The 72,089-nt window shown below is 41.8% G+C and overlaps 1 protein-coding gene across 1 annotated transcript; it reads left to right on the forward strand.

The window, feature by feature from the left end:
• The first annotated feature begins 35,605 nt into the window (after positions 1-35,605).
• On the forward strand, positions 35,606-51,936 carry Fgf6 (fibroblast growth factor 6). Its single transcript, XM_020187608.2, has 3 exons — positions 35,606-36,272; positions 37,222-37,325; positions 47,594-51,936. The coding sequence occupies exons 1-3, from the start codon at positions 35,927-35,929 to the stop codon at positions 47,768-47,770; spliced, it is 627 nt and encodes a 208-aa protein (XP_020043197.1). The 5' UTR covers positions 35,606-35,926; the 3' UTR covers positions 47,771-51,936.
• Positions 51,937-72,089: the final 20,153 nt, after the last annotated feature.

Genomic DNA, 72,089 nt, shown 5'->3' on the forward strand with positions numbered 1-72,089 from the left:
GTCCTCAAATTCCTGAGAGTTTTTATTGGGAATGGGTATTAATTGCATTAAATGCTTTTTCTGTATATATTAAGACAATCATAATCTTCTTTAGTTTATTAGATAGTAAATTACGTTACTTGGTTCTTGAATGCCAAACTTAAGACTATGCTCCTAGGGAAAGTCCCATGCAATCATGATATTTTATCCTCTTTATATATTACTAGAATTGATTTGCTAAAATATTAAGGATGTTTATATCTGTGATTATGAGGGACAATGGTTGATAGTTGTAGTTATTGAGCTATTGTTGTTTTAACTCTAATGTCTTCCTCTATTTTTGGTAAGTGATAACACTGGCCTCATAGAATGAATTAGGAATATTTCCTCTTCATCAGTTTTCTAGAAAAGTTTGTGTAGAATGGATATTATTTTTTCCTTCATTTTTTGACCAGTGATGCTATGGTGTAGATTGGTAAATGTGTCATTGACAATAATGGGTATTTTGCTGTTGTTGGGTGGAGAGTTCTGTAGGTTTCCATTTGACCAGGTTGGCTAACAGTTGTGGTCAGGTCTTCTCTATCCTTTTTAATTTTTAGTCTATTTGTTCAATGAATTGTTGAGAGAGAGAGAGAGAGAGAGTATTGAAATTTCTGACTGTGACTGTGGAGCTGTCTATTTCTTCCTGTAATTCTGTCAGTTTTTGTTTCATTTTTTCTGAAATTCTACTCTCAAGTGCATAAAGATTTAGATTGTTAGGTCCTCTTCATTATTAATCCACAATTAGATGATCTTTATTCCTTTATTCCTCTGAAATCTACTTGATAGATATTAATATAAACAGTCCAACTTTCTCTTCATTTATTTTTCAAAATATTTATATTTGTAACTTTCTTCAAGGCAGCATACTTGTCATGCTTTTTAAAAATCCAGTATGAAAATATCACCCTGTAAATTGCTACCCAACAAAATTTCAATATAGCCTACAAAAAATCTGTTGTCAGCCTTATCTGTTTCTCTGTACATAAGAAAAATGTTTTCCTTTGGTTGCTTTAAGATTTGTTTATCATTGTTTTTCAACAATTCAGTTAAGGTATGCCTGTGGTTCTCTGTGTTCCTTATGTTGAGGGTTTACTGATTGAGCCTTTTAGATCTGTGACTTTATAGTTTTCCTCAAATGTAGAAAATATAAGCAATTTCTTCAACTATTTTTTCTATCCTTTCCTGACTGTTAGATATTCCAACTACACATATATTAGGTAGCTAGAATGAGTCATGTTATTTCAAGCATAGTTTTAGGTTCACAGCAACACTGACTAGAAAGTACAGAATCCCCATGTACTGCTTATCCCCACACATGCACAACCTCCCCACTTCCTTCATCCTGCACCAGAGAGAAACATTAGCTGCATCTGGTGAGCCTACATTGACACACCGTTATTGCTCACAGCCCATAATTTACATTGGGGTTCTCTCTGGGTGGGGTGCATTATGGCTTCAACAAATGTGTAATGACATATATCCATATTATAGTATCATACAGAATGTCTCCACTACCCTAAAAGTCTTCTGTTCTCTGTCTATTCCTCCTTCCCTCCCTCACTAACCCCTAGCAACCACTGTTCTTTTCACTGTCTTCATAGTTTTTCCTTTTCTGTGATGTTTTATAGTTAGAGTCACAGAGTAGTGGAGTTTCAGATTAGTTTTTTTTTACTTATTAATATTCATTTGTTTCCTCCATGTCTTTTCATGGCATGATAGTTCATGTTTTCTTGGTTAACACTCCATAGCCTGTTTGGACCACGGTTTTTTATTTATCTATTGACGTATTAAAGGACATATTACCTGCTTCCAAGTCTTGACAATTATTAATAAGTCACAAAGTACCCCCAGGACAGCAATAATAAAAAAAAGCCCCCCCAAAACAAAATTTCTTCCCTTATAAGTTGGGAACAGGGAAACAAAGCAATAGAAACATAACTGATTGGGTGGCATCAGGTTACTTCATTTTTTTTTTAATAAGGATTAAAACAGAGGAAGCTTTATTATATGTCTACTGAAACTTGCTTGTTTGAGAATTTGGTTACTACCTCTCTCCTGATTTCTTGAAAGGTCAAATAATATTTTAGTTTCAGTTTGTGAAATTTTAGGATGGATAACCCCATTTTAATTTCCAGTCTGGTCCATTGGGGTCTAATGCAGGAACTTAGCTCAAATTAATAGCATCCTCTAATTTTTATTTAACAGTATGAAGGGAATTCACACATTTTGCTATTTTGATAGAGTGGTTTATTTTGTAACTCTTAAAGAAAGTCCTTATTAAAAAGGCAAATGAATATTATCAAGTCAGTCAACAAGCTTATTAATTATCTACACTAGTTTATGAAGAGCTTGTCATTTTGTCCTTTTGAATTTCCTTCCCATCCTACTTCTTTGATTTTGCATAGTTAATTATTGCAATAACTTGTTGACAACATGCAAGCAGAAATGACAGGTGATTTGCAGTTAGAGGGTAGGAAGATCTGTTCTACAGGAGTGTCACTGCCCTGGAGAGAGTTCTGACCATGACTCCTGCTGCTCAGAGAGACCCTGTTAGGCCAGGTTACTTTAGTAGAAGATCACTCATCTACATCACACACAAGGGTGGTTCATTGATGCTTGTGACTAAGTCACCAAGGCAAGTGAGAGTTCAGGAAATGCAAATTCTCAGTTAACCTTCACAGCCCCACAACAAAGAGATGGTTTGAAGAGGTGGAAGAGGTGAAGACCACCTAGTGTTAGCCCATTCCTGTCTTCCTCCAGCTTCCCTGAACTCCAAGCTTCAGTGGATTTCCATGTCCTTGGAGGGTGCTACAATTATAGGGTTATCATTACACACACACAAAAAAAGGGAAGTACAGCAATTAAAAAGAAAGTTTTACTAATGAATCTAATTTCAAGTGTCCCTTTATTGTCAATATTAGAATTTTGCTTCCCATATGACCTGAATAAATATGCCAGATCATCACTTTTTTTTTTCAGAAGAAGAGAAGCAGTAGGCACTGAATGGCTTACAAGAAGTCTAGCTGAGAATTGTGTCACCAGCCTGCGAGTGTACAGAATTTACTTTAGAAATAAAAATTAAAAAATCTTTTGTGATTTTCTAGGCAAAACAAAGCTGGCACAAACATCTACCTGCAGGTTTTATGTGACTTTAGTTTTAAATTCATTTTGGTTAATACCAAGGAGCACAATTGCTGGATCATATGGTAAGAATATGTTTAGTTTTGATTAGAAGCTTATAAACTGTCTTCCAAAATGCCGTACCATTTTGCATTTTCCCACCAGCAATGGCAAGAGTTCCTGTGGCTCCACATTATCACCAGCTTTTTGGATTTTCACATTTCTAATTTAAATTTACAATTCCCTTATGTTTCATGTGTAAACTTAAAACCATGTGTATATACTCTTTGGTGAGGTGTCTATTAAGGCCTTTGGCCTTTTTGGGTTTTTGTTTTTTTAATTTCTTTTATTCATATGTGCATACAATGTTTGGGTCACTTCTCCCTCCTTCCCCCGCTTCCCTTTCTCCCCACCCCCTCCTTCTCTCCCCCACCCCCTCGCTTCCAGGCAGAAACTGTTTTGCCCTTATCTCTAATTTTGTTGAAGAGAGAGCATAAGCAGTAATAAGAAGGACCAAGGGTTTTTGATAGTTGAGATAAGGATAGTTGTACAGGGAGATTCCTTGCATTGTTTTTCTGTACATATGTGTTACATTTTAAGTTGATTGTTCACGAACTGACCTTTTCTCTAGTTCCTGGTCCCCTTCGCCTCTTGGCCTCTGTCGCTTTAAAGTTTCTCCATTAGTTCCTTTGCATTGAGGACATTAAATGCTATCTTGGTTTTTTTGGGTTTCTTACCTATCCTCATACCTCCCTTGTGTGCTCTTGCCTTACCATGTGACCAAAGTCCAGTCCCCTTGCTGTGTTTGCCCTTGATCTAAAGTCTGCATATGAGGGAGAACATACGATTTTTGGTCTTCTGGTCCTGGCTAACCTTGCTCTCCAGTTCCATCCATTTACTTGCAAATGATAATATTTCATTCTTCTTCATGGCTAAGTAGAATTCCATTGGGTATAAATACCACATTTTCTTAATCCATTTGTCAGTGGTGGGGCATCTTGGCTGTTTCCGTACCTTGGCTATTGTGGATAGTGCTGCAATAAACATGGATGTGCAGGTGCCTCTGGAGTAACCTGTGTCGCATTCCTTTGGGTATATCCCCAGGAGTGGGATTCCTGGATCATATGGCAGATCTAAGTTTAGATTTTTAAGATGCTTCCAAATTTTTTTCCAGAGTGGTTGTACTAGTTTGCATTCCCACCAGCAGTGTAAGAGGGTTCCTTTTTCCCCACATCCTCACCAACACCTGTTGTTGGTGGTGTTGCTAATGATGGCTATTCTAACAGGGGTGAGGTGGAATCTTAGTGTGTTTTTAATTTGCATTTCCTTTATGGCTAGAGATGGTGAGCATTTTTTCAAGTGTTTTTTGGCCATTTGAATTTCTTCTTTTGAGAAAGTTCTGTTTAGTTCACTTGCCCATTTCTTTATTGGTTCATAATTTTGGGAGAGTTTAGTTTTTTGAGATCTCTGTATATTCTGGTTATCAGTCCTTTGTCTGATGTGTAGCTGGCAAATGTTTTCTCCCAGTCTGTGGGTGGTCTCTTCAGTTTAGAGACCATTTCTTTTGTGGAGCAGAAGCTTTTTAGTTTTATGAAGTCCCATTTGTCTATACTTTCTCTTAGTTGCTGAGCTGCTGGGGTTCTATTGAGGAAGTCCTTGCCTATACCTATTATTTCCAAAGTATTTCCTACTCTTACCTGTACCAACTTTAGAGTTTGGGGTCTGATATTAAGGTCCTTGATCCATTTTGAGTTATTACTAGTACAGGGTGATAAACATGGATCTGGTTACAGTTTTTTGCAGACTGCTAACCAGTTTTCCCAACAGTTTTTGTTGAAGAAGCTGTCTTTTCTCCACTGTATATTTTTAGCACCTTTGTAAAGACAAGTTGGTTATAGTTGTGTGGCTTCATATCTGGGTCCTCTATTCTGTTCCACTGGTCTTCATGTCTGTTTTTGTGCCAGTACCATGCTGTTTTTATTGCTATTGCTTTGTAATGTAGTTTGAAGTTGGGTATTTTTTTTTTTTTTTGAAGTTGGGTATTGTGATACCTCCAGCATTGCTCTTTTTGCTGAGTATTGCCTTGGCTTTCACGGTCTTTTGTGTTTCCAAATGAATTTTAGGGTAGATTTTTCAATCTCTTTGATGAATGTCACTGGGATTTTAATGGGAATTGCATTAAACATGTAGATTGCTTTTGGTAGTATAGCCATTTTTACTATGTTGATTCTACCACTCCATGAGCATGGGAGATCTCTCCACTTTCTATGGTCTTCCTCAATCTTTTTCGTCAGGAGTTTATAGTTTTCCTTATAGAGGTCATTAACATCCTTTGTTAAGTTTACTGCTAGATATTTGATTTTTTTTTGAGGCTATTGTAAATGGAATTGTTTTCATATATTCTTTCTCAGTTTGTTCATTATTAGTGTATAGAAAAGTTAGTGATTTTTCTATGTTGATTTTATATACTGCCACCTTGCTATAGCTGTTGATGGTGTCTAGGAGTTTTTGGGTAGAGTTTCTTAGGTTTTTAAGGTATAGGATCATATCATCTGCAAACAGGGATATTTTGACAGTTTCTTTACCTATTTGTATTCCTTTTATTCCTTCTTCTTGCCTAATTGCTCTGGCTAGAAATTCCAGTACTATGTTGAACAGGAGTGGGGATAGTGGGCATCCTTGTCTCGTTCCTGATTTTAGAGGGAATGGTTTCAGTTTTTCTCCATTAAGTATAATGCTGGCTATAGGTTTGCCATATATAGCTTTTATAATGTTGAGGTACTTTCCTTCTATTCCTAGTTTTCTTAGAGCATTTATCATGAAATGGTGTTGGATCTTATCAAAGGCTTTTTCTGCATCTATTGAGATGATCAAGTATTTTTTGTCTTTGCTTCTGTTAATATGGTGTATTGCACTTACTGATTTTCATATGTTGTACCACCCCTGCATTCCTGGGATGAAGCCAACTTGGTTGTGGTGAATGATCTTTTTGATGTGTGGTTGAATTTGATTTGCCATTATTTTATTGAGTATTTTTGCATTAATGTTCTTTAAGGAGATTGGCCTATAGTTCTCCTTTTTGGAGGTGTCTTTGCCTTGTTTTGGGATGAGTGTAATACTGGTTTCATAAAATGAGTTAGGCAGTTTTCCTTCCCTTTCTATTTCATGGAACAGTTTAAAGAAGGTTGGTTTTAGTTCTTCTTTACATGTCTGATAGAATTCAGCAGAGAATCCATCAGGTCCTGGACTTTTCTTTTTTGGGAGACTCTATTGCTGCTTCAATATCATTTTGTGTTATAGATCTATTCAGGTGATTAATATCCTCTTGGTTCAGTTTTGGATGATCATATGTATCTAGAAATCTGTCCATTCCTTCAAGATTTTCAAATTTATTAGAATATAGGTTCTCAAAGTAGTCTCTGAAGATTTCCTGGATTTCCATGGTATTTGTTGTTATCTCCCCTTTTGCATTCCTGATTTTACTGATTTGGGTTTTTTCTCTCCTCATTTTAGTCAGGTTTGCCAGGGGTCTGTAAATCTTGTTTATTTTTTCAAGGAACAAACTTTTTGTTTCATTAATCTTTGTATGGTTTTTTGTTTGTTTCTATTTCATTGATTGCAGCTTTTATTTTTAATATTTCTCCCCTTCTGTTTGTTTTGGGATTTGCTTGTTCTTGTTTTTCTAGGAGTTTGAAATGTAGTGTGATTTGAGATCTTTCTGTCTTTTTAATATATGCACTCATGGCTATAAACTTTCCTCTCAGGATTGTCTTTGCTGTGTCCCATAGGTTCCAGTAGGTTGTGTTTTCATTTTCATTAACTTCCAGAAACCTTTTAATTTCCTCTTTTATTTCATCAATGACCCATTGATTGTTGAGCAATGTGTTGTTCAGTTTTCAGCTGTTTGCATGTTTTTTTTTATTACTTTTTGTTGTTGAGTTCTAGTTTTATTGCATTGTGATCAGATAGAATGCATGGTATTATTTCTATTTTGTTATATTTGCTGAGGCTTGCTTTGTTCCCTAGGATATAATCAATTTTGGAGAAGGTTCTGTGGGCTGCTGAGAATATATATTGTGTAGAAGTTGGATGAAATGTTCTGTAGACATCAACTAGGTCCATTTGCTCTATGGTATGGTTTAGATCTAGGATTCTTTATTGAGTTTTTGTTTGGATCACCTATCTATTTGTGATAGAGGGGTATTAAAGTCTCCCACTACCACTATGTTGGAGTTTATATGGAGTATGTTTGATGAAATTTGGTGCATTGACGTTGGGTGCATAGAGGTTGATAATTGTTATTTCCTTTTGGTGTTTTCTCCCTTTATTAATATGGACTGTCCTTCTTTATCTTGTTTGATCAATGTAGGTTTGAAGTCTACTTTGTCCAAGATAAGTATTGCTACTCCTACCTGTTTTTGGGGACCACTGGCTTGGTAAATCTTCCAGCCTTTCACCCTACACCTATGCTTGTTTCTATCAATGAGATGGGTCTCCTGTAAGCAACAAATTGTTGGATCTTCTTTTTTAATCCAATTGGTCAAATGGTGTCTTTTGATGGGGGAATTAAGTCTGTTAATATTCAGTGTTAGTATTGATAGGTATGTGGTGATTCCTGTCATTTAGTTGTCTTTCTTGTTTAAGGGTTTGATTGTGTGTAGCTAAGTTGAGGTTACTCTCTACTTTCTTGCCTTTTCTTCTCCTGTGGTTTGTTACTGCCTGTCCTTTCATGGTTTTGTTGGCTTTCACTTTTTGTGTGCAGAATCCCTTGAAGAATCTTTTGTAGTGGTGGCTTTGTGGTCATATATTGTTTTAATTTCTGGTTATCATGGAAGACTTTTATTGTTCCATCTAATTTGAATGATAGTTTTGCTGGGTAGAATATCCTAAGGTTGAAGTTATTTTCATTCAGTGCCTGGAAGACCTCACCCCATGCTCTTCATGCTTTTAATGTTTCCATTGAGAAAACTGCTGTGGATATACCCAAAAGAATGTGACACAGGTTACTCCAGAGGCACCTGCACACCCACGTTTATTGCAGCAGTATTCACAATAGCCAAGTTATGGAAACAGTCAAGATAACCCACTACTGATGAATGGATTAAGAAAATGTTGTATTTATACACAATGGAATTTTATGCAGCCATGAAGAAGAACGAAATGTTATCATTCGCAGATAAATGGATGGAATTGGAGAACACCATTCTGAGTGAGGTTAGCCTGGCCCAAAAGACCAAAAATCATATGTTCTCCCTCATATGCGGACATTAGATCAAGGGCAAACACAACAAGGGGATTGGACTTCGAGCACATGATAAAGCAAGAGCACACAAGGGAAGGGGTGAGGATAGGTAAGACACCTAAAAAATTAGCTAGCATTTGTTGCCCTTAATGCAGAGAAACTAAAGCAGATACCTTAAAAGCAACTGAGGCCAATAGGAAAAGGGGACCAGGAACTAGAGAAAAGGTTAGATCAAAAAGAATTAACCTAGAAGGTAACACACACGCACAGGAAATTAATGTGAGTCAACTCCCTGTATAGCTATCCTTATCTCAACTAGCAAAAACCCTTTTTCCTTCCTATTATTGCATATACTCTCTCTTCAACAAAATTAGAAACAAGGACAGAATAGTTTCTGCTGGGTAGCGAGGGGTAAGGGGGAATAAGAGTGGGAGTAAGGGGTAAGGGAGGGGATACAGGGGAAGGGGGGAGAAATGACCCAAACATTGTATGTACATATGAATAAAATAAAAATTTTTTTAAAAAGAGAAAACTGCTGCAATTTTGATGAGTTTACCTTTGTATGTCATTTTTTTTTCTCTTACAGCCTTCAATATTCTTTCTCTATACTCTGTGTTTATTGCTTTAATGATAATATGTCATGGGGTAGTTCTATTTTGGTCAAGTCTGTTTGGTGTCCTGATGCTTCCTGGACCTGAATGGGCATAGTTTTCTCTAGATTTGGGAAATTTTCTGGGATTATTTTGTTCAATATATTACAAATTCCTTTTGCTTGCACCTCTTCTCCTTCTTCAATGCCCATGATTCTCAGGTTTGGTCTTTTGATGGAGTTGTTGAATTCTTGCATATTCCTTTCACAGGTCTTGAGTTGTCTAACTAGTAGTTCTTCAGTTTTTCCTTTAATTACCATTTCATCTTTGAGTTCTGCAATTCTGTCTTCTGCTTGTTCTAGTCTACTGGAGTGGCCCTCCATTTTGTTTTGCAATTCTGTTTCATTCTTTTTCTGAGGTTTTCCATATCATGAGTCACTTCCTCTTTAATATTGTCTATTTTTGTCCTGAGTTCATTTATCTCTTTATTTATCATGTTCATTTCACTTTGGTGTTTATACAGTGCTTCTATAGTTTCTTTTATTTGTTCTTGTGCTTTTTCATGTTCTTTGTTTTTGTTGTCTTGGAATTTCTTGAGTGCCTCCTGTGTATTTTGGTTGACAATATCCAGTATCATCTTTATAAAATTCTCATTGATTACTTGCAGGATTTCTTCTTTCAGATTGTTCTTGTGGGCTTCATTGGGTTTTTTGGCATAGTTTATCCGTGTTTTGTTGGAGTCTGGATCTGGGCAGCTGTTTTCTTCATTTCTCTCTGGTTGCTGTACTGTTGGTCTGTGTCTCCCAAGCAGGTCACGAACTGGTGCCTGGCGGCATGGGAGCCCTCCTGGTTTCTCTGTATATTGTGGCATGGGGAAGCTATGTGCACCTCTTCTTGGTGGTTTTCCTGCCAGGTGTGTCTCCAGCATCTCAGCAAGATTTTTACTTTAAGGAGCTCATGCTGTCTGCTTCCTCCCTCTAGTCGCCATCTTGGAACCAACTTGGCCCTTTTTTTTTTTATCAGGTGGTTCATTTTCTTATTGTTGAGTTTTAAAATTTATTTTTACAAATATTTTCTCCCAATCTGTAACTTGTCTTCTCATTCTCTTGAGACACAGAACAGAAATTTTTTTATCTTAATGAAATCTAGCTTATCAATCATTTCTTTCATGGACTGTGCATTTTGTGTTGTTTCTAAAAGTCACCATCCAATATATCAAAATATTCCAGGTCTTTTCTTCTGTTATCTTATAGAAGTTTTACAGTTTTGCACTTTACATGTAAATTTACTATCCATTTTGAATAAATTTTTGTGAAGAATATAGCTCTGTCTGTAGTCTTTTTTCCTGTGTGAATGACCAAGTATGTTGTGAAAAAGCAGTTAAATCTGTTCATTGGGTCTCTTCATAGTCACTCTATTCCCTTCCATTCATGTTTGTCTATTCTTTCACCAGTACCACCCTATTTCAACTACTGGAGCTTTATACTCAATCAACCAAATTTGTTCTTCTCCAACTTTATGGTGACAGTTGTGTGATGTCTTGCCTATCCAGGTAGACTGTAGAATAAGTTTGTTGACATCCATAAAAATCTCTGGCTGGGGTTTTATTGTTTGTTTGTTTATTATTTTGTTTTGGAGGGGATAGGGTCTTACTATGTAGCCCAGGCTGGCCTGGAACTCACTATATAGCCCAGGCTAGCCTTAAACTCCTCCTCCTTAGACTCCTAAATTCTGGGATTACAGATGAGAACCATCATGCCAGCTCCATGTGCTGGGATTTTAATTGAGATTGCACTCAAGTCAGGATGAATATACACCTTGACAATATTGAGTCTTGCCATCCATGAAAGCAAATTATCTTTTCATTATTTAGCTCTTCTTTGTTATCTTTCACTAGAGTTTTACAGTTTTTCTTATATATCTCTTATACATATTTATACCTAAGTATTTCATTGTGGGGTAATGTGTTTTTGTTTCAAATTCCATTTGTTCATTGCTGGCACGTAGAAAAGTGGTGGATGTTATATACTAATCTGGCATCCTGCATCTTTGCCATAATAGCTTATTAGTTCTAAGGAGTATTTTTGTCAATTCTCTTGGATATTTTCCATAGACAAGATTTGTATTTGTCCCTTCCTAATCTGTATACATTTTGTTTCCTTTTTGTCTCATTGTGTTATCTAGGATTTCTGGTATGATGTTAAAAGGCAGTGAGGAGAGGAGGTATTATTGCCTTGTTTCTGATCTTAGTGGAAGAGTTTCTGCTTTCTAACCATTGAGTATGATGTTAGGGGCCTGTGGGGTGTAGCTCAGCGTTAGAATGCTTGCCTAGCATGTCTGAAACCCTGAGTTCAGTTCCCAGAATGTCACTACCAAAGCATGACGTTAGCTGCAGGGTACTTAATATGCTATTTATCAAGTTGAGGAAGCTCCCTTCTGTTTCTAGTTTGCTGGCAGTTTTCATCATGAATGGGTATTGCATTTTATCGAGTGCTTTTTCTTTATCAATTAATATAATCATGTGATTTTTCTTCTTTAGCCTTGAATTATATTGTTTTTGGAATAATGAAACAAATTTTTATCACTCAGATGAATTCTATTTGGTTATTGTTATAATTTTTACACATTATCGGATTTGATTTTGCAAGTATTCTACAGACAATTTTTACCTTTGTTTTCTGAGAGATATTGGTCTGTAGCTTTCTGTAACATCTTTGACTTTGATTGTAGTATTAGAGTAATGCTGGCCTCATAGGATGAATTAGAAAATATTCTGCTTCCATCTTCTGGAAGAGATTATAGTATATTGGCATAATATTTTGCCTAAGTGTTTCCAGATAAGTCTGTCTGGTCCTGGTGCTTTCTGTTCTAGAAGGCTATTAATTATTTATTCCATTTCTTTTAGGAAGTATAAGCCTATTCAGATCATCCATTTCTTCTCATGTTAGTTTTGGCAGACTGTGTCTTTGAAGGACATGGCAGGTCTATTTCATTGAGGTTTTCAAATCTGTGGGCATACAGTTGTTCATAGCATTCCCCTATTGTCATCTTAATGTCCTTGGGAGCTGTAGTGATAGATATAGCCACTCCCACTTTATTTTGGTTAGTGTTAGCATGGCATATCTTTCTTCGTGCCTATACTTTTAATCTGTATGTGACCTTACAGTCAAACTGCATTCTTATAGAAACATATAGTTGGGCCTTATATTTGTGTCTGCTCTAGTAATCTCTGTCATTTAATTGGTATATTTAGACCATTGATAGATTTAGGTTATTGATGTAGTTGAATCAATATCTCCCATACCTTTTTATTATTTTCTATTTGTCACCTGTTTTCCTTTGTTTCTACTCTTCATGCAGTTTGTAGTTTTAATTAAACATTTTATGTCATTCCATTTTTCTCTTTTTTTAGCATATCAACTATAGATTTTTTTTCTTTTCCTTTTTCAGTAGTTTCCCTAGAATCTGCAATGTATATTGACAACTAATACAAGTCGATTTTTAAATACCACTCCACCACTTTACAGATAATGCAAGATTCCTCATTCCTCTCTCCTAGTCCTTGTGTCATTGCTGTCATTCATTTTACTTATAAGTAAACTAAGTAAGCATACATATGTATGTTGTATGTAATAGAAGCATATATAGTCAGATGATTGTTCCTGCAACTGTTTGAATAAATTATCTGGTAAGTCAATTAAGAAAGAGAAGCAAATTTTTCTTTTTTACCTTCTCTGATGCTCTTCCTTCCTTTATATGCATCCAAGTTTCTGACCTACGTCATATTTTTCATTCTCTTTGAAGAACTCATTTTAACTATTCTTCTTACAAGCCAAATCTACCAACAACAAATTCCCTCAATTTTTGTTTGTCTGAGGAAATCTTCATTTTTCACTCACTTTTTGAGACAGGCTTTCACTCTGTTGCGCAGGGTGGACTTGAACTTCTGGTTCTCCTGCTTCAGCCTCCCAAGTGCTGAGATTATAGGTGTGTGCCACCACATCCAGTTCTCCTTCACTTTTGTAGGATAAATTCACAAGGTACAGGATTCTAGGTTTTAATTTTCTCTCAGCATTTTAACTATTTCACTCCACTCTCTTTTTGGGTAGCATGGTTTCTGAGGATAAATTGTACATATTTCTTATCTTCATTTCTGTTACAATGTGTTTTTTTTTATCTCCAGCGTGTCTTTTTTGATTCTTAAAATTTCCATCTCTCCCCTATGTTACCCATTTGTTCTTGCATGTTGCATACTTTTTCTATTTAATCTCTTAGCATATGAATAATAGTTTTTAAAAATTTCTACTCTGAGTATTCTAACATTCTGGCTTTATCTAATTTTTGTTCTGATGCTTGTTTGAATCTCTTCAAAGTGTCTTTTCTTGCCTTCTAGTATGCCTTTTAATTTTTGTTTGGATGTGCCCATGTTGTACTACATAAAAGAAAATGCAGTGAAGAGGCCTTTAGTACTGTGGCAGTCAGGTTCAAGGGGCAGCTTTCCACAGTCCCGTGAGCAGGTCTCAGTCTTTCAGTCAGCCTGTGTCCTGAATCTGAACTTCACCAGTATTTCCCTCCCCACTTTTTTTTTCCTGCTGGAATAAAACAGGATGGCTGTAGGGAGCTGGAGATGGGTGTTTTCCTCCCCCACATTGAAGGCCAGGGCCAGCTGGAGTTTGGAATTTATCTTCCCCTGAGAAGTTTAGGTTCTGATAAAACCCCAGCAGGTTAGGCTCTGCAAAAATTCTTTCTCCTAAAATGTTAGAGAATGAAAATATTGAAACAACCCATCTACATGACTATAATATAATGTACTGTACAGAAAGCTATTGAATATTAGAGGAGAATGGAGATAGAGAATGAGGAAGTAACAGAGGGGAGGGGGTTAGTTTGATAAAAGAATGATATTATGCAGACCTGAAGTACCAAGGTGAAAGCCCCTTGCACTATCAATATACATTTAATTTAAGAAAATGGGGCTGCTGGAGTGGCTCAAGTGGTAGAGTGCCTATCTAGCAAGCAGGAGGTCCTGAGTTCAAACCCCAGTACTGCCAAAAAAAAAAGAAAGAAAGAAAAGAAAATGAAGGGCAGGAGAGGAAAGTAAATCTTTTCTAGGGGAGGGTACTGGGGGTGGGAGCACAAGGAAAGGGAGAATGAGGGTGAATATGGTATGTGTATTTTGTATCCATATACAAAAATAGAAAAATGAAAACTGTTGCAGGGAGAGGGTCAATAATGGAGGAAGTAAATCCAACTAATATATATTTTAAATATGTATGTAAATACCAGTTGTATCCCTCTGTACAACAATTATCTGCTAATAAAATCATTTTTAAAAATCCTTTCTCCTGAAGGCAGGACCTATTAAAAAAGTTCAAAATGCTCTGGCCTGTAGGTTCCTTTTTCCCTTCTCTTGCCTGAAGCTTGGGGGGATTTTTCTGTGATAATCCCTGTGAAAACCTGATCAGGTTCCTGATGGGGGCCACCTATGACTGGGTCCCCTGGAGTTCCTATCTCTCAAGCTGGTCCACTCTGGGTCTTCAGCAATTCTCCAAGCACAGTTGGGGTGTCCTGCCCTGGCTCCAGTTCCCATGGAGCTGCTTTCTGTTCCAGTAAGTTGTGATTCTCTATATTGGGCTGTCTGTCTCTCCCAGTTTTGGAGAGAAGAGTTTGCCTGCAACTTAATTTATCTGCTAGATTTGAGAAAAATTTTTCTTTCTTCAGTTTGTTCTGCCTTTTACTTCCTGTTAGAATGGAGTGGCAACTTCTAAGCTACTTACATGCCAGACCAGAAACCAGAAATCTGCTCTATTCATTTTTAACTTACCTTATCTCTCTCTGATTCATTTTGGATAGCTTCTATGGTTGCATCTTCATTTTCACTGACGTTTTCTCTTGCAATAGCCAATGGTTGGTTTTAACTTTTTTATTTTTTCTCCTCCTTATAATTCATGTTGTCATGCCTCTTTGCATGACTGGCATTTTTTTTTATTGTATATCAGGCATTGTGAATTTTGCCCCATTGAGGGCTGGATTTTTTTGTCTTTTTTTTTGTACACTTTAATGAGTTATATCCTGACATATTCATACATTTATACAATGTACTTTATCATATTAACTTCCCATTTCTGTCTCTTGTCTTCCCTTCCCCCTCCTACTGTTTTCCTTCCTTTTCCTAAATAGTCCCCCTTCTACTTCCATTTCTCTTTTTTAAATCTAGAAATCACATATAAAAGAAAATGTGATATTTGTCTTTCTGAGTCTTGCTGATTTCACTTAACATGATCTCCAGTTATATACATTTCCCTGAAAATGACATAATTTCATTGTTCTTTATGTCTGAATAATACTCTACTAGGCATATATAGCACATTTTCTTTATCTGTGCATCTGTTGATAGGCACGAAGGTTGATTCCTTTACTTGACTCTTCTGGATAGTGCTGCAGTAAACATAGGTGTGCAGGCATCTGTGTGGTATGCAGACTTCTATTCCTTCAGATAAAGGCACAGGAGTGATATAGCTGGATCACATGGAAGTTCTATTTTTAGTTTTTTGAGGAACCTCTAATACTGATTTGCATAGTAGATGGAAACCCACCAACAGTATGTAAGAGTTCCTTTCCCCTGTATCCTTGCCAGCATTTGTTGTTCATTTTCTTTCTCTTTCTTTTTAGGTCAGATGGCAACTTTATTTTTAATTTCTTTAGGAACCCCCATATGGTTTTCCATAGTGGATGAACAATCTACATTCCCACCAACACGTTTCATCTTGATAGTTGCTATCCTAACAGGAGTGAGGTGATATAGTGGTTTTGATTTTCAGTTCCATGCTGATAAATAATGTGCACCACCTTTTCATACACCTGTTGGCCATTTTTGTATCTTCTGAATAGACACAATGTTGTATTCAGGCCTTTTGAGAACATTTGGGCGGGGCAGGTAGAATTATATTCACTTATTTTCCATTTTATTAGGATATATTCTTTTTCGGGGGAACTCTTTGTGAAAATTCTGAATATCCTTGCATTGTACATTGGTTAGGTCACCCCCACCATTTATCCCCCTTTCTCGATGATGGCAATTTTAACTGGCACGAGATGGAATCACACTGTAGTGTGAGTTTCATTTCTTTTATGGCAACGAATGTTGAACATTTTTTCATGTGCTTTTTGGCCATTTGTACTTCTTTTGAAAACTATTCAATTCATTTGCCTGTTCACTGATTGGATTATTTGTTCTTTTGGAATTTAATTTTGGGGGCTCTTTATATATTGTGGATATTAATCCCCTGTCAAAGAGATAGGTGGCAAAGATTTTCTCCCATTCGTAGCCTGTCTTTTCACTGGTAATTGTTTCCTTTGCTGTGCAGAAGCTTTTTAGTTTAATGCAATCCTCTTTGTCAGTTCTCGTTCTTATTTCCTCAGCTACTGGAGTCCTGTTCAGAACATTACTGCTTATACCTGTATCCTCAAGGGTTTGCCATGTGTTTTCCTGTGGTAGTTTCAAAGTTTCTGGTTTTATTAAGGTTTTTTTTTTTCTGGTCCTGGACTTTTCTTCATTGATTTTTTTTTAATTTTTATTTTATTCATATATGCATACAATGTTTGGGTCATTTCTCCCCCCTTCCCCTGTCCCATCTCTTACCCACCCACAGCAGCCCCCTTCTTTTCCCCCCTACCCACTTGCTACACAGCAAAAACTATTTTGCCCTTATCTCTAATTTTGTTGAAGAGAGAGTATAGGAAGGAACATGGGGTTTTGCTAGTTGAGATAAGGATAGCTATACAGGGAGTTGACTCACATTGATTTCCTGTGCATGTGTGTTACCTTCTAGGTTAATTCTTTTCGAACTAACCTTTTCTCTAGTTCCTGGTCCCCTTATCCTATTGTCCTCAGTTGCTTTTAAGGTATCTGCTTTAGTTTCTCTGCGTTAAGGGCAACAAATGCTATCTAGTTTTTTAGGTGTCTTACCTATCCTCACCCCTTCCCTTGTGTGCTCTTGCTTTATCATGTGACCAAAGTCCAATCCCTTTGTTGTGTCCGCATATGAGGGAAAACATACGATTTTTGGTCTTTTGGGCTAGGCTAACTTCACTCAGAATGATGTTCTCCAATTCCATCCATTTACCTGCGAATGATAACATTTCGTTCTTCTTCATAAGTGCATAAAATTCCATTGTGTATAAATATCACATATTCTTGATCCATTCGTCAGTAGTGGGACATCTTGGCTGTTTCCATACTTGGCTACTGTGAATAGTGCTGCAATAAATGTGGGTGTGCAGGTGCCTCTGGAGTAACCTGTGTCGCAGTCTTTTGGGTATATCCCCAAGAGTGGTATTGCTGGATCATATGGTTGATCAATGTCTAGCTTTTTAAGTAGCCTCCAAATTTTTTTCCAGAGTGGCTGCACTAGTTTACATTCCCACCAACAGTGTAAGAGGGTTCCTTTTTCCCCACATTCTCGCCAACACCTGTTGTTGGTGGCGTTGCTAATGATGGCTATTCTAACAGGGGTGAGGTGGAATCTTAGTGTGGTTTTGATTTGCATTTCCTTTATGGCTAGAGATGGTGAGCATTTTTTCATGTGTTTTTTGGCCATTTGAATTTCTTCTTTTGAGAAAGTTCTGTTTAGTTCACTTGCCCATTTCTTTATTGGTTCATAATTTTGGGAGAGTTTAGTTTTTTGAGATCTCTGTATATTCTGGTTATCAGTCCTTTGTCTGATGTGTAGCTGGCAAATATTTTCTCCCAGTCTGTGAGTGGTCTCTTCAGTTCAGAGACCATTTCTTTTGTTGAGCAGAAGCTTTTTAGTTTTATGAAGTCCCATTTATCTTCGCTATCTCTTAGTTGTTGTGCTGCTTGGGTTCCATTGAGAAAGTTCTTGACTATACCTATTAATTCCAGAGTATCTCCTACTCTTTCCTATACCAACTTTAGAGTTTGGGGTCTGATATTAAGATCCTTGATCCATTTTGAGTTAACATTGGTATAGGGTGATATACATGAACCTAGTTTCAGTTTTTTGCAGACTGCTAACCAGTTTTCCCAGCAGTTTTTGTTGAAGAGGCTGTCTTTTCTCAATTGTATATTTTTAGCACCTTTGTCAAAGACAAGTTGATTAAAGTTTTGTGGCTTCATATCTGGGTCCTCTATTCTGTTCCACTGGTCTTCATGTCTGTTTTTGTGCCAGTACCATGCTGTTTTTATTGTTACTGCTTTGTAATATAGTTTGAAGTCAGGTATCGTGATACCTCCAGCATTGTTCTTTTGACTGAGTCTTGCCTTGGCTATTCGTGGCCTCTTGTGTTTCCATATAAATTTAATGGTAGATTTTCCATATCTTTAATGAATGTCATTGGAATTTTGATGGGAATTGCATTAAACATGTAGATTGCTTTTGGGAGTATAGACATTTTTACTATGTTGATTCTACCAATCCATGAGCATGGGAGATCGCTCCACCTTCTATGGTCTTCCTCAATCTCTTTCTTCAGAAGTTTATAGTCTTCCTTGTAGAGGTCGTTCACATCCTTTCTTAGGTTTACACCTACATATTTGATTTTTTTTTGAGGTTATTGTAAATGGAACTGTTTTCATATATTCTTTCTCAGTTTGTTCATTATTAGTGTATAGAAATGCTAATGATTTTTCTATGTTGATTTTATATCCTGCTACCTTGCTATAGCTATTGATGGTGTCTAGGAGCTTTTGAGTAGAATTTTTTGGGTCTTTAATGTATAGGATCATATCGTCTGCAAATAGGGATATTTTGACAGTTTCTTTACCTATTTGTATTCCTTTTATTCCTTCTTCTTGTCAAATTGCTCTGACTAGGAATTCCAGTACTATGTTGAATAGGAGTGGAGATAGTGGGCATCCTTGTCACTGACTTTAGAGGGAATGGTTTCAGTTTTTCTCTGTTAAGTATAATGCTGGCTGTAGGTTTGTCATATATAGCTTTTATAATGTTGAGGTACTTTCCTTCTATTCCTAGTTTTCTTAGAGCTTTTATAATGAAATGGTGTTGGATCTTATCAAAGGCTTTTTCTGCATGTATTGAGATGATCAAGTGGTTTTTGTCATTGCTTCTGTTAATGTGGTTTATTATGTTTATTGATTTTCATATGTTGAACCACCCCTGCATTCCTGGGATGAAGCCTACTTGGTCGTGGTGAATGATCTTTTTGATGTGTTGTTGAATTCAGTTTGCCATTATTTTATTGAGTATTTTTGCATTAATGTTCATTAAGGAGATTGGCCTATAGTTCTCCTTTTTGGAGGTATCTTTGCCTGGTTTGGGGATAAGTGTAATACTGGCTTCATAAAATGTGTTAGGCAGTTTTCCTTCCCTTTCTACTTTGTGGAACAGTTTAAGGAGGGTTGGTATCAGTTCTTCTTTAAAGGTCTGATAGAATTCAACAAGAATCCATCAGGTCCTGGACTTTTCTTTTTTTGGGAGACTCTTGATTGCTGCTTCAATATCATTTTGTGTTATAGATCTATTCAGGTAATTAATATCCTCTTGGTTCAGTTTTGGATGGTCTTATGTATCTAGAAATCTGTCCATTTCTTTAAGATTGTCAAATTTATTTGAATATAGTTTCTTGAAGTAGTCTGTGATGATGATTTCCTGGACTTCGATGGTGTTTGTTGTTATCTCCCCTTTTGCATTCCTGATTCTACTAATTTGGGTTTTTTTCTCTCTCCATTTTAGTCAGATTTGCCAGGGGTCTATCAATCTTGTTTATTTTTTCAAAGAATCAACTTTTAGTTTCATTAGTTCTTTGTATTATTTTATTGTTTCTATTTCATTGATTTCATCTCTTATTTTTATTATTTCTGTCCTATTTGTTTTGGGATTTCCTTTTTCTTGTTTTTTAGGAGTTTGAGATGTATCATTAGGTCATTGATTTGGGATCTTTCAGTCTTTTTAATATATGCACTCATGGCTATAAACTTTCCTCTCAGGACTGCCTTAGCTGTGTCCCATAGGTTCCAGTAGGTTGTGTTCATTGACGTCCAGGAACTTTTAAATTTCCTCTTTTTTCATCAATGACCCATTGTTCATTAAGCAATGAGTTATTCAGTTTCCAGCTGTTTGCATGTTTTTTGTCTTTACTTTTGTTGTTGAGTTCTACTTTTACTGCATTGTGATCAGATAGAATGCATGGTATAATTTCTATTTTCTTATATTTGCTGAGGCTTGCTTTGTGCCCTAGGATATGATCTATTTTGGAGAAGGTTCCATGGGCTGATGAGAAGAATGTATATTGTGTAGAGGTTGGATGAAATGTTCTGTAGACATCTACTAGGTCCATTTGATCTATTGCATATTTTAGATCTTGGATTTCTTTATTGAGTTTTTGTTTGGATGACCTATCTATTGATGATAATGGGGTGTTAAAGTCTCCCACGACCACTGTGTTGGAGTTAATATATGCTTTTAGGTCCTTCAGGGTATGTTTGATGAAATTGGGTGTGTTGACATTGGATGCATACAGGTTGATCATTATTATTTCCTTTTGGTCTATTTCCCCTTTTATTAGTATGGAATGTCCTTCTTTATCTCATTTGATCAATGTAGGTTCGAAGTCTACTTTGTCAGAGATAAGTATTGCTACTCCTGCCTGTTTTGTGGGCCATTGGCTTGGTAAATCTTCCAGCCTTTCATCCTAAGCCTGTGCTTATTTCTGTCAGTGAGATAGTCTCCTGTAAGCAACAAATTGTTGGATCTTCCTTTTTAATCCAGTTCATCATACAGTGCCTTTTGATGGGGGAATTAAGTCCATTAACATTAAGTGTTAGTACTGATAGATATGTGGTGATTCCTGTCATTTAGTTGTCTTAGTTGTTTGGAGGTTGATTGTGTGTACCTAAGTTGAAGTTACTCTCTACTTTCTTGCTTTTTCTTTTCCTGTAGTTTGGTGCTGCCTGCCCTTTCATGGTTATATTGGGTTTCATTTTCTCTGTGCAGAATCCCTTGAAGAATCTTTTGTAGTGGTGGCTTTGTGGTCACATATTGTCTTAGTTTCTGCTTATCATAGAAGACTTTTATTGCTCCATCTAATTTGAATGATAGTTTTATTGGGTAGAGTATCCTAGGGTTGAAGTTATTTTCATTCAGTGCCTGAAAGATCTCATCCCAAGCTCTTCTTGCTTTTAATGTTTCTGTTGAGAAGTCTGCTGTGATTTGATGGGTTTACCTTTGTATGTTATTTGTTTTTTCTCTCTTACAGCCTTCAATATTCTTTCTTGGGTCTCTGTATTTGTTGTTTTAATGATAATATGCCATGGGATAGATCTATTTTCATCTGGTCTGTTTGGTGTTCTGGAGTCCTCTTGCATCTGTATGGGAATAGATTTCTCTAGATTTGGGAAATTTCCTGTTATTATTTTATTGAATACATTACGCATACCCTTTGCTTGCACTTCTTCTCCTTCTTCAATGCCCATGATTCTCAGGTTTGGTCTTTTGATGGAGTCAGTGAGTTCTTGCATTTTCTTTTCACAGGTCTTGAGTTGTTTAACTAATAGTTCTTCGATTTTTCCTTTAATTACCATTTTATCTTCGAGTTCTGAGATTCTGTTCTGTTTGTTCTATTCTGCTGGGTTGGCCTTCCATTTTGTTTTGCAATTCTGTTTCATTCTTTTTTCTGAGGTTTTCCATATCCTGAGTCGTTTCCTCTTTAATGTTGTCTATTTTTGTCCTGAGTTCATTTATCTCTTTATTAATCATGTTCTTTGTTTCACTTTGGTGTTTATACAGCGCTTCTATGGTTTCTTTTATTTCTTCTTGTGCTTTTTCAAATTCTCTGTTTTTGTTGTCTTGGAATTTCTTAAGTGTCTCCTGTAAATTTTGGTTGACTATATCCATTATCATCTCCATAAAGTTCTCATTGATTACCTATAGTATTTCTTCTTTTAGATTATTCTTGTGGGCTTCATTGGGCTCTTTGGCATAGTTTATCTTCATTTTGTTGGAGTCTTGATCTGAGTATCTGTTTTCTTCATTTCCCTCTGGCTCTGTACAAATTTTTTGCTGTGGGGAAACTGGTTTCCCTGTTTTTTTCTGTCTTCCGGTCATTGCCCTTGGTGTTGTTATTGTCCCTGTACTGTGTGCAATTAAGTATTTTCTAGCTTGTAATAATAACAATGGTGATATTTAGAATGGAAGGGTGAGAGGAGAGGGAAAGCAAAGAAGTTAAAGAAAGAGGGAAAAACAAATAAACAAACAAGTAAACAAAACAAAACAAACAAACAAAAGTTTCAAAGATATAAACAGGGAGAGATAGTGTACTAATCAACAGTAAGCTGAACAGGCATTAGAGAGACAGAGAGAGGATTGAGAAAAAATAAATAAATAAAAATTAAAATTAAAAAAATTAAAAAATCTCCAAGTTCAAATGCAATAAAGTTTCAGTCTTAATAATTTTGGTGTTTGTCCCTGAGCCTGCAATCCTGGAGATGGTCTCAGAAGTAGTTCTGTCATTGTCTCATCAAAAGGGAAAAAAAACAAACCAAACCAAACCAAACCAAACAAACACCATAAGGTGTCCCAAGTTCAAGTGCAATACAGTTTCAGTAAGTTTTTCAGCCTGCAGGTGTAGTTCAGTTATTGTCTCATCAAAGGAAGAAAGAAAAAAAAGAGTCTGGAGACAATTCTGTGAATGTCTATCTGAGGCTGTGGCTGCCTGCCGGCTGCTGTCAGCCTGCTGTTGCTGAAGGCTTTATTTATGCAGATCTCAGGAGTGAGCTTAACACTCACCTGGCCCCTCAGGCTTTGTTTACTCAGAGTTCTCCTGGGCACGACTGCCACTGCTACAAGCTTTCCCCTTTCCAAGCACACTGGGGGAGGTGACATTGCACCCGCTTTCTCAGGCCTGAGTGTTTATTTACAGTTCATGTGGGAAGTGGGCCTTCCCCCCTCTCCTGTGGAGTTTTCCTCCCACTGCCACTTTTACAAGCTTTCCTGCTCCTGGTTGCTGGGTGTGTGCCACCCCTCCTGCCTTCTCTGGCCAGCTTGTTTCTTTACAGTTCTGTGAGGGATTTCCCCTCCCTCCCTTTGGTGCTCATGGCACCCCACCCTCTTTGCTACATGTCTTTTTTGTTGTTATTGCTTATTATTCAGGTTTTTTTTCTTTTTTCCCTGGATAGGTATCGGTCTGTCCAGGGGGCTATGCTGGTCTGGCCCAGGGTTGTCTGTGGGAGTACTGTGTGCTGCTTAGCTCACCTTGTGGTCTGCATCTTCCCAAGCAGTCTGGGAGCTGGCATCTGGTGGTGTGGGAGTCCTCCTGGTTTCTCCATTTAATGTGGAGTGGGGATGCTATGCATGGGGTGAGGGTGTGGAGGAGTCAAAGTTTTGCCTCTTCTCGGTGGTTTTTCTTGTAAGGTGTATCTCCAGCGTCACTCCAAGATTTTACTTTAGGAGGCATGTTTTCTGCTTCCTCCCTCTAGCTGCCATCTTGGAATCTCTTTTAATTAAGGTTTTTGATCAATTTTGAATTGACCTTTGTACAAGGTAAGAGATAGGGATTAATAACCATTTTTCCCAGCACCATCTGTTGAATTTGTTTTTGGCATCCTTAGAAAGAATCAGGTGGCTCTAGCTGTGTTGGTTTGGTTCCGTGTCCTCTATTTTGTTTCATTGGTGCACATGTTGTTTTTGTGCCTGTACCATGCTGTTTTTGCAATCTGGAATTATGATACTTCCAGCATTTCCCTTTTTGTTCATGACTGCCTTGGCTATTTGGGATTTTTTGTGCTTCCATATGAATTTTAGGTTTGTTTTTCTAGTTCTGTGAAGAATATTATTGCAATTTTGATGGTAGTTGCAATGAATCTGTAGATCACTTTCAATAATACAGCCATTTTCATAATAGTGATTCTGCTGATTCATGAGCATGGAGGTCATTCCATCTTTTAGTGTCTTCTATAGTTTTTTCCTCAATGTCTTATAGTTTTTGTTGTAGAGGTCTTTCACCTTCTTGGTTAGGTTTATTCCTAGGTATTCTTTTTTTGAGACTATTGTGAGTAGAATTGTTTTCCTGACTTCTTTGTCAGCGAGTTTCCTAAATGGTATAGAGAAAAGCTACTGAGTTTTGTATATTGATTTTTTATCTTGCTGCTTTTGCGGAGTCTTTAGGGTCTTTTTAGTACAGAATCCATCATCTGCAACTAGGATAATTTGACTTCTTTCTTTCCTATTTGTGTCCTTTATTTCTTTTTCTAGCCTCCTTGCTTTTGCTAAGAATTCAACCACTATATTGAATAAGAATGGAAAGAGTGGACAAAACTTGTCTTATTCCTTATTTCAGGAGGAATGTTTTCAGATTTTCCCCATTCAGTATAATACAGTCTTCAGGTTTGTCAAATATGCCCTTTATTATTTTGAGGTATAACCCTTCTATTCCTTGCTTCTTCAGGCCTTTTATTATGAAAGGAGCTTGAATTTTTGTCAAAAGCTTTTGCTGAACCTATTGAGGTGATTTGCAATTTTTGCCCTTCATTATATTTATGTTCTGTATTACATATATTGATTTTATGTATTTTTTATTAATTTGCATTCTAAAAATGAATCCAACTTGATCATGGTGTGTGATATTTTTAAATACATTGTTGAATCCAGTTTGAAAATATTTTATTGAGATTTTTTGTGCCTGTTCATTGGGTCTATGTTCATTGGTTTATAGTTTTCTTTTTTGTTGTTGTATCATTATCCAGGGTGTCACTGGCTTCATAGAATGGGTTTGGAAGTGTCCCTTCACTTTCTATCTTATGGAATCATTTGTGGAGCATTGCATGAGCTTTTCTTTGAAGTCTAGTAGAATTCCTCAGTGAATCCATTGGTCCTCAGCTTTTCCATGTTGCATTATTCTTTATTAAGGCCTCAGTTTCATTGCTTATTGTAAGTCTGTTTAGGCTGTTTGTATCCTCTTGGTTCAATTTTGGCAAGTTATATGTGTCTAGAAATTTATCCATTTCTTCTATGTTCCAATTTCTTAGAATATAAGTTTTTGAAATATTTTCTAATCATCCTCTGAATTTCAGTGATATCTGTTGTAATATCCCCCTTTTAATCTCAAATATTTATTGTATATATTAAATTACACACTGTAAGGGGTTTCATCATGACATTTCATGCATGCATATAATATACTTTCTTCATATTTGCCCATTACTCTCTTATCTCCCATACCTCCTCTTTTCCCTTCCCCTTCCACCTTCCTAGTAGTCTCCCTTTTAATTTGTGGCCTCATTTTGTTTTCCTCTACCTTCCCCAAATGCAAGAAAACATGTGATACTTGTCTTTATGGGACTGTCTTATTTCACTTAACATGAGTATCTCCAGTTCCATCCATTCTCCAGGAAAGAACATAATTTCATCCTTTCAATGGCTTAGTGAAACTCATAAATATATAACATTTTATTTATCCATTTATCTCTAATTTTATTAATTTGGGTCTTATCTCCCTTTCTTTTGGTTAGTTTAGCTAAGGATTTGTCAATTTTGCTTATCTTTTCAAATAACAAACTCTTTATATCATCGGTCCTGTGTACTGTTCTTTTACTCTCCATGTCATTACTTTTTTGTCCTAATCTTTGCTATTTCATTCCATCTACTAATTTTGGGTTTGGCTTGTTCTTACTTTTCTAAGACCTTGAGTTGCATCACTAGGTTATTTTTTTGAGATCTCTCTGATTCTTTTTAATATGGACATTCATAAGTATAAAGTTCCCTCTTAGAACTACCTTTGATGTATCCCAAAAGTTCTGGTAAATTGTGTTTTCATTTTATTTGATCATAGGAATTTTTAAATTTCCTCTTTGATTTGTTCAGTGACATACTGATCATTCAAAAGTGTTTTGTTCAAACTCTGTGTGTTTGCAGTTTCTGTTGTTTATCTTGCTATCAGTTTCTAGTTTTATTTCATTATAGGCACAAGAAATTATTTCTTTTATTGTAATTTTAAGGCTTGCTTTATGTCCTAAAATGTGATATATTTTGGAGAAAATTCCATGGGCTGCTGAGAAAAATGTATATTCTGCAGCCATTAGATGGAATATTCTGTAGATGTTTGTTAAGTCCATTTGATCTATAATGTACTTTAACTCTCCAGTTTCTTTGTTTATTTTTTGTCTGAATGTTCTATCTATTGATGAGAGTGGGGTATATTTTTGTATGTTTACCTATCTCTCCAGTAATTTTTTTTGTGAAATTGGATGCACCACTTACATTTAGGGTTATTATTGAGAGTATGTAATAACTTCTCCATTCTTTCTCTTAGAGGGTGATTGATTAACATTTGATTCTTTCTTACCTCTCACTTGCTTATCTATTCTCCCAGTATTTATTCTTTCCTGAAATCTCATGTATAAGTATGTATGTATGTATATACATATGCATATATCTTCCTCTTCTTTGTATACACAAAAGATACTTTAAGTATCTTCTGCAATGCTAGCTTACTGCTCATGAATTGCTCCAGTTTATCCTTAATGGAGGGTTTCTCTTTCTCCTTCAATTTTAAAGTATAACTTTGCTGGCTATAGAAGTCTTGGTTGATAGTTATTTTGTTTCAGGGATGTAAATGCAACAGTTCATGCTCTCTTGGCATTTACAGTCTCTCCTAAGAGGTCTGCTAATAATAGGTTTTGTTTGCCTTTGTAAGTAACTTGCTGCTTCTCTCTTTCCACTTTCAGTATTCTTCATTTGTTCTGTACTTTCGGCATGGAGAAATTCTTTTCTGATCTTGTCTATTTGGGGTTCTAAATGCCTCATATACTTTGGTGTCCATTTCTTTCCCTAGATTTTGGAAGTTTTCTGATATAATGTGATTGAATACATTTTTCTATGCCATTAGTCTGCATCTCAGTCCTCTTGTTTTCACTACAGATTTATAGTTTTGATATTAATCATGTCCCAGAGGTCTTGGTTGTTATGGTTATGACTGCTTTTTTTTCTTTTATTGTTATCTGAATATAGTAATTCATCAACCTTGTTTTCAAGCCCTGATATTCTTTCTTCCACCTTGTCTAGTCCACTGGTGTTGCTTTCCTTTGAGATTTTTTTTTTTTACCAAGCTTTTCATTTCTCGTATTCCCATTTGACTATTTCTCAGAATCTCTATTTCATTGCTGAAGTTCTTATCTAAGTTTTTTACTTTCTTGTTTTCTGTTTATTTGAATCTTCATTGATGTCATTGATCATTTTTAAAAGTAGACTTTTGAATTCTTTGGCATTTCAACTTTTCAGTATCTTTAGATTCAGTTATTAAAGAGTTATGAATTTCTAGAAGAGTCACATTGCCTTGCTTTTTCATATTTCTTATGTTTCTAGGTTGCAGTTGTAGTATCCATTGGGATGGATATCTCTTCCTGTTCTTCGTGAGCAGCCTTCTCTTGAAAACAAATGACTATAACAGCAACAAAACTATTCAGGCTGATGTTGTATGTGGCCTGAGGGCCAGGCCATTACCTTTAGGGCTGCATTCACTTTTAAAGCTTCCCTTCTTTATATACCCCAAGTCTCTGATGACCCCAATGACATTTATGGCCTGTGCTCCAAACAGGTTTTCACTTGCTCCACAGGCCACCACTCTGTGACCCAGGCTGGCAAACATCCAAGTCTAATGCTGTGCCCCAAATGCATTAGAGAGTGGCAGGGGTGCAGGTCAGAGCACTGAGATCTTCACGGGGGCAGAGGTAGAGAACTGAGTGAACTCAGAACTCTGCCTGCCCGTCTTAACTTTCAAAATCAGCCCCGTAGTAAACCACAATGCAGGAGTGAGGAAGCTTGGGAAAACTGAACCTTAGTTTGGAGCATTCAGTCCTGCCCAGCTTCAAGTCACATGCAGTAGAGAGGTAGCATCAGAGGTCATGTTACCTGCTGTCCACAGGCTGGGAGCTCTTAGTCTCTGGAGCAATCACAAGTGAGGGATCACCCTGCAACTCCCTGACTTGAGACTGTTTTTTGCTTTCAGATCTCCAGAGCAGATCAGCCTCAAATAATAGGCCCCTCTCAAGATGACACCTAGCTATAGATATCTGAGATACAGGGAGCTATAAGATGGATTTCTTCTCCAATGCTGGTCTGCCACACAGGAGTCACTTCACACCAAATCTCTGCATTGGATTTAATGCTTGAAAGAACTGTGGGCTTACCCTGAGACTGGGGCTACCAATCTGTTTCACAGGGGCTGCCTGGCTTACCTTGTGACTGTGGCTTTGGCTTCCCCCTGGGAGCTGGAGTTGGAGCTGCTGGCTATTTCCTACTTTTCTCTGCACAGTCTTTCTATTTCTCTGTTCTTTTCAGCTATTCCATCACCTCTTTCATGATTCCTGATGCTGTTCCTCTCTTTCACTCTTCAGAATATGGTCTATCCTTTGTTACCTGACTATTCTCATACATGGAATCACATAAGCTTCTAATACACCATCTTACTGCAGAAGCCTCAAGACTTCAGGCAAGACTCAACCCAGTACACCTGGAGTCATGATGTTCTCTGGTCTGTCTAGTGGAGACAAGTACTACTTTTAGTCCTGTGTAAGCTGTACTGTTCTCTCTAATCCACTTACCAACTTCTTTCTCCAGTCTCAGGTAGCTTATGCATGTGTGCATCAGTGCTCTGTGGCCACTTAAGGGGACACTTGTAGTGACTAGTCCCTTCTCTATGAAAGTCTGACTTCCAGTGAAGGTACTCTTCCCTGAAGACCTTCTTTGCCTTGTTCTCCCTCAATTGGCTGCACCTCCTCAATTCAAGGCGTTTCCAATGATCCATCTAGGTTTCTCCTCTCTCTAGCATGCCTTAAGACTCTCAAAATGCAGTATACTGGGAAATGTAGAATTCACCCCAATTTCTCACTTCTCATAGATCAGTGGTTTTTGTTGGATAGTGTCTAACAACTTAAAGCTGTTGTTTGATATATTTTAAAATTATTTTGGGCAAGAGAATAAATCCCGTTCCTGTTACTACATCTTAGCTGAAAGTAGAAGTCTTGAAAATGTTAGAAAGGGGGTCCAGGACCTCATTTCAGGACCTATTTATTTCTTATTATTTTCTTTTGAAATGTTACCATTCTGGGGGATCTTCTAGACATCTAGTTCTCACCTGGCTGATCTGAGCACTAACTTCCCTGCATGAACTCTGAAAATTGTTCACTTTACAGTTCTCCGATAATGTTTTTCCTGGTCTCAAGTGTTTCACCCTATCTTTGTGTGGCTTAATGTTCAACAACAAACTCAAAGGCATTCCTACACAGATCTCTGGAGCTTGTTCTCTACATAACCCTCTTTTTTTGGTATTCTGTCCTAAAAATTCTGGGTGCCTTAGCCTCCCCAAACTTCATTCCCTGTCTTCTCAACTCACTGTGACCCCTGAACTCTGGGGGAGCCTCTCTTCTTACTCCATAGGATGGTGTGCCTCCAGGCAGAAAGAAGATGAATCACTGTCTCATGCTTCCTATTGTCCAGTGTCTAAAAACAATTGTTTCATGTATCTGTCTAGTAAGTCCTGTGTGAGTTTCTCTGCTGTTGTGGAAACAGAAGCCTCCAATATAAAAGTTTTATTGACAAAATGCAAAGCCTAATATTGAAAGTGCTTTTCTCAAAATAGTATGTCCCACTTCCACCAACATTCCCTTCACCCCTCCACAGAGGGCTTGGCCCTTGTTTGATAATCACTCACCTACTGAAATCCATGGACTCAAAGCCTTTAATTCAACAACATTTATTGAAACATTGCATAGATTCTGTGGCAGGCATGGCATGTTCTGAGCATACAGAGATGCGGGACATACCATGGCTGCCTAAAGGATTTCACTATCAAAGCAGGTACCTTATTCAATTACTATAAATCATGTAAGGGCAATGGCAGAGATTTGTGCAAGGCATTCATGAGGTGGGGGTGTGGGAGGGGAGGCAGGGCACTGAGTCTGGCTAGGGAGAGTTAGAAGGTTGTCAAGCATTGCTTTTAAAGGTAACATTTATGCTGTCCTTCAGGATGGGAAGTGATCGACCAGACAAAGAAAAGACAGTTTGAGAAGACACCTGAGGCAGAAACAGTGGGAACAGTGGGCCATTTGAGGTTGTAGGAGCAAAAACTCCCAGAGAGGGAGAGGCAGAGGATGGAGCTAATGAGGCCACGAAAGGTCAGAACATGAAGGCCTTTTGTGCCACACTGGGGAGCCTGCCACCAAAGGCCAAGGCTTTTACATAACTCTGCATGGTGGCTGGCAGGGGGCATGCCCGCCTCAGCATGCAGTAGGTATTATTAGATGATGATGATCATGAAAGGTAAACCTGAGAAACCACACACTCTGAGCAGAGCCAAGGTCCCTTATGTTCTGTGGCTCCAGAGAGTCATCTGACTCCTTTGCTCCTCTGCAAAATCAGCTGAGAGGTGCAGCCATGATGGTCAGCCAGTACTGGGTGCTGCCTCAAGTGCAGCTGGATAATCTCCAGGCTTGCACATATTGCTGGGGAGTAGAAAGGAAGGAAAAGAGAGTGAATGAGACACAAAGGAGAGAACAAGACCAGACCACCTGGAGTTGGGGTATCACACCAAGACCCAGCAAGACAGGGGCTCAAATTTAAAGGACAGAGCACACAGTACATGAACCCAAGCAAATGATTCCTGGGGTGGAGTGGAGGAAATGGCTTCCTCCGAGAAAACTGTAAATATTTGGTAAGACAGACCCAAAGCTGAGCATCCAGGGGCTCCTCCCGCCCAACCCAGTGCAAGGAGTCAGGAGCTAGAGCAAGGTCTCCAGTCTAACATGCAAGGATAATGGTGGACTGGCTCTGGGGAAGAATATGTGTCTGAGGGTTGAGGAACCTGCTGAGAAAGAATCATCCTGAAGGGAAGGAGGGGCCAACCTGATACACTCAGCCCATCACCACATTGAGTTCTCAGCTGAGCAGGAAGTCTGAACATACAATTCCATTGGCTACATCCTTCCACAGGCATAAAACATCATGAAAGGCTTACAGTGGGCCCACTTGCCTTGAAGAAGAGCACAAAGCAGCTGTGGCTCCTTGAAGGTTTCAGGGGACTGAGCTGTAGTGATAAAGGTCATAGCCATGGGCTGCTCAGCAGGACACAGAAAGTGGTCCAGGCTCCTGCTGTGGCCACAGTCAGGAGCAGCCATGTGCTCATGCACTGGGGAGTGGCATGCTTGCAACTTCCAGAAATGTCTTGGGGTGATTTATAGTGGGATGAGGTTCCACAGGAATTGGTAGAGGCAATAACTGGGAAATTTGGTGATGACTATGAATGGGTTTCCATTTCCTGGGGAAAATTAAGTACTACTAGGAAAGTAAAAGTACTGGTTCTCCCCCATGGAACAGCTAGCAAGGTAATAGACTCCTCTCCACCTTTGATGTGGATGAAACTTTCTCTTGTTCCTCTGGTAGCAAGTGTCATGAACCCTAAATGTCTATCTTCACTCAGGCTTAGGACAGGGATTTTTCTTCAACTCCCACCTCTATGCCCATCTTGTGATGACTAAGTCCTGTGAGCAACCTGTAGCAGGTGCAGAGGTGCCTGTCTGAGCAAGCAGGGATGGTGAATTAAAGGACAACCCTGAACCAAGACAGAACAAAGACAAGACTCTGAGACAAAAGGTATAAAAACAGTAAGCATAAACTGCTGATTTTTTGGCATTTTGTTTTGCTTTTTGCAGTGTTAGGGATTGAACTCAAGCCTCTTGCTTGCTAGGCAACCACTACTATTTGAACCATGCCCCAGACATTCTTGCTTTAATTTATTTTTCAGATAGAGTCTGGTGCTTTTGCCTGAGGCTGGCCTTAAACCTCGGTCCTCCTATTTCCCACCTCCCAAGTACCTGGGATTATAGATGTACACCACCATACCCAGCTGCTGTTTTATTTGTTAACTGTATTTCCCCTAATGCTACCTGTATTTTCCAAATTATCAATAGCAAAAGGCAAATATTACTTTTTCAAAGTCAAATGTAAAAAACAGAGGCAAGCTGAGCTTTCCATAACGTACATGCATAGCCCATCTAAGCTGCATGTGATCTCTCTTGTGGTTATGCCTCAGGTAAAATTTAAACCTTATTGTAATAAACAGGAGCCCAGAGGGCAGCCCACCTATTTGTGACAGAGGTAGTTTCCCTGAGCAACTGATATGAAAGGCAGGTATAGCTAAGTTGCCAAATTTGAGCCATCTATACTTCGTTGCACCCACTCATAGAAGGAGACACACGTTAATATAGCTCTCCATTCACCTCCACTAAGTCTCAGCTCATCCAGAAAGAGTGATTGACAACCCCCAAAGGCTGCAGGGCAACTATTTGAAAGAGGGGTCCATGAGAGGCCTCTTCCACCTGTTACTCTTTTCTTTATCACTTCACATCCATAGGGGTCCCTAAGCCCCAAGTGAAGGGTCAAGTGCAAATCTGGTAAACCAAGAAGCCCTTGCAGTTGTCAACTTAATTAGCCTTCAGGAAAAATATATGGCTATCTGAGCACAGTGGAGTTGCTATAGAGACAGGCACAGGAGGTGCATTTATAACAGGGCCTCATCACATCACCTGATAAAAATAAGACCCAGGCTTTTTAATAGAATGAATTACTTAAGTTTTATATTTAACAGGGGACGACACCAAGGCTATTACTGGTTTTCAGAATATTTTAGGAATCTGGGCTGCCTGCTCCTGCATATGTTAACAGCCATCACAACATATGCTCTGGTAGGCAGCAGTTAAGGACTGGAGGCCCACGTGTTTCTTCCACCCCTTGAGATGAGAGATGACCCTTCTCACTTAGAGCATGTCCCTCCTTAATTAGGTGGGAGATTTTCGATGTGTTTCAGAGACCAGTTACACAAAAAAGCCGTTGTATTGTATTCTGCAATGGCTTTTTGCATACCTTGCACTAATCACTGTAACCATCTCATTTTGCAGATGAAAAATAAATGAGACTCAGAGAGGTCTAAAACTTTCCTAAGGTCACACAGCTAATAAGGGGTACAGTTGGAATTCAAATCCAGGTCCCTCCAACAAAACCCATCACTTTATATGACATTAGCCACAACTGCAACCTCTGCACGTAGCGGAATCAGGGATGAGGTTGATATGAAGGGGTTTACCATTTTTATTGGTATTCTGCATGGGCCTTGCTATACTTTCATCTCTCTTTGAAGGGAAGGCAGTTCCAAAGTGGATGGGTTCCAAGAGATGTTCCACAGAGATCCTTATCTGATCTCTGCCAATGAACACCTCTTCGATTATACAAAACAAATGTTAATTTCAGACTAATTCCTCTGTGCTAGTCACCTTTCTGTTACTATGACTAATACCTGGGATAATACTTAAAAGGAGGAAAGGTAACCTTATGGCAAATAGTTTCCGTTCATGGTTGCTTGGCTTTATTGCTTTGGGCCTGTAGTAGCACAGTACATGTGGTGGGAGCAAGTAGCAGAGAAGGCCTGTATATTTTATAGCATCTGAGAAGAAAAGAGAGGGAGAAGAACAGACTGGCATCCCAAACACCCTTTCAAAGGCACATCCTCAATTACCTACTTCCTTCTGCTAGGCACCACCCTCTAAAGGTTCCATCAGCTAGGGACAGAGTCTTCAACACACAAGGCTTTGGGGACACTCAAGATATAACTGTCACAGTCTCCCTCTCACCCAACAAGCTTCTGGGATGCCCCTTTCCCAAGTTAACCCAAGACTGCAAACTAAACAGCAGTAAGAAAGAGCCCCTACCACCGTGACACACTGAGGGCTTAAACACATGAAATCAAACTGGAAATCCAAAGGGAAATTCTTTCTGTTGACAATTTTGTGTTTCAGTTTTTCTTCACCCTCCTCTTCTACAGAAAGATGCTTCTGAAACTTCCTTTAAAAACAGTTTTTCAGCAGAGGTCTGTGCAGTAGACTCAATGCCCACAAAGCTATAGTGTTTCCTAGTTGTGATGGTGAGGTTGGGTGTAAGGCAACAGAGGTGGTGGAAGGGAGAAGCTGGGGACTGCATGGTGAGGGCCATAGCAAGCACTTGTACGGCATTCTCTCCCCCCTCCATTTACCAATTGAGAGGCTCTGAAGGAACATGTCTAGGACAAAACTGGGATAGACAGTTCAAAGAAATGCTAGCCAAAGCATCAATTCAAATGAACATGGCACAGGGCGGAAGGCAAGCAGAAGCCACAGACCAGAGGCTGGAACCCAGGACAAGCAGGAGGTTTAGAATCAGAAGGGAGGTAGTGGTGTCTCAGAAGAGTCCCTGAGCAGTGGAGATTGCCACAGGAGCTTTCCCAGACTGCCTGAAGGCTTCAGGATTGAGGGTGGAGTGTAGCTGAGGGAGCTGGCAGGCTCTATCTGCACAGGATGTCCAAACTCGCCCCTTCTAGCTACCTCCTCTCCCTCCCCAGCAACACACTGGGTCCAGTCCTCCCTCCCCAGCACCACACTGGGTCCAGTCCTCCCTCCCCCTGCACTGTTGGTGATGATTCTTCCCAGCAGATAAGACCTGCACTGAAAGACAAGGAACCTAGGTTTGAAACCCAAGTTTTTTCCCTACATGAGCCTTCCTAACTTGTTTTGCTCTCAGAAACACGGTTCCTTCTTATATTTGTATAGCAATTTCTAAGGGCTTTTTTTTTTTTTGGTAGCTTTTAAAAGGATTTTTAAACTTCAGATAGACATGCAACAACAGTGATATGAGAAGAGATAATTGGATGTAGGGATATTTGTAGAACTATTTTTACTAGCTTCTAACAGAAGCATCAGCCTAGCAAAAGTTAGCTGTAAATGAAGAAACTTCCATGTACAACAGGAGATACTTGATACAGATTTTTAAAGAGATGAATCATTTTGTGTGATATAACGCTATGATGTATTCTTGGTGTACATGAGCAACATAGACAGTGGGCCAGTGTGGAAATCTAACTTGTATTTACAAGCAATATCACACATGGGCTGTGGATCCAGGCAGACTTTGTAAGCTCTGGCCCTGCTGCTTACTGGCTCTGGAAATTCAGGCAAGTCTAAGCCTCTGCTTTCATATCTGTAAAATGAGAATGATATCAGTGAGACACCAAGGATGAGCAGAGGTAGGAATATGGCCAGCAGGTTGTGTGAAGACCCAGATATAACTTCCACCTCTGGTGAATGCCATGACCACAAGGGTGAACAGGGGAAGGTGGAGCTGACCTTCCCTCCCTTTACATTCCTAGGCCCTCTCTCCCCCTGAATCTGTCTCATACTAAAAGCATCTGGACTTTTGGAGTGCTCTTCAGCCATGAGCTCTTTCCTTGAAAATGTCTGGAGAGTAACTTGTAGGCCACCATCATCACCTGCCACAACTCCTGCCTCCATCCCTAGCTTTACTCTTTGCCCTCTAAATAAGGAAGCCAGACTCACCAAGCCAAAAACTGCTGCCCAATATGGGTCCTGGGTAGCCTCTGCCTCCTTCCTCTGGGCCCCCAGCCAGCTCCACACCACCCTCCAGAGATGCCCCCTGCTAACTTCATTCCTGCCTCATAGTTGGAATGACAGTGGCTCCCAGAATCCCTGGGGAGTGGAGAGGGTGATGGGGGTTTGGGGTGGCAGCCAGGCCCAGGAGCAGGTTAATGTTACAGTCCTGGATAAGTGAGCTGGGCCGCCTGACGTCAGGGTGATGATGGGTGGAAGGGAGGGCCGGGCTGCCGAACTATAAAGATAGGTCAAATCAAATAGAATCACCTCAGGACAAAGCAAGCCGACGAGCTAGAGTGCGTCCCCGAGCCATGGTCCCCACCGGCCACGGCTCAGCCGGGGTCCCTCTGCTCTCAACCCGAGTGCCCAAAGCAGGTTTTGGTTTCATGTCAGCAGCCTTCATCTGCCTTCCAAAAATAAGCCCCTGCCGCCATGCCGAGGGGAGAAAAACAAGAAGGGCGGTATTTTTAGGGCCATTAATTCTGACCACGTGCCTGAGAGGCAAGGTGGATGGCCCTGGGACAGAGGCTGTTCATCACTATGTCCCGGGGAGCAGGACGTCTTCAGGGCACGCTGCAGGCTCTCGTCTTCCTAGGCTTCCTAGTGGGCATGGTGGTGCCCTTGCCCGCAGGCGCCCGTGCCAACAGCACGCTGCTGGACTCCAGAGGCTGGGGCACCCTGCTCTCCAGGTCTCGCGCTGGGCTAGCAGGAGAGATCGCCGGGGTGAATTGGGAAAGTGGCTATTTGGTGGGGATCAAGCGGCAGCGGAGACTCTACTGCAACGTGGGCATTGGCTTCCACCTCCAGGTGACCCCCGATGGCAGGATCAGTGGGACACACGAGGAGAACCCCCACAGTGAGTTCCAGTTGCAGCTGGTTGGGGACACTCGGGGGCTTGGGCTCAAGCAGGGCTAAAAGATGGAGGGTCCTTGCCCTGGTGGATGGGACCCTACTCTAAAAGGGGAGAATGTTATGCACCACTTAAATGATTCTTGTACCCTGCCCAGGTGCAAGCTTCATATGCTGAGGTCCAGGCATCTTGGTGTCCCTAGTCATCACCCCATGGAGCCCCTGTGGTACTAATTACTTCAGCATTTCTGGCCATCTGAGACCTTATAAGACAAGCAGAACCAGCTTGGAGAGCCATAAGGCAGCAGTAGGGAGAATGAGTTAGAACACTTGGACCAAATTAGGCACAAGCTGATATTTATTCAGCTTCTCTCTTTGAGAAGGAAAGGCAAGTGGTTTCCAAAATTTCCAGCTGAAGCCCATCCTTCTTTTTCTTTCAACCTAGTCCCTCTGTCCCCAGGTCCTTATCCTACAGGTTGACAGGTAGCTGCATGGAGACTCCCAGCCAAGACAAGATGGGGACTTTCAGGGTCCAGGCCAGCCATTAACTTCTGTAGCCACAGTGTTTGTGACATACGATGGATTTGTTGAAACAAATCTCTGGAGCACGCATTAAATAATAATAATTATAATAGTAATAATAAGCAATGATTTTACTTGAATCAAGGACCTCAAGTGATTGAGTCAGTGAAAGCCCAGATTCCGTAGATGCACAAGTAGTCATTCCCATCCCCAAGTCCAATGTAGAACTTGTCCTTGCAGAGCTAGCTGTTTAACAGGGTGTGGCGGAACATGAGAAGTCTAGCAGTGGGATCCCCTGAAGTTATTGTAATCAAGGGCAGAGTTGATGGAGGGTCTGACCTCGGAGGGGGATGGACGGAATGCACTGGTGGGGTTTTAGTCTCCACTCCGACTCGTATGAACCTTAGCTAACAAGGCCTCCATTTCCTTGTCAGGCCTCCTGGAAATTTCCACTGTGGAGCGAGGTGTGGTGAGCCTCTTTGGAGTGAAAAGCGCCCTCTTTGTTGCCATGAACAGTAAAGGAAGATTGTACACAACGGTAAGTTCCTTGGCCTAGGGAGAGCTCCAGGCTGCATGAGGCCCTGATTCTTATACAACTGAAAAAATAACAAAAATACAGTAAAGAGAAGTGAAGCTTTACCTAGAAAGAGAAAACAGAGGCAAGTGAGGGGCCTTGACACTTCAGTCAACCAGCCTGTGCATTGGACTATGATTCTCCCTATCCTACCTGCTCATCCACCCGGGCCTTTGCAATTAAAGAAACCAGAGCTCAGGGTGCTCTTGGGTCAGAGGGAAGCCTGTTTTGGAACGAAGCTGTCATGCTTCATGAACTAGAGGTAGGCCTGTGAATGAGTCTGGGTGATGACGTCCCTCTGAAAGACACCCAGCCAGAGCACCACAGGAAGGGTGGGAATGCAGGTCATTTCTCATGCTAGAGGGCGATGCTGGTCCTCTGGTGCAGTAGTCAGTGTCTAAGCAAAACCTCTGCTCTCTGACCACTCACTCCTGGGACTCTCAGCTCATGATTTGGCCTATCCCATATATACGAAAAACATCACTATGATGTTGGTGAAATCAAGAGATCTTTTGACAGAAATAAGAAAGCTAAGGATGCTGGGTGGGGGTATGGCTCGTGGTACAGCAACTGTGTAGCTTGTGCGAGACTCTAGCTTCCATCCCCAGAATGGAAGAAAGAAGGAAGAGAGGGGAGGAAAGAAGGAAGGAAGGAAGGAAGGAAAAAATGAAGCCCTCTGAACCATCCTCAAAGAACACAAGAGTTATTTGTGGGGAGGGTGTGGAGGTCTGTTCTGCTGTCCCTTGGAGGACAAACTGAAGGTCAGAAAGTGGCCAACAGACATGGAGTTGGTGCTGGACTCCAGGGGACTTTACTAGCAGAGGAGGCCTGTTTAATCCTGGAAGAGTTGATCGGATTGCTTCTGCTACACAGTTTTTAGTGCTAATGTCTCAAAGTCTGGGCTGTTTATGGGGGCACATGGTGTGGATTAAAATCAGTGGGTCTTCAACACATTTCTGCAGAGCTGCATACCACATTGGTAACCTGTTAAAAGTACAGATTTCCAGGGACCTCCTTCTGAGATTTTTATGCAGCAGGGCTAGGAGGTGGGCTACAAATCTCTTTTCGGTTTTCTTTTCTTTTGAAGTTCTTGGGTGTTTTTGAGGCATAGGCAGTCTGGGGGACTGCCAGGCTACAGAAGCTCTGGAGGGCAGGACATCAGTCTTGCCCCATCCCTGAGAGCCAGAGGGGCAGTGAAATGAAATACAGTATGAGACCTGGAATTCTAAGATGCGCTTTCCACTGCTCTCTGGGAAAGTGACAGGGAGCAGAGGAAGCAGCTGGGACCAACCAGGCTTTGGTGAAGAAGGTGCCCCTTCCATGGGGCACCTCCTCCAAAGAGCCTTGGGAATTCAGCGTGTTGGCTGTAGAATTCCATGTTGGAGATTTTAGCAGTAAATCTCCTGGAACAAAGCACAATTGCATAAATTCTTACTCTTGCCACCCTTATTAATAAACTCTGATATCTTTCTCACCCAGAAAGTAATTCAACTGTAGAGAGGGGAAGCAGGCACAAATACAGGGTAAATTTATCCCCTTCTCTTGAATCCTCTGGTCCTGGTAGAAGAAACTAGGGAAGACTATGAGCACACACTTAACTGTCAGAGAGTGGGCCCCAGAGTGGAAACACACGCTAAGTAGCAAGTAGCAGCCATTTTTTTTCAAGTGTGAAACACCCTGGCCCATCAGGCAAGTGACTCTAGCAGCTCCCTCATGGTGATGAATAGCAGAGTCCGGGACAAAGGGAACCTCTCTAAAAGCAGACTTGCCACTCTGCACCCTTGCAAACTCAGTACCCTTTGTCAAAAACCATCTTCTCCAAGGTGGGAAATTTTCCTCCCTGGACCGCTGGGGTCAGAGAGTGGGACTGGAGAGTTATGTCCCAAGCAGGGCCACCTGATGCTTTGTGTGGCTGGGGACCAGATGCCCCTGAACAGCCCCTGTCCAGTTCCTCTACCCCTCAGGGGCCATTATCACAGTCTAAAAAAACAATTGCCAACTGATCTGTGGAGCCAGGAAGACTCACCCGGGGTGGTGATTTCATTCACACTATTTCCCTCGAAGCCCCCTGAGCTGCCTCCTCCTCACTCTAGTGGCTCAGCTGCTACTCTCCTGGGGGAGGGGAAGGGTAGTGGAGTGGGGAATGAGAGAGGACAAGGTAACAACAAACGATCAGAGAATGAGAGCCTGGAAAACCCACCTGGAAGTGGCCTTCCAGTATCTCTCCCACCTCTCAGAAAGAGGGGTGCAGAGCCTCAGGGCAGTCAACAATATAAATGGCTAGGCTGTATTGAGCACCTACTGTTTGGTGCCCTGCAGGATGCTTTACAAACATTGCCCCACAGTCTTCACTTTGCAATGGTGACACGGGGTCTCCCCTCCAAATGTCCCCATCTCTAAGGTCCCCAAGGTCTCCCATCCAGTGTCCAGTCACGGCTGGGTGCAGCCCTGCCTTAGGGCTCTGCAGGTGAGAGAATTTGGCGAGACAGGCTGGGACCTGTGTTCCAGTTCCTGGCCCAACCTACCCTGGTCTTACTTTGGGCAGTCTCTGAGCTTTTCTGGGCCTGGACTTTTGCCCTCTCAGGTGTAGACTGAGGCTGAAATGAGTGAATTCCAACTTTCTCATTCCCCTTAAAGTTAAGAAAATTGTTAAGCAACTCCACCTGATGGTAGTTCTGTTGACATCTACCAGTATGGAAAAATAGACTATCAAGAAGTTACTGGGAGTTCAGTCATGCTTTCAAGCACTTTAGTTTTGAAATTATGACTGAGTTTTCATAATTTTAATCAATCGTAGCATGATAAGCATGAAATTGATTTCATCCATAAAAAGCTTCATGATGGTTACCTGGCATCTTCCCTCCCTGAGTCTGCTGCCACTGTCACCTAGCACAGAGACTGGACAGAGGACATGACCATGGGAAAGTGCAGGGAGGGATGCATGGGTAGAGGGGCCTGCTAGAGAGCTGTTCTGGCATGAGAAGAGTGGCAGCTGATGAAAACACTTCCTGACATTTCTAACGTGACACTGTCTAATTTAGACAGTGCAAGGTGACAATTTTCCTAACAGTAATTATCTAGAAATAATTACTAGCCCACATTTTCCGAGCTGGAAGGTCTTTCTCCAGAACAAGAAGCAGTCAAGAGTTGCAAAAAGACTCTTGTGACAGACTTTTGTTTTACTCTCCTTCCCCTCCTCCTCCCACCCACTCCACCCCTGTGCCCTGCCCCACTAGACAACCAGCAGTATTATGGGCAAAATGGCCAAAACAGCCATAAAGTGAAAATCTTTAAAGACAGATTTAGCTCTAAAGACAAGAGGATGGATGTGTTCTCTATCCCAATCCCCAGACTTTTCAGGGTCTTTCTGCCAGAGGTAATTCACCCCAAACACCTAATACATGCTCTTTTGCAAAATGCTTTTCTTCTCTGCCAAGTTCCATGGTGAGAACTGAACACCTTTTTTTTTCTTTCTTTTTTTTTTAAGTGGATTTGGTTCCACATGTGTCTGATTAGACCTACGTGGAATTTAAGACATTGTCACACTAGTGCTTGAGCCCAGCAGGCCCAAAGAAATGTGATCTGGAGGAATTATTTTCATTTGTTCAAGTAATAATATACGGTAGCTGCTTTTCTTAACACGGCGTTCACTTGGCTGGGTTGCCCTGTCACCAAAGCTGAGGAGCCAACATTCCTGAGCTATGAGCACTCAAAGCTCAGCGACGTGAGGAAAACGAATTAAGAGGCTGGGTTTGAGCATCACTGTGGTCATGGGGGATTCCATCATCCCGAAGCCTTGGGCTGCATCACCCTTAAACAGCCTTATCATACTGAGGTTATGCTACAGGGTCCCTAGCCACCCCCATAGACGGCTGGGGCAGGGTGGGAGCCATGGAAGGCAAAGGGCCTCTAACAAAGTCCAGCTGGTTCTTTGTTTTCACTTCAAGTGAAAAGCTCAGGATATAAGACAGGCTAGAGAGAAAGGACAGAAAGGAAGCAAACGTGGTAAACATAAGAAAAAATAAGGGGGGGATGGTGGACTTGAATTATCAAAATCCACTAAACAGGACAGGTGGAGCTCAGTGGTAGTTCCTGTGGGTGGGTAGGGGTGGGGGAGAGAAAGAAAAAGAGAGAGAGAGAGAGAGAGAGAAGAAACCTGATGAACAGAGAACGAAGTACAACGTAGCATCTCTTGTTATTCACAGAGGACTGGTTCCAGGAACCTCATAGACTTCCACATCTGTGAATGCTCAGTTCTCTTACATAAAATGGCACAGTTTGTACATATAACCTAGACACGTACTCTTACATACTTTAACTAATCTCTAGATTACTTAATCCTATGAACATAGATGTTGTACTGGTTGCTTAGTGGACAATGACAAGAGAAAAGTCTGTACATGACCAATACATGTGTACAATTGTTTTTCAAATATTTTCAATTTCTGCTTGATTAAATTTGGGGGTGCAGAAACCATGGATACATGGGGGGAGGAAAGCTGAATGCTTCAGTCAAAAACCACTAAGGGCATCACCCACATTCCACCAACTACGATGAGTCCATCTGAGAATAGCCTTTCCTAAACCTTTGGGTTCCTCACATTAAGTGAGAATTCCCTGTCACCAGTCAAGGGATAATCTTGAACACTGTTCTCTTTGCAATCTCACCATTGAAATGATTTCTCACATACAGCCATAGTCGTGCACACTACAATACAGTTTTAAGGGACCCAAAGGCTTAGGAAAGGGAGGTTCTCAGATGGACTCATTGTAGACTGTAGAATGTGGACAATGTCCTCAGCGTTTCTTGACTGAATCATTCAGCTCCCCGCTTCCCCTGCCTCTGCTCCACTCCCTCCGCCCTAGGATTTGATTTCCTCTCTGGAGTTTGCAAACATCAGAAGAAACCTCTCCCTTAACCACCATCTAGATATCAGAAATAAATCCTCCTGGAAACAGACTGGGCGGGTTTTTCTCCAGGGACATACAAAGTTAGAACCAGAGGGGAGGCAGGTGGGTGGAGAGGGGCCATGACAGCACCAGGAGAGACCTCCACTTCTGATAAAAATGTTCTCCCAGCTTCTACTCTGTACTGTTTTCCCCACTTTAAATAATTTCCTTATTTGGGTAGATAACATATGAGCATGGCTTAAGGGGCCAAAAGCGCAAAAGAATTTTCCAGAGAACTTGAGTCTCCCGGCACCATTGTCTTGAAGCTGACCAGTTCCTCCCCAGAGGCAGCCAGTGTTACCTGTTCCCTGTGGGCCATTTCAGGAATAACCTACATGTGTGTGTGTGAACAGGTATCATTTTTTAAAAAATCTCCTCGGCAGAGCCTACTACTGTTTCAAACCTTGCATCATCTTTGTTTAGCAGTCAGTCTTTGAGACAATTTCGTGTCCCTGTGCAAAGAGGTTTCTTACCTTTTCAGAGATTATAGTGTCCCATGGCTTCAATCCACCCCCCCTTTGGAGACACTTCGGTTGGTTTTGGTCTATATAATTCTACGTTAACTTTTGTGTACATGTAGGAGTATAACAGTGAGATAAATTCCTAGAAGTGGGATGGCCAATTATGTGCTCTCTCCATTTTTTAAAATTCCAGTAGATATAGTCAAATTGCTCTTTATAAGGTTATAACTATATACAGACCAAAGGACATTAAGTGAGATTTCCTTGTCTCTCTACCCTCACCAATCAAAGCATAATATCAAATGCTTTTCTCTTTGCAATCTGACCATTTATTGAGAATATGATTTCTTGTGGTTGGGATGTGCCAGCCTGGGCAAAGCCCTAGATTCAATCCCAGCACTGCAAAAAAAAAAAAAAGGAATGTGATTTTTCAATTATGATTTGTGTTTCTCTTTTCAGCAATCTTTTTATATTTAGATGCTCTGTATGTTTCCTTCACTGTGAATTTTCTGTTTATAAAGGTTCATTTTCCAAGAAGTTAAGGGTTATGACTATTGTAACAAAATGTTCTCTTTGATATGTTGTGCATTGTAAATATTTTATCCAGTTTACTATTTACATTTTTCTGTCCTTCGAGGCATTATTTTTTGACAGAAGTCAACTTTGTTAGTTTTTTTAATGGTTTCTGATTTTTTATGTGTGTATACTTAGAAAGATCTTTGATTCTGAGATTATTTAAGTTTTTCCTAAACATTAAAGGTTGTCTTTTTTATGTTCAAGTCTTTGCTTCTTTTGGAATTTATTTAGATGTAAGGAATTAAGTCACACATCAAACTTTATTATCACTATTTTTGTTTGTTTTGTTGCTTTGGGTTGTTCTGGTTTGTTTTTTGTTCACTTGTTTATTTGTTTGAAGACAGGGTCTCATTATGTAGCCCAAACTACCTTCTACCAGGAGATCCTCCTGCCACAGCCTCCTGAGTTCTGGGATGGATTACAGGTGTGAGCCACCATGCCCAGCTAAATTTTATTATTACTTTTTGGCAATTCTGGGATTTGCATTCAGAGTCTTGCACGTGCTAGGCAAGCATTCTACCATCCCTTTTTGCTGTAGTTATTTTTCAGATAGTGTCTCGCACTTCTGCCCAGGGCTGGCCAGCCTCGGACAGCAATCCTCCTGTCTCTGCCTCCTGCATAGCTGAGATTGCAGGTGTGAGCCACCATTTCTGGGTTATTAATTATTATATTATCCAGTTGTTCTGACACTATGTTTTCTCCACTAATTTGAAATGCCACTTTACTTTATATTCACTTCAGATTCATTTTAATTTTATTTTATTTGCATTTTGATTCATTTTTATGTGTTTGGTTGGCTGCTGGACTGTTTTGTTCCCTAGTCTGTACCAGACTTTTAATTAGCATAGCTTTATTGCTCATTTATCACTTACAATCAATCCAGAGCCCACTTTCTCCTAGTACCAGGGCTCCTGAGTACTAGGGAGGGCTTCTCAATCTTAAGTTCTCTGATGGACTCTACACCTGTGCACAGAGCCAAAGTGGGTATACGGCTCCTTCACCCTCTGTTCTCTCCCCATGCAAGCTCACTGTCTCCAGTCATTCGGTCAAAACCTGCAGAGCTTAAATGCTGAATTGTCCAAAACCCACAGCATATCTTATGGGACTGGTGATGCAGAGAGAGGAAAAGCCTCTTCAGACTTTTCCACTGGACAGTAATAAAAATAGTAACAATATGACTTTCTACTTTACTGTTGCCAGGCATTGGACACAGGCATTGTTTCCATTGATGTTCACTGCGGTTCTATAGCAAAATGATGCTCACTGTTCCCACTTCCAGAGGAGAGAAATGCAGCTTAGGAGGTTGAACAATTGAACAACTCACCCAGGTTCATGTAGCTGAGTAAGATGAGGACCTCATCATCAGTCTGGAGTCAAAGTTATGTCATGTCTCTCCCTTAGCCGTCTTTGATTCCATTATTCTCCCTCCTTGTAGGGCACACCTTCCTTCATCCACTAATACTTACCCAGCACCCATGGTGAGGGAAACCAAGCCCCTCTCTATGGTGTATGGGTGTATGTATGAAGGAGCTAGTGAAAATTTTCTCATTTATCTCAGACAGATTAACATGTGAAAGTGCTTTGTGAACAGTAAGGAAGAGCAAGAGAGGGGAGGGAAACCACTCAGGAGGGTACTTGAAGTCTTCCCACGGCCAAGATGGATAGCCTCTCCTGCCATGCCAGGGTATCCTTGTGTTTCAGTATGGTCTTTATTAAATCACTCTTCTGTGTCCAATACACAGTCCTTGTTCCCGGAATCTTGGAGTATATGGGGAAAGAAAAACATGCACAGGGCTCAGTCTATTTTAAATGTTGTCAGAGAGGTCTTCCCGAGGGCTCTGATGAGAGGACTCTTCACCGTCCCTTCAGAGCTCCAGGAAGGGCTGCCCGTTCATTCCCAGGCTGCTCACAGTAGGATTCCTTTGGAGGTCGGAGGACATTTTTATAGCAGATGGCCTTGGTCAGCAGGAAGGAGGCCAAAATTATACTCCACCTATTTCTTTGGTTTCATTCTATATTTTTTTTCCTTCCTTTTTTTGATGTACTGAGTTTTTAAACTGGGGCCTTACACTTGCTGGCAGGCACTTTTGAGTCACACTCCCAGCCATTTTTGCTTTAGTTATTTTTCGGATAGGGTCTTACATTTTTGCCTGGGGACCCATCCTCCTATCTGTTCCTCCCAGTAGCTGGGATTACAGTTGTGTACCACCACCATACCTGGCTTGTTGGTTGACATGGGGTCTAACTAATTTTCTGCCCAGGGTTAGCCTCAAACCATGATCCTCCTGATCTCTACCTTCTGAGTACCAATTGCAGAGGTGGACCACCACACCCAGCCTCATTCTATATTTCTTTTAAAGTCTAGATTCCAGGCTTCCTGGCTGCCATGACAATCTCTCTTTCTCTAGAGCACAGAAATCTCCATGAGCTCCCCAAGAGCAGCAACCCAGGCATGCAACCCAGGATCACATATGCTGGGGAGGAAAAGGCTCCTTTTTCTAGGAAGAATGGAGGATTTGGGTGATTTATTGTGAATGAACTTGTTGATGTGTGACAGGAAGTTTGACATTCACCTCCTGAACAGGGAGGTCCACATATGGTCCTCTACGAAATTAGCAAGGAAGGAGCCCGTTTTCTATTGTCCCCAGCCTCTTGGGCACCACCTGTCACATTGGGAACCTGGTTCTTTTCCCCACGAAAATTGTTATTTCTCTCCATTTCTGTCCTTGCATGGCCCTGGAGACTGATGAATGTCTAGGAGGTGGCACACACCTCCTGGTCTCAAAGTCAAAACCAAAGGATAGCAATTTGAGACTGAGGAACTGTTACCAGAACTGGTGATGCTCCAGGGAGGAGGTCTCCAAAAGGGAGTGGACCTCTGCCTGGCCCTTGGGTACCAAGTTCGTTATCTTGTCTCAAAAAATAATTTCAGGACACATCAAGGTACAGACCAAGAAAGTTTATTAGTAAAGCAAAACAAAGGAATGATAGAAACATAGACATGGGTGTCGGTACATCTGATGCCAGGTGCAATGAGCGTTTTAACATCAGGGGTATTTATAGTGAAAAAGAGGGTTGGGAGTTGGCTTGAATTTACCTTACAAAAAGTGTTCCCCTTTGTTCTGACACCTGGTATAATTAGTTGCTTTTGTTGTTCTAGTGTCTTATCAATTGGGCCCAATGATTTGAAGGTTGACTGACTTGTTAAATTTAAGTCACGATGACATAGATTCTTGAACATTCCTTTAAACAAAGGATAGGTCCGGCTAGATGCTCCCTTCAAGACAGGTGTCTATCTTTGTGATAAATATTTTTCTCTATAGACACTTTTTATGCCCAGAGGAGTCATTTTCCCAAGAGTTCTTTCCTAGGATTAGTGTCTTTCTTTAAGATATCCCTGCTCAGGTCTCAGACTGCACTAATTATTTTTGGGGCAAGTGAACAAGGTCAGGGGGAGAACACTGCTCTTTTTCCTTTTTTTCTTTTCTTTATAGTAAATGTCCCAGCTTGTTGAGGTATTATGAAACTTAAAGCAAAGAAAATAGTGCCTGTATGTTTTAACCAAGCCATTACTGATATAGTGCTTATCTCTGAATTCCTAGCTGCTGTCTCCCATGTCTCAATTTTCCCTGATCTATCCGGCCTCGGAGCCATGAGTGGAAAGAAAAATACTGGGCTGGCAAGGACTTAAGAGCTCATCTGGCTCTCCACCTCACCTGCCCCCCACCATATACAGTTTGCAAAAAAAGGAGCTGAGTTAGAGAAGGAAGGGACTTGCCCCAGCTCACACAACTGGGAAGTAGAAAATTCACTCCTACAACCCCAGGTCTCAATCTTACTCCCCAAACTCTCAGCGTGGACTTGAGAAAGCAGCCTTCCCTTGTCCATCCTCTCAATGGAATATGTTATCCTCTAAGGTCTCGGTAGAAGTGCTCAATCTAGAAGTCAGGAGGCCTCAGTAGTGTAGCTTCATCCCCATCCCATCCCACGGGACACAGACTATCTATCTAAGCTCCCTGGCCTTGCCTTCCTCATTGGAGGGAAAGTGAAGAGGAATCTTGTGGGCTCTGAAGTCTCTTCCTGTCCTAACCTTTCATGATTCTGCCCTCTGAGGGTGAGGCTGGCTTAGACTCTGTGTTGGTTGTCTTGCAGAGGGAAGGGAGGGGACATCAGCAGAGGGGCCTACTCTACGTATCTCAACCAGCATTTATCATTGAGTCTGCTCTTTGTCCATTTCTTTCACAGCCCAGCTTCCAAGAGGAGTGCAAGTTCAGAGAAACTCTCCTGCCCAACAATTACAACGCCTATGAGTCAGATTTGTACCGAGGGACCTACATTGCACTGAGCAAATATGGACGGGTAAAACGAGGTAGCAAGGTATCCCCAATCATGACTGTTACTCACTTCCTTCCCAGGATATAAGGACCCACAAATGAGGCTCACAGGTTGACAGCTGCATCTTTCCTACTGGAATTTTGTGCAAGCAAGTGACACCCTTTCTTCCCCGTGACTTCTGCATCAGGCTTATCTTGTGCATGGGGGAGACCTGAGTTGGTTTTCTTGGCCACTGGACCCCATGGCATGTAACCCACCCAAGTGAGGGTTGCAGCTGGAATCTTAGAATGGCAGTGGAGGCTGTGCTTTGACCTCACCTGGGGAGAGATAACACTTGTGGAATGTGACCCTGTGCACAGGGAAGGGCCAGGGTATGTGTCAGTGTATATCCACACGTCTTTGTGTAATTCTCAGAGCAAAGGCATTTCAAAGCATCAGGTTTCTCTCTCCCAGCACCATCACTGCTGGAATCTGTGTGCAAGAATGTCACTTGTCAAACCAGCAGAATTGATGGGTGCCCTATCCTGCCTCTTTTCAGTCGTCCTTCCATTCAGAGGCACTCGCTGCATGGGTGGTAAAGAGCAGCTGTCCTAAGTGCAGAGAGGGCAGGGGGAGGGGGTAAAATTTAGTTGCAAACCAGAAAAAGAGTTATCAGACACCCCAACCTTCATGCATTCTCAAGAAAGCTGGGAGAGAAGGGGTCTCCTTCTTGGGAGAAAGTGTCCAGGGCAGTTGAGGAAGGTCTGCCGGAGGTAGCAGAAAGGACTGGATGTTCTGTGGTAAGCCATTCAGCCTGGAGGGCTTGGTGCTGTGTGTGGCTCCAAGAACAAGCAAGAGCCAGACTGCCTGCCCATAACTTTTCCTCACTTTGAACCAGGTCTTATTTTAACCTCAGATGACAAGGATCCTAATAATGGCAACCTGTTTGGCAAGGAAGGAGGTGTGCAAAATAGGGCACGAAGGAAGTGGAGGCACTCTGGACAGCACATGATAATTCCTCTTCAACTGTGTCCAGGAAACTCACCCAAGTTCTCATCTGATACTCTCACTTCCTCCTCACTCGCCCTCATTTCGCATACACACTGTGGCCTGGATGCAGTCGAACGAGCACCATGACCTCCAGAGTTCGCCCCCTCTTACTCCCTACAGTAGGAGAGACGTGCTAATCCTGTAATTCAAACAGCCAAGCCAAAGTGGCAACTCGCTGTACAATGCTTTCTTGCCTGCTGTCCTTTGAGAGTATTTAAAGCAGAGGTTTCCTGAGTGATTATAAATGTGGTCTGCCTGGAGCCTTCAGATTCCTGAACCATCAGAATGTTCCTAAATCTGAAACCAGAGAGAGCCATATCTGAGTGCAAATATTTTCGGCATATGTGAACCATCGAGTTACAAAATGACCTGACACCCTCTGCTCCTCCCGGGGCCCTGGCCTGCAAGACAATCCCTCATCTGCTGCAAATGCCTTCATCTTCAACATACCTCCCTATTTGCAGATACATCCGTCTATAGATAGGGCTGGGCGAAGGGATTCTGAGCTGAAGATGGAGGTTGACAGTCCAACGGAGAGACACCATACTGGCCTCCACCTCTGCCCTGCAAATACCAGGACAGACATGTGCTGGGTGAGGAGGAAAAGGCCATGCCAAGGTGAGCCAAGGTTTCACAGACAGTAGGAGCTCAGGAGCACATGTGGACATAATGAAGCCTTGAGTGGAAATTGGAAGGAGCTGGGTCTTGGATCAAGTGTAAGGGGGAAAAAAAATGGTTCCTCTTGACTATGTTAATATTGAAATATGAGTCTGATTGGAGGCAGAAAACAAAGCTGGTTATTTCTAAAGAAGTCTTGTCCAGTGTAGTCAGTCCCTTTAGCGAGACACACATCAGAAAGTAGGCACTCAGAACCTAAGGTGTGTGTCCATTCCCGATAGAACTGGAAGTACAGGATGTCTGAGTGCCATCCTGGTGGCAGGTGGTTGACTGGATAGGAGAAAAAAAGTTTTAGTCCCAAAGCATTAGTTCTTCCCTTCATAGATCTTTGAGCTAACTTGGCAGGAGAGAAAGCTATCTTCTAGCGAGTCTGCAAGGCGTTGGGCAGCTAGGCCTTTCCTGCCTCTCTCTAGAGGCTCATAAAATTTCCCAAACCCTGACAAGGAGTTACCAAATGTCTACTCCCATTTTTCATGGTAGGAGTGAAAAGCAGCAAATATAAAATGCCTAGGATCAAGCAAGCTGGATGTTCAGCCACTACACAGCAGTCGATATGAGCACATCCGATTTCTACAACTGACACGAATATAAGAAGCTGGGTGGCTGCTCTAACTGGGCCCAGAGCCTGCACCACATCAGGAGTTCTGTGTATCACCCCTGGATGGAGGGCTACATGATTGACACTTTAAAATTTTTCTTATAGGAAGGAATTTCCTCAAGGGCTTTCTCTTTGATCTAGTCTTAAGAAAAGTCATCCCCATCCACAGAAATGGGTGAAGGGACAGGAGTAAAGTAAGATTGCAAAGGGGCATTGCCGACTCTTCTTGCCTGCTACTGGGCACAGGTGTGGAGAGTTGTTTCCTGCCTGGTCACATGTCCACTGAGTCCTTAGGTGAGTTGTCAGCCCATTGGATCCAAAAGGCTGCAGCAGATGTTGCCATAGCTGGGGGAACTGATGAGCCCCACTTTCTCACTGAGAAGATACTAAGAATTCTGAGCAATTCTGAGCAATGAGCCTGGCTTAGAGAGTTTTGTCATTAGTGGGCCTTTCTTCTGTCCTAAACCTTCTCTGGCAGCTCCATGCAAACGTGGGGTTCCAAGAGCCCAGAGGCTGTGTTATTCCCTCTTCAAGAGCCATTAATGAAGAGGGCAGCATATCTGCACACCCTTGAAGATGGACTTCTCAGCTGGGAAGAGGTCAGCTCAAAAGCAAGGAGAAACTGCAGAACCCAACTAAAATCTCCATGCTCTTCAGGGATTTCCTATGAATGTACCTCATAGGAAAACAGAAAATTCTAAATGCCTTGTTTAAGTGGTTGATTGCGCTTGTTTAGCCATCTCACTGAATTTTAACACCTCTTCCATTCTTACTTCCTGTACAGTTTTGAACTTTCCTTGCAAAGCAGTCTACAGTTTTATAATTAATACCTTACCATTACCCTTTACAGCCTCTCCCTTTGCCACACCCTCACACACAGTCCAGGCCCTTGTCCAGGGCCTTTCTGTGTTTTCAGGAAGAACATATTTTCTCTTGTCATCTGTCTGATTCAGTATACAAAATTCTCTCCCCTTTAAACATATAGGTATCTCCCCAGACCAATAATCCAGGGCTAAAACTCTCTCCTGTCCCCAGTCTTATCCTGGGAAGTTTGGAACTCTTCTTCCCATGTGGGCTCTGGTCCCTTTTTCTGTCTCAAGATATCAGGTCCTTCAGGTTCTCACTCTATGCAAGTCCTGAGGAAAGAAGGACATGGAACAGTCCATGAGCTGTAGCTTTCCTTCCTCCCAGTGTCTGATGTACATTGCCTTTGCTGCATTGTACATGGACACGGGGGCAAACACAGCTACCAAATGTGGTTGCTGGATCCCAAGACACCAGGATGTCCTGTCTGCCCTCTTTCCCTATTGCCTCTTTTCATGTGGACATGACCTTGAAAAAACCTACATCTTTTTGTCCCTGTGCTTTCCCCCAAAGACTGAGTTGTCACTGAGGAGGTGACAACTCCTCTGTCTACCTAATGGGTTTGTAGCAGTTGCTCCTTCCTTCCCTCCCCACAAGAAGCCAGCTACTCCTGTTATCTCCCAGAAAAGCTCCAAAGATAGGAGTGTTTAGAACAAGGCTAGAAGAATAGATAGAAATATTCCAGTCTTCCCATACATCTGAGTAGATAATGCCTCTTCTCAAAGCAGGAGGAGGATGCAATTTTGCCCCAACCAGATACTGAATCTCATGCAACATGGAGACAGCCAACACCAAACCATGTTTGTATACCTCATGAACTACTGAAATTCCAGCCTCAGACAGCTGCATCTCAACGTGATTTTCTCTTTTGGTGCATTCTTTAGTACCTCAGGCTGGGCCCAGTGTAGAGCTGACCTCGAGCTTGGGTACAACGGGTAGGAAAACCAGAAGCTGTTCAGTTATGTGCTTGTGAAACGTGACGCTTCTATTTTTTTTTAATATGTATGTGCTATGCACAAACCATATCATGTTCCAGCAAAAAAAAGTAAAAGGTTTTTTTATACGTTTCTCAAAACTGTTCAACTCCACCCCTCCTATTAAAATTGACAATAAACCTCATGGGTTGTGGTTAATTTTCATCTCAACTCCCTTCCCCCTCTCAGGGAGACAGAGAAAGGGTAAATGGAAAGTATAGGTTCTTGGTGCTGTGGACTTTGAAAACAGTAAGAACTCATGGGGCTCCCATAGTTCATCAGACCTATCTCCCAGAAGGGAGAAGGAAGTGACCCAAAGCCATAGGGAAGCTGCAACCCTTTTCTTCTCCTTAGTCAAAGTCATGCATTTCTGTGCCTACAGAATTCACTTGTTCACTCATCTATCAAGAAAAACTTGTTGAGTAATTCATCCCTGCATTGGGCTATGTTTGGGGAATACATAAATAACAAGGTGGAGACTCTGAGTGGGGTCTATATGGGCCCATGAGTCTACATTTATAATATGTGCCCTAGGCAATTCTGACAAAAAGCACTACCTAGTAGGAAGACTGGGATTACAGAACATTTGAGTGAGGGGAGCCTCTCTCTTACATCTGCCCTTACATTTAAAAAAATATGTTTACAGGTTAAACAAAGAAGACAGCCAAAGAACTTAAGTCCTCACTTCACACATCTTCCTGAGCCTCCATTATCAGATGTATAAACTTCTTCCGTGCTCTGGCCATCTCCTCTCCCACATGCTTTTTCTGTTTCTTCCTGCCACTGCTGGGGGAAATGACCATGTGCCTTCATTTGAGCACTGCTGGGTTCTGAATAAATCTATGTACTCTTGGAAGAGCTGCCTGGTCCTTTGGCCTCTGCATCTCATTCCTGTAATTCATATTTCCAAGCTCCTTCTATGTGCCAGAAACCATGCCAAGACCTTGGAATATCAGTATGGCAAATTATATATGGGCTTACAGACCAGCAAGGAAGACAGACATTAAACAAATAATTATAACAAAGCGTGATGAGTGTCATAAAAGAGGAAGTTCAAGTGTACTGTGGAAGCACAGAAGAGGGTCCTGACCTTCTGTAGGTGGATGAGAGAATCCATCCTAGAGAACACTGAGCTCTGAAGGGTGTCAGATAGACTTGGGTAGCAGGGGAGGATGGCAGGCAGGGGAGGAGGAGTAATCATGGAGAGAAACACAGTAGGTGCTTGAAGGTGGAGCTGGAGAGAGAGGGGAAGAACATGACACCTTTAAGGACCTAAAATGGGGCATCGTTGCATGTACAGAATGGGAGGAGAGGTGGGCAAGATGGGGCTTGAGATGGTGGTTAGTAACTGTGTCATGGAATTTCTGTGTGACCCCCCCCATCCCCACTCCTCATACAATCTCTTCCTGGGGCTCCTATCATCAAACTGGTAAGCGAAGTTAAGGCTCCTAATTTTTTTTAATTGCATCGCATATAATTTATCTTTATCAAATGTATAACTTAATGAATTTTGGGTAAAGTTACTAAGTTGTGCAGCCCCTTACCATCTGTCAGTTTTAGAACATTTTCATCATTCTCCTGCAATCCTTCTGGCACATTTATTCCTATCTCCACCTCCCCAGCCACGGAGTCAACCACTGATCCACTCTCTCCACAGTTTTACCTTTTCCAGATGTTTCATAAAGCAATCATACAATGTATGGTCTTTGTGCCTGACTTTTTTCACCAAAGGAGTTTGAATTTTAATCTAAAAACAATGAGTTTAAGTAACAGGATCCAGACAGGAGTTTTACAAAGATCACCAGCATGGTCTCCAGTAAAAATAACTTGGAAGCATCAAGGGAGAACAATTTGGAGGCTTCCAGATGGAGTGTTCTAGGCTAGAGTAGTGGTGCAAGGATGGAAAGGAGTCCGAGCCATCATCTCACACCACAGCCCTGCCCCCTGGGAGCTGCTCACAGGCTGACTCGGATTCTTCAAAAACCTTCTAGAACCAGCCTCCACCATTATCTAAGATGAATCTCTAGAGGTTTCACATTCTTTGTCAGACCATTCATGTTCCCTAGTTGGGACAACCAAGAAGCTCAGCCCTCCTGTGGTATCTGTGTCCACTGTTGGGGCCCTGAAATCAAATGCATTCTGGACACAGGCCAAAGGGCAGTCCCTCCATCTGACAAACAGATGCTTAATCCATATGTCCACTTTCCCTCTTTTTTCCTTGGTTTTAGGAGTAAGAGCCACAGTGCCAAGAAAATAAGCAAATAACAGATACCAAACTTCTTCTGTTATGACAATATCGCAGGGATATTCTAGAATCTGTACACAGTCAAAATGTCTACATCATATTCACCTGCTGTCTTATACAATAGCAATGATACACAAAATGGAAATTCCAAGACCTGTAAAATCCTCAGTTAACAAAGGTGTTCATTAAGAAATACATGCTTATTTTTAGTATTTCAACACTAAAAGTCAGACACCTCCCCCCCCCAAAAAAAAGAGTTTAATGATCAAGTTTTTAAAAAGACAAGCAACAAAAATATTCCATTCCTGTGGAGGAATGAATTGGAGGATTCCCAAAAAGAGAGGGGGAGGTAAGTTGATGACCATGGTTATTTGGGAGGCCTGGACTGTGGAGGAGGTTGAGGATTCTCTGGCCAACTGAGGTGCTTATTGTAGGTATCAATGATTAATCATTAGTTTAATCATTAGTTAGTTTTACAAAGAACACAACAGCTCTGCCATTGGGTTTGGTAGGACACTCTCCAAAAAAATATCCCCTGAGACAAGGCTACTATTCATGGTTCCAAGGATCACAGGAGCTGCCTAATCTCCCTGGAAGAGCCCTGAGAGCCTGTCTCAGTTGGCTGGGGATGACATAATAAGATACCACAGACCAGGCAACTTAAACAACAGCCATCAATTTTCTTACAGTTATGGAGGCTAGTCTCCTCAGACTAAGACCCTACCCTGTGGCTTCATTTAAACTTAATTACTCCATCTGCAAATACAATCATTTAGAGATTAGAATGTCAACATTTGAACTGGGTTATTACAAATGGTCCAACTTGGGGATAAGTGAGATAGGCAGATATCTCTAAAATAACGACTATCAACCAGGTTTGTTTGTTTGTTTGTTTGTTTTGCTATCTGCGGGACATTTGGCAACATCTGAAGACAATTTTTGTTGTCACAACTGATTGATAGACACCACTGGAATCTGGGGAGATTTTTCTTGTGACAATATTATCCCATGGGTACTGCTGAACACCGTAAAAACATACGACCACCCCTGACACAGAGAGCCATTCAGTCCCAAATATCAGTGGGGCTGCGGTTGGGAAGCCCTGCTCTGTGGCATTTGTGGTTTGGTCTGACAATCCAGGCTAAGAAGTGCCAGCGGGGAGAGTGTCCTTGGATGCCACTACCAATGCTCGCACCAAAATTATAGTACCTGGCACGCCCATTGGGAATGTGGTGAGGGAAATAGGTGATCATGTCTGTCCAGAGTGCAGGGATGGAAGATGAAGAGTTTTAGTCTTGAGTGTCAGGTAAGAGACCTAGGACTGATGGAGTAGCATGGGAGGCAGGGGACTAAGGCCAACGGGAAGTGAGGTGAAGGCTCAAACAGGCCCTTCTTCTTCCTCATTATCATCCTCCATATTCCCAAGCTTGGATCAGGCCTCTGCCTCCAGGCCCCATCAAAGGGCAGCAGGACTGTGCCTCAGAACTTTAACCAGCTATCATTTTTACATATATATTTTTAATTTCATCAGTCCTTTTTCAAAGAACACTGTTTATTTTCGTTCCCTTAAGATTATAAAATAAAAACACATTCTTGGCAAAAACTTAGAAAGACCCAGTGCTATAGTTTGGATTTTAAATGTTCCCCTTAAGGCCCATGTGTTGAAGGCTTAGTCACAAGCCTGTGGCCCTACTGGGAGATGGTGACACCTTTAGGAAGTGGGTCTTAAGGGGAGGAAGTTAGGTTATTAGAGGCATGCCCTTGAAGGAGATATTGGAAACCTGGCCTTTTCCTCTCTTTTTCACATCCCAGCAATGAGATAAATGATTTTGCACAAGCTCCTGCCATGATGTGCCTCACCCAAAAGCAATGGGGCCAAGCAACCATGGACTGAAACCGCTGACACCATGAACCAAAATACACCTTTCCTTCTTCAAGCTGATTTCTCTCAGGTGTTTTATTGTTACAGAGACAGAAAGCTGCTATGACACTCAGAAATTTGAAAATAATCTTGTCATTCATAATCTCACCATCCAAAGACTGTTGCTGATGAAATGTTGTCTTTTCCTGAAGTCTTTCATACATAAAACAAATTTAGCATGTCGACCAAGCCCAGCTGAGGGATGCTATTGCAAAGCAATTTTATTTTTGTCTCTTGTGCCTTCTTTTAAATTTGCTCAGTGAAGTTAGTGTCCCTGGATGAAAACTCAAGCAGTCTCTAAAATTTTCTGACCTCTCATAGCAAATTACAAAGCCATAGGGTCATTCCAAGTTGCAAAATACAGTGACAATTCAGAAATTAAAAATTCAGATTATAGAATAACCTGTACTTTGGTCTTCATTCAAAGGTAAAGCTCCATCTCCAGCCAGGGACAGCTACTGGGAGGAAGAAAGCGGGTCACAGTCTGTTCCTTCTCTATCTCACAGTCACCTTCCTGGCTTTCTGACTCTTGGTTCGGATCTTTTGGAATTGCAGAAAGACAGGAGGAAAGATAAGGTGAGTAGGGAAGTTCCCACCTGAGTGGCGCTGTTATAAGATGGATTTGTGTTCTCTGGGACTTGTAAATGCTCTGTCTCTGTGTCTCTATCTCTGTCTCTCTCTTTCTGTCTCTCTCTCTCTCTCTCTCTCTCTCTCTCTCTCTCTCTCTCTCTCACACACACACACACACACACACACACACACACACATGGGGCAGCTCCTGATTGTTCATAGGCCTTCCATCTTTGGAGATCTCCTGCCTACAACATCCAGGGCCCAGTGAACTCATCTCCTGTGGGACCTTTCCTACTCCTTTCCATGCCCCTTAGAAAGCCAGCAGCCCACCTGTAGCTCCTCCCTGAACATCCAGTTACCTCTCTCAGCAGTGTTATTGAACAGAAAGAGTCACCTCTTCTCTCATATGTGTCCCATACTAGGTCTCTGAAAAACATGCAGAAAATCCCATCTCCCCAAACTCCAGGAATGAAGGCCAAGCTCAGAGCAGCAGTGACCGCCCTGCACTCTCAACTCTATGATAGTAGCAAGTGTGCCTCTCCCCTGCCTTGGAATTTTCCACACAGGCATCACCCAGTATGTCAGGCTTCCATGGGATCTTGCTGAAATCTCTCTTGACTTGTTAGGTATTCCCGGACCTCCTGAAGAATCCTCTAAAATTAGTTCCTCAAAAGAATTACCTCAAAATCTTTTTACTGCCTGACTCTCGATAGAGGTTAATCCCATCAATTCTTTTTTTATTCTTTGTTTGTTTGTGTATTTGTTTGAGACAGAGTCTTACTACATAGCCCAAGGTGGCCTCAAATTCATGATCCTTCTGCCTCAGCCTCCCAAGTCCTGGGATTACAGGTGTATACCACCATGCGTGGCTTTCATTAATTCTTGAGCATAGATTTATAGCTCCCAATTCTCTAAGTTCTTTTCCATCCTTCTCCACCCAACCTCACCCCATCTTCTTCCAGTGGCCTCCTGCTGGGAAAAATCAGCAAAAACACCCAATAAATTTAAAAACAAATAAACTGTAATTCTAGATTAAAATGTTTAAAACTATAAAGCGTAATTGGGAGGAGGGAAGAGGGAAGAAGCCAAATTGGGGGGAGCATAACAAAACATAGCATCAGTTATTTTTAGCCCTGTTTGCAGACTTAAATGTGTTTTCCCTAATAACACAGAATATGTTACATGTTTATTTTCTGTCTGATAAAATTGTTTTAGAAACTAAAGATGAGCATGTGTTGTAAAGAACAAGGATCATGCAACAGAAAAAATCTTAAAACTCCAAAATCTTCAAAAATGTAACTTCCTTCTAATTTTCCTTGTATGCCTCACTTTGCTGCTTATTTTTATGACTAAGCACATTTCAGTTCTTCAAAACTTCGTATCCTCTGCTCCTTGGTGTGGTTATTTAGCTGAAAAGGTATCTTGCACCTAACACCTGTCACCTGGCAGATGGACAGACAGGTGAGGGAGAGCCATCGTGAGAGTCACTGGCATTGCCCCCTTGTGGTTATGTCCTTACTATAATAATCACTCCATCACTAGCTTCAGAGGGAGAACTGCATGGGAATTGCAAATCGGGACTTGCATGCTGAATTTTTTATTGGCATAATTTAATTGTACAAAGGAGTTTCAGGGTGATATTTACATTCATGCATAAAATGTAGTTTGTTAAAATTCACTCTGCCTATATTACACTTTCTTAACCCTTCTCCTTCCTCCTCCCCTTTTTAACAGTTTTAGTGGGTTTCATTTTGCTATTTTCATACATATATATAATGTATTTTGATCATTTTTATCCCCATCACCCTTTCCTATCCCCTCTCCTCCTCCCTCTGTCCCCCTCTCCAAAAAAAGTCCACGTTTAACAATTATGTCATATTATTATTTTCTTCTATTGGGTATAGATTCTGCATATGAGTGAAAACATGCAATATTTGTCTTTCTGAGCTTGGCTCATCTCACGCAACCTGATGATCTCCAATGTCATCCATTTTCCTGCAGATGACATAGTTTCATTCTTCTGTATTGCTGAAGAATTCTCCATGGTGTATATACACCACATTTTCTTTATCGATCCATCAGTGTTGCTTACTTAGGCTGACTCCATAGCTTGGCTACTGTGAATCACGCTGCTATAGACATTGGTGTGCAGGTATCTCCATTATATGTTGACTTGAATTCCTTCATATATATACCCAAAAGTGGTATAGCAGGATCATATGATAGTTCTAGTTTCTTGAGAAACCCTGTACTGATTTCTATCATGGCTACACTAATTTACTACCAACAGCGTCTAAGGGTTCCTTTTTCTTCACATCTTCACCAGCATTTGATTTTGTTGTTTGTTTTGTTCATCACAGCCATTCTGACTGTGGTGAAATGGAATCGCAGTGATGTTTTGATTTGCATTTCCTTTTTGGCTAAGGAAGTTGAACATTTCTTTGTGTATTTATTAGCCATTTGTGCTTCTTCTTTTGAGAACTGTCCAATTCAGTTGCCATTTATTAATTGGGTTATTTGTTCTTTTGGTGTTTAATGGATGCTGATTTTATAGATGAAGAGATCATAGCAGGCCCCAGCCAAGGTATCTAAGCACAGAGGATGTTTCAGCTTAGTGAAGGATCAGAGTGTGGACTTGGGTGGCAGAATACATGGGGCCAAGTCTTGACTGTGCCATTCAAGAGCTGCATGGTCCTAGGTGTGTTACTTAAGCCTCAGTTCCTCTTCTATGAAAACGGGTATACTAATAGTGCCTGCCCATAAGTGCTTGTGAGACTAACTGGAATAACACACATGGAGCCCTTTGCATTTCACTTGTTCAATATATGTCTGCCACTAGTGGCAAGTGGCCAGGTGTTTCACAGCATGGATGGCACCAAGGGGTGAGCAGGGAAATGTAAGTTGAAGACAGATCTTGAAGGTCAAGTCAAGGAGCTCAAAACCACCTTGTAGGCAGAGGTGAAGGGCAGCAGATATTTTCCACAAAGCGGCATGGCATGATCTTATTTTAAGAGGAGAATCCTGTAGAGACGATGAAAAATTGGAAACAAGAAAGCTGCTAATGCATTTATCAGACAAGATTCAGGGTGGTATGGCTATAGATGCTAATTCATTTATCAAATAAATATTTATTTTACATCTACTAGTTTTAAGTAATTGTGCTAGTGCTGTGGAGATCCAAGAATGAGAGAGAGAGAGCTTTCATTAGAGCAGAGAGTAGATACATCCATTAGTTTACCACACAGTAAGGCAATGAAACAAGCCCAGAACAGGACAGAGGTGAAACCTGGGTAAGTCAGTATCAGAAGATCTCTAAGTTTCACTCCCCAAATGCGGCTTATATCCCTGCCCTGCCTGCTGTGCAGAATCACTAGGTGGGTTCAGATGAGGAGATGCACTGGGGAGGGCTTTGTGAAGCCTCACTATAGAGGTAAGAGTGATAATGGATGCTCTGTGCGATCTTTGATGCCTTTGCCCTTGGGGTCACCTCACAATGGACTCATCTGGTTAACTCAGCCATTCCACACAGCAAGGTAGTTATTCTGTCCCTTTTTCCTGTTTCCAGCTTTTAGAATCATGTGGAAATATGAAGGCAAGGGGAAGAGGAGGGGGAGAGGAGGACAGAAGAGGAGAGATGAGGAAAGGAGAGGAAAGGAGAAAATTATTTCTAAGTGCTGAGGTTCTCAATGGAGTGTTTGGGTTCTTTGGGAAGCTGTTTGATTGTCACAATGACTGGGAACACCACTGGCATAAAGTGGACACAGACACCTGTAGGACGCAGGACAGCCCCCCTCTTGAAGAATTATCCTGGCCAACTTTCGAAATGTCGCCTCAGTGAAACACCTGCTCATACATCTGAGCCAGAGTCAAACCTGCTTTACCGAAGGTGGCAAGTGGTTTTTCTCCCTCTGTGCACACAGAGAAGACTGTCCCTCATCTTGTTCCAGGCTCTTGAAGAGTAGCTCACCACTTGGCAAAATCATATCATGTCAATGCCATCACAGTGGTGAGCTCATGGTCCTGGTGGTGCTCCCTCTCTCTCCTTTCTCCCTCTCCTCTGTCCTTCTCCTCTCTCCTCTATTGCTATTCTCCTGTCTCCTTTCTTGCCTCTCTCCTCTTTCCCTCTCTGTCTACACACATGCACATGCATGCATGCAGGCATACTTGCTAACCCTTATTTCGAATATCAAAAAAAGACACATAATTTTCAGTTACCCATTTTCTTGCTACTCCAAGATCTGTGTGTGCTCATTGTACCTAGACATGAGCACCTCCAACCCTCCATTGCCTTGTTTAGTTGTTTGTTTGGTTGGTTGGTTGGTGGTACTGGGATTTGAACTTAGGGCCTTGAGCTTTCTAGGCAATCTCTACCTCTTGAGACAGACTCCCGCACCATTGTCTTTTTAATGTACCTGTGTAGACATTGGAGTACAGGGTACTTTTATGTTCTTTTCCTTTTCTGTCTCCTGCAGTGAGGCATTACATTGACTTTGAAATGAAATGATACGTGTAGGTAAGCTGTTTCAACCATGAATTTCGGTAACTAGTAAGGACAGTGTTATGACATATTTGTTATTAAAAGTTCTTTGGGGGTGACAAGAGAATGCTGCTGAGTTGGTCCTTTTAATTAATCCCTAATGATCTGTGACATGGCAGACTGAGAACTGTCACTGAATTATTTAGCCTGCACCTCCTTGGCCTTGCATCTTCCTTGTAAGGGCCGTCTGAGCAGCTAACTGTGTCTGGTCTGAATTTAGCAAGAGACTGGGCATCTCATGAAAGGACCAGAGGGGTGGCCCAGCAGTGCTGATAAAACCTCATGCTCTATATCCAAACCCCATGTGAATCTACGGTCCTCCGGGGCTGTGACTGGGGGCAGGGAAGCTTCTAATCCTCATGGTTCTTCCTAGAGACAGTGCAGAGTGCTGTGGCAGCCCTGAACCAAGCTGCCTGGGCTAACCTGAAGCCCCTGGGACCCTTCCTCCCCCATGTGGATCCCTCTGGTGATCTGCCCATCACCCCTGGTGTCCTGGTTCACAAGAAGATGCTGTATTTATAGAGCGTCTTTCTGGGAATTCTTGTGAGCCCTTTTTGGAGATTAGCTCATCATGGCAGGGGTGGAGGAGCAGGAGGTTGTGCGTTCCTCTCCCTGTAAGGCAGAGGAATGAGCCCCACATGGAGGCTGGGAGACTTGGCCTTCCTGAGCCTCTGTCTGCAGTGTGACCTCAACTGAGTCACATAAACCTCTCCTGTCCTGGCTGGCACTAACTAGGCTCTAGGCCCTGGAGCCTGGTTGAGGAGCTGCAAGGAAGAGTCTGGGCAACCCAGCTGTGCGTTGGATGCATCTCCCTCCTGAGCTCTTTTTTGGGACCTCAGACTGAATTATTTTTTTAATTGTGATCAAATATACATAACATAAAATTTACTTCTTTTTTTTAAGAGACAGGGTCTTGCTCTGCAGCCTAGGCTTGTCCTAAAATCCTGCCTTAACCTCCTGAATAACTGGGACTACAGGCCACACACCACACCTAGCTCAAATTTTCTGATTTTAACAGCATGGTGAGTATGGTTTAGATGTAGATTGAGTGTCCCACTGTGATTGAAGTCTTGGTACACAGGGTGGCACTGTTGGGAGATAGTGCCCTTTGGGGTGTGGGTTTACCAAGAAGTTCTTAGATCATTGGGACATGCCACCCTTTTGGTAAAGGATTGTAAAAGAAACAAACCTGGCCACATCCATTCTCTTTCTTTCTGCTCCTGTTCGAGATGTGACTGCTTGCTCCTACAGGCTCCTGCCATGATGGTCTGCCATTCTGCACCTCACAGAGGCCAAACTAGTGGAAACCCCCATCCTGTCCAATCTTGGATTCAAACCTCTAAACCTGTGAGTTAAATAAACCTTTGTTCTGTGTAAGTTAATTGCCCCAGGTGTTTTATTGTAGTAAAACAATGCTGACAAATGCAACGGTTCAGTGGCTTTGGGCAGATAACACAATATGTGTGACCATCACAACCATTCCTTTCCATGACCTTTTCATCATCCCAAACCAAAACTCTGTACTGCATAAACGCTCACTCCCCATTCCCCCTCTTGCCCCAGTTCCTGGCAACCACCATCCTATTTCCCATCTCTGTGAATTTGCGAATTCTGAGTGCCTCAAACAAGAGGAATCATATTTGTTCTTTTATATCTGGCTTATTTCACTTAGCATAATGTCTTCAAGATCCAGCCAGGTTGTAGCAGCATACTTAATTCATTCTCTCTTCCCTGTCCTGGCCAAGCACAGCTTTTCCTACTTGCTAGTTGATTTTTAAAGGCAAAGGTTGAGTGCTAGTTATCTTGATATCCCCAAATACACTGACCAACACGGGATGGGTGCTCACTAAAACAGTTACATCAGGCCAGGCACCAGTGGCTTACACCTATAATCCTAGCTTCTTGGGAGGGTGAGAGTAGGAGGATTGTGGTTCCCGGCCAGCCTGGGCAAAAAAGTTAGCAAGACTTCATTTCAATGAAAAAACAGCTGGGTATGGTGGCAGTTTAAAATAAGAGAATCATTAAACTGAGTTTATCTCAGTTTAAAATAAGAGAATCATGGTTTAGGTGGGCCTATGCAAAACACAAGACTCATTCTCCAAAATAACCAGAGAAAAAAGGAATGGAGGCCTGGCCAAAGTATGAAGCCCCGAGTTCAAACCCCAGTACCATCCCCCCCACAAAAAAATGCACCAAAAGAATAAATCAATAGGTAAGAATTCTGGGGTAGAATACAGAATTAGCTAGAAAGATAGTTGGAAAATAAGCTATCCAAATGAGACACAGAGAGTCCTTTCTTATTCGTTGAGAGAGCAAAGCCAGCTGGGACTGAGGTATATGAGTGATTGTAATGTAGTCACCTCTGGGCTCTGAGCTGGGTAAGGAGACAAGGCAGCAGCAAATTCCTGGAGAGCTGTCATCTCAGTGTCCTAAGATTCCTTTGGCTTTCCGCCCTAATGGCACTAGAGACATCCCTTCCTCCCTCCCTCTGCCCCTCTTGCCCTCCCCCTACTGTTCTATGAGTGATAAGAAAGGAAGCCCTACCCAGCAGCCAGGTGCTAGCAAGCAACTGCCGGTCACAAGATAAACATCTGGCCCAACTGCAATTCCTGTCACCTTTGGTCCCCCTGCTGTGGTTTATCGTAAGCATTTCTCTTTCAGCCAACACTTCTAGGAATCAAGCAGAACATGGAAGCCTGAGGCTGGAAAAAACCTACTGGGGCCAACAAGCCTGACGCTCCCTTCATGGCTGAGCAGACCACAAATCACAGGCTCCGGTCTTAAATGTTTCGGGACATTGCTTAGAACTGCCTTGGGACACCTGTTCTGGAAGTTTCTCAAGCAAGGTTGTTCATTCCTGGCCAGCACCTTTGTCCATTCAGTTCAACCCCTGTCAGTTCACTTTCTGGCATCCAGGGAGCCGAGGCACAGAGGGGATGGGGACACAGGCTCCAGGCACAGTCACCCTGGTGGTCCAAGTCCTGGCTTCACACTTCTGAGCTACATGATCTTAGGCAAGTCACTTAACCAATCTGAGACTCAATTTCCCTACTGTAAGATGGATGTGATCATTAAGTAGCTTCCTCATGAGTTGTTCTCTGAGTCAAACCAGCAAATACACCTAAAGCGCTTACAACAGTTCCCGGATGTAGGAAACAGTCAGTACCCGCCAGCTGTCATCACGGCCCTTTGAGGGTTCAGACGCGTACATACCAGTCATTATTACTAACATAACAGCAGGATAACACATCTTCTCACGGACATTGTGCATCACAGAATGCTTTTTTGCTCCGTACCTCATTCAAGAAAATGTCAGAATAATAAAAACAGGAATTTGCTGCCAGAAGTAAATGTACAGAACCAGGGCTGAGGCTGACTTTGAGCCTGTCGAACACAGATCCTTCACTTTGCAGAGACGGAGGAGATGTGAGTAATATGCTCACATCACACACCCTGCTGACGGCAGCAGTTGGAGCTGGACCCTTGGGCTCTGTTTCTCTATATCACACCCACGAACACTCACATCCCCAGAAGAAAAGACAGGCATCACCTTGGGTCTGGGGCATAGCTCAGTCTCACAGTTCTTACCTAGTACCCACGAAGCCCTGGGTTCCATCCACACTAACTCCCCACAAAATAAAACCTCTCTAGGCAGAGTCTGTTTTCTTGTTCTTCTCTTGGTGCAGACAGGAACTCAAAGTGAGGTATCTCTGCCACCCAGGGCTTGCAGAAACAGTAACATAAGTCAGGCCCCCAGCCAGCAGAGACACATCAAAGGCCCTGCTTGCTAATTCCCACTCAAGACATAGTCATCTCAGTCTTCGTCATACCAAGAAATAAAACCCTTAGGTCCATTAGGAGGCCCAAATTCTAGTCTTTGCTCTGACGTTTACTGGTTGCATGACTTTGACCAACTGACCCTAGGTCTCAGCTTCACATTTGTCTGTTCAGAGTTGTAAGATCTCATTTCTAATAGAAACACAAGTTTTAGAACACAGGTCTGCATTTACTTGCTTCTTTGAACCACTTAAAAAAATCAGTGATGATAAAGTGCTTAGGGGACTATGGCAGAGCACTTACCTGGCCACATGATAGGTGCTCAGTAGGCTCGTCAGATTAACCCACAGTGAAGGAGTGCTTAGTGTTTTGATTCTTCCTCTGTGTCTATATACATGGACACAACAAAACTGTCATTTTTTTCCCTTTACTAACTCAGAGAACAGGAGATCAGAACAGGTCTTGTCTGGGGGTTAGTACCAGTAGGAAGGGAGAGGATATGGGGAGAGGGTGTGGGAGGGGTGAATATGGCGCAGATTTTATGTACACACATATGTAAATGGAAAAATAAGACCTGTTGAAACTATTCCAGGAATGGGGGAGGGGGATAAAGGAGAATGATGGAGGGGGTGAATTCAAGTATGATGTATTTGATATATTGTAAATGCCACAATGTACCCCCACCCTGCATAACAATAAAAAATAAATAAATAAACTAAGAATAAAGGGAAAAATAAATAGGCAAAAAATGATAAACATCTCAGTCAGCTTAAAACTGAGTGGCTTAAACAACAGAAATTTGGTTTTTAGAGTTTTGGAGACTGAAGTCTGGGACCAGGATACAAACCTTGTGAGATTCTGGGCAAGGGCCCTCAGAGAGATCTGTCTCTCTTCCTAAAAGCAGTAAGCTCATCAAGGGGGCTCCACCCTCAAGATCTCAACTAATCCTGACTACCTCCCAAAGTCCCCACCTCCAAAAACCATCACGTTGGCGATCAGGAGGTCTGTCAGTGGACGGATTTGGGGGACACAAATATTCATCCCTCAGAAATGACAGCCTGTTTGCTGAAGAAGCTGGGAGGACTAAATGAGGGGACACACGCAAAGCACAGCATCGCACATGACAAGCGTGATGTCGCTTCAGCACCACCATTGCTAACACTCTAGAAGCAGAAATGCCTTCGCGGGCACAGAGGGGGACCTGTGCCCTCCACACTGGATACAGAACAAGAAGAAAGCTCCCTGCTCAAAGCACACCTGCTTCTATAGAGCAGAAACTCTAACAGGAGCTCAAGAGCTTCCAACAGAGCCAAGTTGAAAAGTGCACCTCCTGACACAGTGACTTACGTACCAGGTAAATATTTTGGGTAAATGGATGAGTGGATAGACTACAGAATGATTCCTGAGTGTTCCTGGTTTGCCTGATTAACCAAATTACCAAACCTTTCCTAAGCTGATTATGCTTTTCTGCCTCTACCACTCTCCAGAGGCACAAGAGTCTGGATATTCAAACTGGCCCAAGCTGAAATCAAGGCCCTCAAAACTTATAAAAAAGAGCATCCTTGCTTGACTGTCATCAGTTATAAAATAATTCCATGCCTTCCAGTGTCCTTCAGAACTAGAAAGGACCACAATGCCCTCCCCTAAATCCAGGCACTAAAACAGAAAGTCCTGGGCATGTGAGATCACAGGGGTCTTCTGAATTTGGCTGTCAGCCCTGGCTGCACATTAAAATTACCTGTGGTGGTGGCTGGAGGAGTGGCTCAAGTGGTACAGCACCTGCCAGGCAAGCATGAGCCCTTGAGTTCAAACCCCAGTACCACACACACACACACACACACAAAGAACTACCTGCAGGGTTGTATTAGTCATTTTTCTATCACTGTAACAAATACCCAAGACAATGAACTTATAAAGAAAAAGGGTCTACTCTGGCTCACAGTTTGGGAGGCTTCAGTCCATGGTTGGTTGATCCACTGCTTTGCTTTTGGTCTCTGGTGAGGTAGTGTATGGTGGTGGCAGTGTATGGTGGTAGGGCAAAGTCACTTACATCATGGCTGGGACGCCAAAGAGAGGAAGAGGATGGGACTGGAGTCCCACAGTCCCTTCCGGGAACACCCCCAGTGACCTGAGGATTCTCACTCTACACCCCACCTCTTTTTTTTTTTTTTTTGTCAATACAAGGGTTTGAACACAGGGTCTCACACTTGCTAAGAGGCACTGTACCACTTGAGCCACATCCCCAGCCCTTTTCTGCATTAATTATTTTTTTACATAGGTTCTCACACTGGACTGTGGTCTTCTACCTACCCCTCTTTAATAGCTGGGATTATAGATGTGTGCTACCATGCCCACTCTACACCTCACCTCTCAAAGGCTCTACCACCTCCTTAGCACCATTCTGGGAATCAAGCCTCCATCACCAGGGGTTTGGGGACATTTAAGATCCAAACTATAGCAGGGGCTTTTTCAAAATACTGCTGCCTAGGCTCCACCTGAATCATTTCTGGATTCTGAATCCAAATCGTTTCTGAATCATTCATCTGGAGTGCAGCCTGAGAACTGTTCTGTGGCAAAGAAGAAGTAACTCCAGTCAGCCTCTTGTTTTGCAAATGAGTTGGTAAAAGTGAATTGAGGCTCACCTCTGACTGTACGAGGACAATGTGGCGTTCAGACTCACAAGGAACACATCTAGTTCCCACATGTGAGCCTCACAGGGGAGCACCTTCAGCACCGCCCCCAATTCTCCCTGTAATTACACCCTTGTGAGCTCCAACTTCCTCTCTGAGCTCAAGGGAGTGCTGGACACTCCTGCCCTTCCTTCATTCCCCCTCTATGCAGCCTCAAGCTAAGTGTTACCCTTAATTTCTTCAAACCCTCTGCACATGGAGGGGAGAGAAGAATTAGTACCTGTCATAATTTTATAAGCACAGAAAACTGGAAGCATTGAATGTCTCAAATCTTAGTTGATACACAATTCCATCCCAAGGGGCAAGGGTTTCAGCTAAACGTATCTACAATAAATTAGTTTAGTATTTGACGCTTTCTTAAACATTAGCTCATTACCTGATTTTTGCTTGTCCTACTTAAAATGACCAATTGGCAGACTCTCTCAGAAATGGTTAAATACCCAGAAAAGACAAGGCAGTTTGTTGAACAATCAAAACTAAGTCAAGGGGGCTGGGAGGAATGGTACATGCCTATAATCCCAGCTAAGTCAGAAGCATAGATAGGACGATCTCAGTCTGAGGCTAGCCTGGGCAAAAACCAAGACACTAGCTGAAAAATTACTAAAGCTAAAAAGTCTGGCAGCATGGCTCAAATGGTAGAGTGCCTACCTAGCAAGTGCAAGGCCCTGAGTTCAAACCCCAGTGACTGCCAAAAACAAAAACAAAAACAAAAAAACACACACCCAAAAAACCTCAAGCAACAGCCCATGTTAACCCAACACTAAGATAGTGATTCTTTCATTCAGACCTCACTGGATTAAATGAACTGCTCTTTTCTGTTGACCTCTTACACACAGAATCCATCATATTTATTTCTCTTAAAACTTTACATTGCTCGGGCTGGCAGAGTGGCTCAAGTGATAGAGTGCTACCTAGCAAGCATGAGGCCCTGAGTTCAAGCCCCAGTACCTTCCAAAAAGAAAAATTTCACATCAGCAAATATGCTCCAAAGAGTGTCTTCTAACATTTTTTAAATGCTTCCAGAATGTCATCCGTGTGATTTCTGGTTCCTACTTTCCCATGGGAGCCATAGCTCTGCCTCTCCCTTCATTAGCAAGGAAGCAGAATCTATACCAGGTCGGGTTCCCTGGTGCAACAGTCAAGGCCTCTCCTTCCTCCTGTCCCAGTGAGCAAGGCTCTTTGGAGTCCCACAGGTTCTTGGAAACTGAGCCACACTCCAGGGCTCACTGCTGACAGGTAGCAGCAGGGAAGGGGGAGAAAGAGCAAGGGAGGGTGGTGAGCGAGCCCTGCTCTGCTCCTTTCCATGGCTTCGCTTCCCAGGGTCCGTGTTCCAACAGAGACATTTTCTGAGAAATGACCATCACCGCTGTCCTCTTTCCTGGACCAGCTTTGGCAGACGTTAGCCGGAAACAAGTCTTTTCTACTCTTTACGGGAATGGGATCCTTGTTGCTCTTTCTGGAATTAGCATGTTATTTTTATCTCTCTCCCTCTTTGCCATAAAGAACTAGTCTCCATCAATAGGCTGCCTCCCATTCCTTTAGTCCATTCATTCAGTAAACCTTCCTCGTGTGCCTCTTGTGAGCTCTGCCCAGTGGCATTACAGAGGGGCTGTGATGACTACAGAACTAGGATGCACCTGTGCTCCTACTGTGTCAATCTTACCAGAAAGACAGTTCACAAGGGGAGAAATAGGGTGATAATTTCCAGAAGACAGCTCAGTACAGATGAACCTCATCTTCTCTATTAGGTGTCTTCATGCAAACTATATTCAAAAATAATTTTAGTATGTAAAAATTGCATGAGAAGTATACTAGGTAAATTACTCTTTTAAAGTTTATGGGGACGTCAGTCACTTCAATACTAGAGAACAGTTGGAGCAAGTTCCAAACATCCTTTAAAATTCCCTGGTTCTTGCAGTCAGCCCAGATCTGCCCTAAGTTTAAAGAACACTTAAAAGAAAAAAAAGAATATCGATAAAAGGTACAAAACACACAATTAAGTATAACTGACTAAATATGGACTTTATACACCAAATCTCAAAATCAAATTTAAACTCCCCTCTCAAAACTTATAAAGAGTCTAGAAAAACTAAAAATTAAAGTACTACCCAATTTCACACAAGTGGTAAAGTTATAGAACTTTTTTTTTTTGATGGGACTGGGGTTTGAACTCAGGGCTTCACACTTGCAAAGAAGGTGCTCTACCCTTGATACCTCCAGTCCATTTTGCTCTGGTTGTTTTGGAAATGGCGTCTCCTGAACTATTTGCTCAGGTTGGCCTCAAACCTTGATCCTCCTACTCTCAGCCAAGAAGCTAGATTACAGGTATGAACTTATTATTGCCAATGTTGATGTAGAGTGAGAATGCGATCAGGGCTGAGAGAGAAATGTCCTGAATTAATGAATGAGTTACCATAATGGGGACATTTTGGGTTGCTGACATTTGACAATGGCAGCTAAAACAATGCTATGTCCTTACCTGACTTCTCTTTTGCTGTGGAAACTCGGACAAGTCACTTCCCCTCTCTGATCCTCAACCGCCTTGCCTACAGAATGAGGGGTTGGGCTGGGAGATCCCCAGTTCCCTTTATCCTCCACCATTCTGAGAATCCATCCTCTAGAGCCCCGGAGGAAACAGGATACAGGGCCAAACACCCAGGGGTCAGATGTCACAGGGTAATTCTGATGCTCTGAAAGAAACCTCCGGTGAATCATTGCAAAAAGAATGTGTTTGTTTTCTGCATTGGCGTTTCAGTGTGCTCTTTCACGACTTCTTTTACATATGTAAGCACTGAGGGGCTGGGAAGCCCACAAAGCTTAAGAGGGGCCTGGGTTAATCAGGAAGGTGTCTTAGAAATGAATCTTACCTGGGCACTGGACGGCGAGCCATGTGTGGGAAATCAGGATCAGCAGCACATGCCCTACAGTCATTAGGACACTGGACAGAGCCAATGGGAAACACCATCTGCCAGAATTAGCCAGCTCCGGCAGACACCTCTATGATGTGATTTCAGGCGGGTCAGCAATGATTCTGAGCTATCTTCCACCCGCCCAAACCATCTCTCCAGCCAGCTTGCCTGAAAACTGCCCGGCCCAGGGACTTCTCCTTATCAGACAGTACATTGAGTTTCATTTCCGGCAAGTAAGTCTGAATCAATGTTTTGTGTCACTATGTGCTGAAGTTAATTTACCTTTCAGAAGACAAGTTTGATTCCAAGCTCTGTGTGACCAGAGGCCTCCACAATGCCTGCAGTGTTGCTGGGTGGGCTATTAGTATCACTGCAACTGGGGTGAGCAAGTACAGACAAGGTGCCAGCAGCTGCGAGTGCCAGGTGAAGACAAAAGCAACCGAGCTCTGAAGTCAGAAGTAACCCAGCAAGCCCGGTGTGGGATTACGTGCCTGAAATCCCAGGTACCCAGGAGGTGGAGGCAGGAGGATCGAGAGTTTAAGTCAGCCCAAGCAAAGTTATTGAGACCCTATCTCAAAAACAAAGAACAAACAAAGGGGCTCAAGTGGTAGAGTGCTTTCCCAGCATGCACAAGGTCTTGGGTTCAATCTTGAGTATAGGGAAGGGAAGAGAGAGAGAGAGAGAGAAAGAGAGGGAGAACGGAGGAGGCAGGACCATGTCTCTTAGGCTATCTAGCCTCATCAATGGAATGGGAAGCATGGAAGCAATTTTGCAGGGTTATTGGGAGATGAAATGCGCTGAGACATGAGAGGGTTTGATACAGAAAAAGTGGCTGATACTGTTACATGTTGGGAAATGTTTGCATCTCCACAGACGTCTGCTGGAGGCAGGTTCTTGGTGATGTGGACTGGATGTTTGTGTAATGTTGAAATCCTAATCCCCGGAGTGATAAGAATTAGGAGGTGGGGCCCCTGGGAGGAGATTAGGTCATGAGGATGGAGCCCTTGTGAATGGGATTAGTGCCCATCTAAGAAGAGACATGAGAATTTGCCATCACTTTTTCTGTGTCCTGTCATGTCAGGACACACAAAAGGTCCTCCCCAGAGGCAAATCTGCTGGCACTTTGGTCTTGGACTTTCCAGCCACCAGCTATGCAGAAATAGATGTCTGTTGCTTAAGCCACCCGTCTATGGTAACTTGTTACAACAGGTCAAGCTGACTGTGATGCTTGGTATGCAGACATGAATGTTTAATGGCCACATCTCAGGTGGCCAGTGGAGAAGGGACTCAGCTTTAGCAATCACAGGTTCACAGGAGTGGCACTGCTTTGTGGAGTAAAAAACCATGTGTCTGTGGGCCAAATTTATCATTTCTTTGCCAACACTGTGCCCAGAAATTTAGCTTTCTTCAATTCACGTCTGGTCCATTTCAGGGCTTATTAAGCATGCGTCAAACATTAATCTGAATAGTCCTTTGACTATTCAGGGGGTCAATGGTCACTCTGCCCAGCCAACTCTCTGACCCAGTTAAAGAACTCTGCCCAGAGGCAATGCGAACATCTTCAACTGCAAGGCTTATCTTGACATTCTGACCAGGGTAGCAGGTGCAGGT

Source organism: Castor canadensis, chromosome 6 (assembly GCF_047511655.1).
Source record: "Castor canadensis chromosome 6, mCasCan1.hap1v2, whole genome shotgun sequence".
NCBI lineage: Eukaryota > Metazoa > Chordata > Mammalia > Rodentia > Castoridae > Castor > Castor canadensis.

What these genes read in the sequence shown, in the direction of transcription:
- Fgf6 (XM_020187608.2), top strand. Translation starts at nt 35,927, where the DNA reads ATGGCCCTGGGACAGAGGCTGTTCATCACTATGTCCCGGGGAGCAGGA. An exon ending in ACACGAGGAGAACCCCCACA is followed by an intron (nt 36,273 to 37,221) that starts GTGAGTTCCAGT and finishes TTTCCTTGTCAG; the next exon opens with GCCTCCTGGAAATTTCCACT. An exon ending in AAGGAAGATTGTACACAACG is followed by an intron (nt 37,326 to 47,593) that starts GTAAGTTCCTTG and finishes TTTCTTTCACAG; the next exon opens with CCCAGCTTCCAAGAGGAGTG.